The 71602-nt window shown below is 46.3% G+C and overlaps 4 protein-coding genes across 5 annotated transcripts; 3 read left to right on the top strand and 1 right to left on the bottom strand.

Moving 5' to 3' along the window:
* Positions 1-13746: 13746 nt before the first annotated feature.
* LOC123142468 (achilleol B synthase-like) lies at positions 13747-14454 on the top strand. The gene is made up of 4 exons (XM_044561368.1): positions 13747-13761; positions 13905-13985; positions 14070-14153; positions 14317-14454. The coding sequence occupies exons 1-4, from the start codon at positions 13747-13749 to the stop codon at positions 14452-14454; spliced, it is 318 nt and encodes a 105-aa protein (XP_044417303.1).
* Positions 14455-15692: 1238 nt separating this feature from the next.
* LOC123141177 (uncharacterized) lies at positions 15693-18566 on the top strand. The gene is made up of 3 exons (XM_044560391.1): positions 15693-17079; positions 17799-17900; positions 18280-18566. The coding sequence occupies exons 1-2, from the start codon at positions 15724-15726 to the stop codon at positions 17895-17897; spliced, it is 1455 nt and encodes a 484-aa protein (XP_044416326.1). The 5' UTR covers positions 15693-15723; the 3' UTR covers positions 17898-17900; positions 18280-18566.
* Positions 18567-20736: 2170 nt separating this feature from the next.
* On the bottom strand, positions 20737-26067 carry LOC123143726 (protein ABC transporter 1, mitochondrial). Of its 2 annotated transcripts, none has more exons than XM_044562689.1 (8): positions 25429-26067; positions 25071-25296; positions 24835-24987; positions 24543-24701; positions 22998-23157; positions 21911-22020; positions 21563-21679; positions 20737-21470 (listed from the first exon to the last, which is right to left on the bottom strand). In XM_044562689.1, the coding sequence occupies exons 1-8, from the start codon at positions 25983-25985 to the stop codon at positions 21081-21083; spliced, it is 1872 nt and encodes a 623-aa protein (XP_044418624.1). In that variant the 5' UTR covers positions 25986-26067; the 3' UTR covers positions 20737-21080. The 2 variants fall into 2 exon arrangements, with proteins under 2 accessions (XP_044418624.1, XP_044418625.1); XM_044562690.1 differs by having other exon boundaries at positions 25071-25288; positions 25429-25729.
* Positions 26068-31021: 4954 nt separating this feature from the next.
* Positions 31022-34000, top strand: LOC123143725 (probable protein phosphatase 2C 55). Its single transcript, XM_044562688.1, has 4 exons — positions 31022-31563; positions 32330-32651; positions 32854-33003; positions 33459-34000. Exons 1-4 carry the CDS (start codon positions 31172-31174, stop codon positions 33753-33755), a joined length of 1161 nt encoding a protein of 386 aa, XP_044418623.1. The 5' UTR covers positions 31022-31171; the 3' UTR covers positions 33756-34000.
* Positions 34001-71602: the final 37602 nt, after the last annotated feature.

Raw genomic sequence — 71602 nt, 5'->3', positions numbered from 1 at the left:
TTGTTATACATTTTCCAATTTTGTTCAGATTAATTGAGCCGGATTTTATCATTGCATATGAGCCAGCAATGTCAGTTTCAGATACGAATCTTCATAATGGAGAAAAGCCCATCTCCGAAATTACCGATGCGGTAAGTAATTGACTGTTTGTGTACAATCGTTTCGTACACATAATTCATGTGTACTCAGTATAATTTAATGGCATGTAACAGGAACTCGGCGAAAAGCATGGTCATATGAAGTTAGTATGCTCACAGACAAGGTTTGGAAAAACCATGAAACTGTTGTCACCAGACCACAAAAAGTACATCATATCAGAAACCAGTCTTGGCGGTCTAACCCAGATGCATGAAGTGACTCTACGGCGCATAATGTTGGTTAGACTAGCCAAGAGCATAGATATGGACACCCAATCCATTACCATCGGAAAAACGCCAATTCCTATAACAAAAGAGGACGTGCAGTGTATATTTGGCATTCCGATAGAAGGGGAGGATATAGAGCCACATCTGGAAATGCAAACCGACACAGAATTGTTTACCGCCTATGCAAACAATGGGCAAATTTTGATTTCTGACCTTGAAACGGCGATCCGAGCTTCCAAAGCCCCAGACGGCGATTTCCTGAGACGGTTCATTCTGTACGCAATTGATACTGTTCTAGCACCAACAGCACAACATTATGTGGACTCGAAATTTCTCAACCTTGTTACAGATCTTCAAAACCTTCGGAAATTTAACTGGGGATGTTTCACACTTAATCACTTCTTCAAGTCCGTTCACAAGTTTAGAAATCGAGATCATGTAAATCTACAAGGAAATCTAATTCTGCTCCAGGTTAGTGCTAGATCACTACTTAATGTCCTTTAATTATTGTTCTGCTGCATATCTGTATGGTGATGAACTAATTTATTGTGTAGTATTGGTACTGGGAGCACGTGCGTAGTGGCCGATTGATGTATGCTTCTAGACCCCCACCATTGATCGCACGATGGGACGAAATGACGGCTACTTTAAGAAGCGATGCTTACGACAAAGGAGGTCTTCATAACGGGCTGGTACCTATCTACAATTGAACTTTCTATATCCGATTTTTTATTTGGTACTAATGGTTCATTATATTTTATAAAAAAAGGCTGTCATGGAAATTTGTGCTCCTCAACGACCGTCTAAGAATTCTAATAATTTTCCAAGAAAAAATGATGAACATGTGCATCAACATGATTCGTATCGAGCACCATCACAAGGACAGCAATTTAGTAGCCAGCAAGTATGTACTCCAAAGATTATTTGTTTTTGCAATATCACAAATAGGTGTCATGGAACCTCATTCATTTAGCTATTGTTATCAACGGGGTTTTATTTGGTTTACACAGATTGACATGGTAGTTGAAGCCATGAATGCACGCTTAGCTGATCATGAAAAGAAGGTAGGCAGGAAGTTAATGGAAATTGAGCACAGATTTGATGTCAAATACCAGACGCTAGGTGAAGACTTGATCGACATGAAGACTAAAACTGGCACTAATCCTAGGTTGTCGAAGGCCGAGGACAAAATTAAAGACTTAAGGAGGGAACTACATGTATGTCATACTGTGCATTTTGTAATTTGTATGAATATGTTCCTTCATGTTCATTATTGTTTGCATTGTTACAGGAATTAAAATACGAATTTACAAGCAACCGACAATCAGTGTCACAGAAAGGAGGCGTGCAGGTGATCTTTATGGCCCAACACGTTAATATCTAAAAGTAACAAACTAATGATGAACTACCTTTGTTCTTTGTAGGATCAAGTCAATGTGTGCAATTCATCACTGGCAGGAACTCCTAGGGCTAGCCAATTCACGGCAGGGACTTCGACTACACCAAGTGCAAGACATGTGACGGAAAACAATGAGAATCCAGAATTAACTCCGATGAAGCCTGTCTTTGGTAATGATTACAAGTTCACGGATGAGGACATAGAGACAGCCGTTTACATCCGCGGAACATACGACCCTGTTGAAATAGCTAGAATCGGAGACATTACCCTCACAGCAGAAAAACTGAAGCGAAATTTGGACAAGAAATACATTTATGGTGATGTAAGCCCATTATACTCTAGTCTACATCATTACTGCAACAACTTTCTTATTATTGTATGATTGAAAATTTGGCAGGTTATTATGGCATATGCTCGCATTAGCCAAATTGAGAATGGTACTACCTCAATCATATCCCCTGAAGAAACCGAAAAGCTGTTACAAATGAAGGGGGTGGTTCCTGTTGGACGTGCAGCCTCATGGTTAGCTCGTGTAGCAGAAAAATTTGTAGGGCGCCGAAAGGTACATGTTTTCCTCACTTTCGTAGTTTATGTACACACTGTACACGACAAATTTCAGTTCTCAACCCAACCCAAATTTTACTGCAGGTGCATGTCCCACTGAATGTACACCAAAACCATTGGATGCTAATGATGTTTAATTTTGACAAAAAAGAAATTCAGACTCTGAACTCCATGAATTATCATTGCGACAAGACCAAGGAAGATTCTCTTGTAAGTGTTCTCTTGCTGCCTCTTTTGATCCGCATGGCACATGAGCTCCCAAAGTACCGTAACCCAATGTATAACTCGTCGTACCCTAGGTGGACTCGATTCAGTTCTGCATCGACGAAGCTGTCAAGAATGGGTTGATATCACCAGCTAAGAACATCAATTTTGCCGAATGGACCAAAAAACGCTATGAGAACATACCACAACGGACCGATGGGTAGGCATGGCCTCATAAATTATTATTTGCCTACACGAATAAGATTACTGATCTTTAACTAAACATCGCAGGACTTCCTGTGCGGTTTGGACACTGCAGTACATGTTGTCATGGAACGGGGATGAAATGACCGATATTTTCAACCAGGTAATTGAATGCCTAATTAACATTTGTACTTTGTTTAGCTTGAAAGCTATGCTGACGTAAGTGTCGGTTATCAAATATAGGCAAGGATAGATATTTTCAGGTGGAAAATATGTACAGCCTTACTGCATTCAAATTGCAACGCGCTTCGTCTCGAATCATATAAGTTCCCCATAATGGTTAGTGCTACATCAAGAATATATCATTTATTTCATAAGTCTCATGATTAGAACTAACGCAGCACTCTCTCATATACAGAAGGAGGTGTACGATGCCCAGCAAGCAATTCTACCTGATGGTTCAGAAGACGACGTACAATTAGTCAACAATCCTGATGGTTCCAACGAACCCGACACATCCAACTCCCAGAAGGATACCGGTGCACCCAACTCCCCCAAAAGTGGTGCACCCAACTCCCCAAAAAGGAAGAGAGCACGTGGACGCCCGAGAAAGCTAGTCAATCCCGAGGAAGCAGCAAAAACAAAGAGTCTTAAAGAACTGAAACTTAAATTTGACGGCAAGACCATAGCCAACCAAGTGTCTTCGTTACCATCACGGTCACGCAGAGAGCATAAACTAGCACCAGCTTTATTGAGCCCATTCAAACACAAATAGGTAGCATCAATTGATCATCAATTGATAAATGCTCATGCTCATGCTCTACTTTTAGCATCATTTCATACACGTTTAGTTCTTATCAGAAAGTGGAAATAGGTACTTTTGGCAATCATGAGCATCCTCTACTTATAGCAATATCTAATGCATCATCGGTACAAAGCTTGATTTGGCAATAGGTGGAATCGGCAATCATTTGCATGGTTTAATGATATTTGATACTTGTTACAGGTGTAATTCTGATTGGAATAAGAAAAATGGCTTCATTATACTCCTCCATGTTTCACACAAGGGGGGTTTGTTCTATCTACTGGAATGAAGAAACCATTATTCTTTCTGACAGTGGCAATACTGCTTCTCCAACATTGTTAGACCCTGATAAGTTTCAGAAGGAAATTGGTAAAGGAGCTATGGGGTGTCTCACTGCTCATATTGATGAGAGATGTGGCTATGATCATCTAGATAATATACTGGGGAAATTGGCTACATGAAATGTTTTGATTTTGTGTCAGCCCATAATTATTAAGGGAGCAATCACTTCCTTTGCAAAATGGAAATCTGTACAGAATTTGCAAATGGATCATCTATGAACATGTGTGCAAACTGATCATCTATGAACATGTGTGCAAATTAATTCATCTACATAAACTAAAATGAATCAGGAACTGCAGCATTTTGTCACTGTCCTGGGGAAGCCAATGGAGAATCCTGCCATATATCCATTGTTTAACCCACTTTTTTCATTAATGTATCCCTGCCATGAACATTTTCTTGTATTTGGGTTCATTACCCCACTTCTTTCATTAATGTATCCCTTGTGAAACTTATGCTCATCTAGTTAACAAGACAAACCCCAATGCCATGAAAAAAAACAGAGTATCTGTTGGAATCAGAATTTGAATCAGATTTAAAATTCCACATCCAACATGAAGATCTATGCTACATCCCTACAATCCTACATACGTACAACTAGCACGCCCTAATGAATTTGATGCTCATCTAGTTAACAAGAAAAACCTCAATGCCATGAAAAAAACCAGAGTATCTGCTGGAATCAGATTTAAAAATCCAGATCCGACATGAAGATCTATGCTAAATCCCTACAATCCTACATATGTACAACTAGCACGCCCAAGTGAAATTGATGCTCATCTAGTTAACAAGAAAAACCCCAATGTCATAAAAAAAGAGCAAAAAACAGAGTACTATCGGTCTCACAAGTGCACGCGGTCGTGCACCTCCTGCGGTTTGCCATCAATTGCTATCGGTCTCACAAGTGGGTCCCCTTGTCATCCACACAACCGCGCCACCACATGTACCACATTTTTCTTTCTCCCCGTCTCGACCACTCCACATCTTTCTTTCTCCCCTTCTCGACCAGCGCCGCCGCCGCCATCTCCCGATGACCCCTCTCTTCGCTGCCGGTGCGCGGCCGCCGCCAAATCCGGCAAGTACGTGAGATCTCCCCTCTTCTTCCCTTCCCCAACCGCGTCTCCCTACGGAGGCGGATCTGAGCCGATTGGTTTGGACTGAAACTTAGTTTTTGGATTGGATCTTGATTTGGTTTCTATGGTTTGAACCTTTGGATTCAATCCAAAAGTTGAAAACGGTTTGGACTGGGTTGGATGACGAGCATGTATAGTTCGGTTTGGTCTAGATTCTAAATGAAAATATCTGGATTGGTTTGGTTTTGCTGTGTGCCGTGGATTGGACTGGTTTTAGTTTGGATGCCGAACTATTCCCAGGTTTAGATGAGACGGGCATTGCCATTGTCATTGGCATTGCTTTATTACATAGATGATAGTAAATAGATTGATTGGCCATTGCCAGTATAGGTTATCACTATGATTTATTATATGTATGATCTTTGTATTGTACTATGTACAATTCAACTTAGAGTTCAACATGTTCTGTGTAGAATGGAGGAAGCACCATGTGGACGCTGCAACTCACGGTGCCGGACCAGCCTTTCTACTGCCACGCTGTTCGGCATCTACTTCCAGCCTTCTTTTGTTGTTGCAGCGGTAACAATTTATATGAACCTTCTGACGGTACATTCTTTTTTTTTTGCTATTTCCACTAATGTATTGTGTCTGTTATTTGTTTTTATCTTACACAGATCGTACCATGCAATGTGAGATTGGCATTCAATGAGCTCATCGGAGACACCGTGACCTTCGACACTCTTGGGGGCCCATACACTATGCAGGTCGAGAAGGGGCGAAAGATAACCCAGATAGGAGGAGATGATTGGGATCGTTTCATCGCCCGCATGCGTCTTAGTGGGGGTGAATTGATCAGCTTCTCCTTCAGAAGAGATAGGCCCAGGATTTCTGTTATCTATCTAAATTTCATTCCGGATAGTGAGGATGAAGTTCATGAGGAGGAAGATGGTGCTGATTCAGATGATGACGATTCAGATGATGATGAGAACCCACTTGTTGAATACCTGTATGCCCAAGGACTCAGACTGGGCGAAGAGGAAATCGGCAACCTCTGGGACATGCTTCCGCTACATGAAGACTACCTAGGGAAGCCATTCGTGACCCGCCTCACAAGGACGAATGTTAAACGCCATATCATGGTATGTTACTTAGTGTCGTAATTACATGATATGCATGCTTAGTTAGTGTAATAGTTCATATGATATGCATGTTGTAGTACTGTGATGAGAGGCCTAGTTTAGAATTCATTTAGTGAAGAATTTTATGACATGCATGTAGTGTAGTAATATGCGATGATATGCTTAGTGTACGCAGTAATCTAATGATATGCCTAATTACTGTAGTAATTTGATGCTTGGCGTATAGTGTAGTGATGTGATGATATATATGCTCAGTGTTGAATCCAATGATATATGTGTCTTGAAGTGTATGCTTTGTTGATAATTGCACATGACATGATCATATATCATGCCAACTGTTTTCAGAAATTACCTAAGAGGTTACTTGATAGCTGTGGCATCGACCCAGACGAAGAAGGCATGGCTGCTGGACTACGCCTTACCAGAACGGGCTCCATCACCAGTTGTGCCTATGCAGTGGACACGGACGGTCGCACTGTCTTGAGCAGGGCAAGGTGGAAGAAGTTCCTTCGTGCCAAGAATCTTCGGGTAGGACAGGCCATCCTACTCACTGTTGCGAACACCCGTCGCCATGACTTGAGGATGATGATCACCATCCACCTCATTTAGAACTGGGGTGGGCCATGTATCAATGTGAAATGAACTTGTTATGTTAGCTCTTGTTTGCGAGTACTTGTCGTGTATTACCGTACCTATATCTACTCATATCTAGGTACTATTGCTTGTGATGGATTGCAACTATTATTAACTGGTAACTAATGCTCTACTAGCTATGATTATTCCACTGTGTGATGTTTTATAGGCTGTAGTGTGACATGGTAACTGTTATATATGTTTGCTGAAGCTTCCGAAGAAATTTACATACATTTTCTGAAATTCGAGAACATTTTTTTAATTTTTGATAGATTTGAACTTTTTAAAAAAAAAGGGTGAACACTTTTGAATTATATTTTTCATCAACTTCAAAAAATATTCGTATTATTAAGAAATTGCGAAAAAATTAAAATTCACGCTTTCTTAAGAAAAACATAAACATATTTTGAATTCAGGAACAATTTTTTAAACGATGAACTGTTCTTGAAATCAGGAAAATTTTCCAAATTCAGAAATATATTTTTGAAATTGTGAACATTTTTAAAATTTCCTAATATCTTTTACGAATTCATGAACATTTTTGAAAAATTCATACATTTTTCAAAATATTTTGAACATTTACTAAAAATTCATGAACATTTTTTTAACATATGAACACTTTCTGAAATCATGAACATTTTTTGAATCTGTGAGATTTATCATGTCCTGAACATTTTTTCAAGCCATGAAGAACTTTGGAATGCGAACATTTTTTCGCAATTTGCAACTTTGTAGAAATCCTGAATTACTTTCAAAAGGAAAAATAGAAAACAGAAAAAATAAAAAGGAAAAACGAAAGGGGCTTCCCGCCCCTCACATGGGCTGGCCTTAAGGGCGCACGAGGGAGGGCGGGTGCACGCTTCCTTGGTTTCGGGCGTGTTGGTCGTCATATAGGATCGTATGCCCGGCCGTATACGTATTTGTTTGTATACGGCGGCCTTTCGTGCACGCGTGAAGCCGCCCGCGCGTGGGGCAGCACGTGTCACGGGTAGTTGCCAAAACTGTCCCATCATATAAATGTGGACGGCAACCACCTCCGGCCGCATCGCCCACCATTTCCCCCCGCCGCATCGTCTCCCTCTCTCCACTCCCCACTCCCCAAAACCCTCTCCTCTCCAACCTCCTCGTCTCCCTCACCGCATCCTCTCCATCGCCATGGCGGACGCAGGAGGCGAGCGCCCCGATTGGGGCGCAGATCTGGTGGAGCAGGCGCGGCAGGTCGCTGCGGGCACCTTTGTGAGGGGGCGTGCCGGCGTCCAGCGCGGTGCTCCCTCCGCTGGAGATCTGGAGAAGGCGGGGCCGGGCCGCAGCAGCGCGGTCCAGCCAGATGCGCCCGCTCTGGCGATCTCCGGCGAGGCGCAGAAGGTGGAGGCGGGCTCTGGCGAGGTGCAGAAGGTGGGGGCGGGCTGTGGCGAGGCGCACGAGGTGGAGAAGGTGGAGAAGGTGGAGGCCGGCTCCGGCGAGGAGGAGGCGGAGCAGAAGGTATCTGCTTATCACTTTTAGTTGGTAGTTTTTAGATTGTAGTGTTTGTGGCCAGAACTTTGTTTGGTTAGATTTGTGCATGGCCTTGTGTTTTGGAAATTGTCTACCTGAGGTGATTAGATGGTGCATTAGTTTGGTTGTAAATATAGTGAAGGATGTGCTCATGTACTGGGTGTTGTCATGTTAATCAAAAGAGCTTCTCAAGGGCTGGATTTTTTGTGCTGGATTGGGGCTTCTGAAGGAGAGGGGAAGCGTGGTCGAGGGGAAGGGGCAGTCTATGCTTATTTAGTTTGGGTTAGTTGTGGAATTTTGTTGTTGCTTCAGAGATATTGACAGCATTGAACATCCTCTGCAATGCCGTTGCTTCAGAGATAAAAGCATCTTGGGGTTTTTTCAGATCCTTATTAGATTAGTAGTTGAATTTTTGCTTGTTAGATTTTAATTAGTATGAGGTTGAATACCTTATTTAAGGGGGAATTTAAGGTCATATAGATGTCATATGATTATTAGATCTGTAGTTCAATGCTGCTGACATTTATGATTATTTGATTTGATCTGTGGTTCAATGATACTGGATGGAAACATATTTGATTTGGAATGCATTAATTTTGATGTGCCAATGAATTGATTTAGATGATACAAGATTCATCTATAGTATAATTTGTTGTTGTTTTGGTAAGTAATGAAATTTTAGATGTTTGTTGGAGATGTATGCATTTATAGTTGAAGTTGTACCTAATTAACTACTGCATTATGTTAATATGTGTAGGAGCTTTGCTGCATTATCCCAAAAACAGTAATCTGTGCATATTGAAATTTGTAGTTGGCTTCTGTAATTAGTATATACTATATGTAAAGTGTGAAGTAAACATTCCAAGGCAGGATCCTAGCAACAAAATATACTATATGTTTCCATTAAGTAGTGTGGGGGGGAATTCCCTCAAAAGAAAAGTGTTGGGTAAATTCAGGGAATGTCAAGAATCCAGCTTGCATTTTCATTAGCATTTATGAAGGAAATCATTTGTCTTTTGATTGATTGCTTAGATTCTTTATTTATAAGGAAAGCATTTGGTCACTTGCAACATACCAATGTGGTTCACATTCACAATTTTGTTTGTAATGACATTCTGTTAACTGCAATTCAATTCATTGTAATTGATGTGCTTGTTTGACAATATAGCAGGAGGAGGAGGATCTTGTGGGCAACAAGAGGAAGTGGGACAAGACTGGGTTCTACCCATATGACTCTGATGAAGATGAGCCGTACGAGGTAAGGCCTAGTTGAAATGTTATTTGTGCATTGAGTTAGTATTACGTGTTTATAGTTTTTTGAATGCATAATGTATTAATGTCAGTCATTAATGTGTGCAGTATGAATCTGGAGATGATGTGGACGAGGGGAACGTCGAGTCCTTTGAAGAGAAGGAGGTGCAGAAGATCAGGGCCCAAGGATCTGCCATGTACTACAACTGGAGGAAGGACAAGTACAGGTGCCCCTACTGCAGCAAGCCCAAGCCCAGGTCTGGGTTGCAGGAGCATCTGATGGAGCATTGTCGGGCTACATCCATCAGCAGTCATGACTACAAGATCAGTGCTCAGCATTCTGCCCTCCACAAGGTCCTGAAAAACCCTAACCTCTAGTCGTACATCATGCTGATCATCAGAAGCTGGAAGCCGTACTCATCATCACTATATTTGATGATGTTTTACTTTTGGAAACTGTGGTGAACTTCTATTAACGTAATGTAATGTAATGTATTGTGTGTGTGAACTGGATCTGTGGTGAACTTCCTGGTACATGTGGTGGTAACTTAGAATGCTATCTATATGTGTGGCCTTAACTTTATTGGTGGTGAATGCTTCCTTCATGTTTAGTTGTTGTTTCGATGGTGCAATTATCACAAATGGCGCTTCAGTGTTGCTTCAGACATGCTAACTGTTCTATATGGTAGTGGCGCTTCAGTGTTGCGCCAGGTTGTAGTATGAAATGCTAACTGTTCTATATGGTAGTGGCTGGTCTCTAATTGGACCGACATGTTGAACTAGTATCAATGGTAGAGGCGTTTAGTTGTGCGCCACATCCAACAGTTCACATAATTAATTATCCAAAGATTAAGGTATCAAACCCTTGGTCATACAAAGCAACATTTCGTTCCTAAAAATTAAGGTACTTCCACATTCAAACTAACTAATACTACAAATTCGAAGGAACTACTTAATACATTAACAGCACATAGGGAAGTAGCCCTGGTCCAACGGCTTGAGAAAGGACGAACAAAAGCTGAAAGAAGAAGGATCAGCCAGTAGCAGCACCATCAGCCTCCCAGCCTCACAACTTCAGCCAGCCTGGTGAACTCCAGGTTTTTTCCTGCAAAACACACATGGGATGTTGGAGGCAAGAAAATAAATTTGCCAGGCATCTAATCGCACGGAATGCTACTACAAATGATGGAGAACAAAACATCCAACATGAGCAAATTCATAGGAGTTCTAGATCCATGGATACCATCAAGAAAAAATGCTCAGTTTTAATTCTGACACAAGACTTGGTGAAAACATGCATATTCATATCAGCAACATTGATATGGCATCTTTGCAAGCTTGGGTCAGTGACTTGTCTTGTGTTTCATGGCATGACAATAATTTTAACAATAAATAGACATGAAATTGACCCAAACTCATGTACAAAGTTAGGCCATATGATGCATGGATTAATTCAGAAGTAAATGACAAAATGCCAACTATGTATAGAATTTGCAGTACTGAAATATTTCAGTGTGTACCGGTGTGTACTGAAACTGCAGTACTGAAATAATTCAGTGTGCATCGGTGTGTACTGAAATTGTAGTAACGAAATATTTCAGTGTCTACCACTACAACATTGTACCGAAATATTTCAGTGCCTACCGGTGTGTACCAAAATATTTCAGTGTCCACCACTACAACATTACAAATTTTGCCTAGGGCAGTACCGAAATATTTGAGTGCCTACCGGTGTGTACCAAAATATTTCAGTGTCCACCACTACAACATTACAAATTTTGCCTAGGGCAGTACCGAAATATTTCAGTGCCTACCGGTGTGTACCGAAATATTTCAGTGTCTACCACTAGAACATTACTAATTTTCCTAGGGTTCATATGATGCCTAGGGTTCACATACATCATAATCCATCCTCCAAATCCATGTACTCAAATATTCATGCAATTCATTGAGATTAAAATGCCATATAGCATTCCCTCTCTGAGCTATTACGATCAGTATCACCACGATGTAAGCACGAGCAGTAGGAAGATGAGGAGTGGGGAAGCTTACTCTAAACATAGCTACCGCCGCCGTTCAGACGAGGAGAGCGGCGAGGGAAGCGTGGAGAACGGCGGGGAAGCGAGGTCGCGAACCACTGTCCTCCTCATCTTGTGCTTCGGAGTCTCCGATGACTCGGTTGGAGGCTGCACAATCTGCAACGGCACCTCGTGCACGGTGGGTTCCTGATCCAGTGGATGCTCTACCCTGGATCTGAACGCCCACCACCTCCGCCTGGTCCACTTGCTGGACGAATTGGCCTGCTCCATCGCCCAGAGGAGGATCTCGATCTTGTGAATCGGTTGTGCGGGCGGGGGGCAAAGCTTTGCCCTCTCCTTCTTCGTCAAATTCTTGAGAGTGGCCATTGCCGTCCAGCTCATCTGCCTTGTGTTGTCAAACCAAGAACGGATCTCCCTCAACCTGGCCAACTTGACCTGGTCGCCGCCGGCGATCTGCACGAAGTCGGTGTTCTCGCCGCCGGCCATCAGCTCGATCTGCCGATTCTTGCTTCGATGGAAGAGGGGGTGGGGTGGGTGGGGAGGGGGGGGGGGGTTTGCCTGAGTGGAGAGAAGTTGCAGCGGCGAGAAGGAGGAGATGACTGCGGTGGACTTGGAGGAGAGGGCGGAGATGGCCGTCGATGAGTAATTGTGGAAGGTGTAGCACCATGGCGGCGGTTTTGCATTCGACGAGAGGGGCGGCGCGTGCAAATTTTCCTAGGACTAAACTGCCCCTATATTAAAACGCGTCCCCACCTTGTCACGAGTACCGGCCCCACTCGTTTTAGTACTTTCGCGTACTTTCATCGGAGTACTACCCAGTACTTCGTATTTGTCTGCCGTTAGATCGACATCAACGAACGGTTCTAAAAAAACCCAACCACTCTAAAACTTGTATTCTATGAATATGGATCTGTCCCGCCAAACTTACACTGGAAAAATGCATCTGAAATGTTTTGCCAACTTTAGTTTATGAATGTGGTGAAGTCAACATTCATACTGTTTGCACAATTCAGCTTCTTTCAGCAGTCAGTCAATAGATTCAGTAATTGATGTCAAATAAAACCATGCATGTTGTCAATGTTTAATTGTTTGCTATTTTTTTGGATTGTTCTAAGCTGTGAAGGTCACCTGGTTAACAGCGAGTCATTTTTGGTTGTAGAATAAAGATGGCACCTTTTCCACATATGAATGTAAAAGAACTTCTGCTTGGATAGAGGTGAGTTTTTACAGGCTGCTAATCTTGTCCGATTTATTAAATTGAGAGTGAGCCATTAATATTTATGAGTGCTCGATTGTTGCTTTTTAGATATACAATATGACGATATCTTCAATTTACCATATTTTTATCTCATTACTGGTTGATTTTTTTATTTTTTTTTAGTATTGAGAGATTTGCATCTCAGGATTAAAATACTTTAGAAATACTCCTATGATTATGAATGTTCAGATCTTAATTATTTATTGACTCCTATATGTTTTGATAGTCTGATATTTCCAGAATTAGCCGGGCGGAACTCATATTCCAAGTTTTTTTTAGCCATGCTCTTACATAGTTTTCTGCTTTTGGTAATCCAGATCCTCAATCCTTGTGAGAGTTTTCCAAACATGATTGTCGATCATCCGTAAGTGATAACGTGTTGTTTGGAAACGTCTTGTCAAAACCCCTTTTTGTTTTAACTTGAGAAACAAACTAATGGTGTATGATAAAACATGGCAGATATCCAGAATGCACTTCCTCAGTGCTTCAAGCTCTTATGCTGTTCAAAGAACTACATTATGGTTACCGCACTAAGGAGATAGAGAAGTGTATCAGAGATGCAGCAACATTCATTGAGAGCAGACAAGGAGAAGACGGTTCATGGTTTGTCAGAAGGCCACATTTCCTGACTTACCTTATAGATAACTTTACTTCTACTTCTACAATTCATAACACAATTATTACTTTCGCAGGTTAGGCACTTGGGGTGTGTGTTTCACCTATGGGGCCTTCTTTTCGGTTAAAGCATTAGTTGCTGCTGGAAGAACATACGAGAGCAGTTCTTCCATCAGGAAAGGATGCCATTTCATATTATCAAAGCAGCTCAGTACTGGTGGATGGGGAGAAAGTCATGTATCTAATGAAACAAAGGTAAACATCTAGATACTATTGCTTATGGTTTCTCGTTTATTGGAAGCATTGCTTGCAAATTCTAATATATAAATGATGCAATATGGTGAAAATCTGCTTCGTTAGCATGCGAACGAAATCAGTTAGCGATATTTGGGCCTTCTATTCTTAGGACGTTCTCAATCCATTTCATAAGAAACAAGTGCTTCTCCCATTGTAATTCTATTTAATAAAATTTTGATTTTTTGTTTCTACCTATATTTACTGTGATCTAAAATTAAACAGGTATATGTCAACATTGAAGGTGACCGTGCTCACGCAGTGAATACTGCTTGGGCAATGTTGACCTTAATATATGCTGGACAGGTATGTTTTGTACATTGTTTAATTCAACTGTGACAGGAATACACTGTTTTATCAAACTTACATGACTTCCTTACTGAATACCAGATGGAACGAGATCCAACACCACTTCACCGTGCTGCAAAGGAGTTGATCAATATGCAGATGGATACAGGAGAATTTCCACAGCAAGTAAGTTCCCTTTTCATTTGTGCTTGCAACATTACTTTTTCATGAATAAACTTAACGGGTAGAATTCGGTGCTGATATACTCCATAGAAGTCCTATTATATCATGTATTAGGATCAGATTATACATGCTGGTTAACCTGACTATGCTTCCGTTTCGATGATAGGAACACGTCGGATGCTTCAACTGCTCTCTTTTCTTCAATTACCCCAACTACCGCAACCTGTTCCCCATCTGGGCTCTCGGGGAGTACCGGCGCCGCCTTTGCTCGAAAAGCACAGGCGGGTGTGCGCCATCGTCGTGATGAACACGCGTCTGACATGTCAGGAACACTGAAGTCTTGATGTAAACAATTTCATTATTTATAGATGTAAACATATACTGTAATGCTATGACAATAGACTGTAACTGTAAAGCTACAAATAAGCTTGACGCCCCTAAAAAAACTAGATGATGTGCCCTTCGGATGCATTGCAGACAGTTGACCTTGTTGTGGAAGAAGCATGGATGACATAGGAGGGAGACACAAATGTCTTTTGCATTTTCTCGGAAAAAAAACCCGGCCAGACAGAGGAGGGGGACACAAATGTCTTTTGCGTTTTCTCGAGAGAAAAAAAAACCGACCAGACAGAGGAGGGGGACTAATCTCAAAAGTTCTTTTATGTAGTCGTATCTGGCTGAGATTTTATTGGATTGAGATGGAAATGGAGAAAAACACGCCGCAACACCATCCTCTCCATAGGACTATGTTGTCGTGAACAAACATCAAACATGTCAGACCAACTGCCTGATGATCAACACCATGTTTCGGCTCCTTGATGCCACTCCGAGGGAGGATATCGACATGGGGAAAGCCGAGAAATAATTATTCCCATCACCGTCGCTGCCCCAACTTCACCGACGACGAAGACCGTACGAGACACAGACGGGGGCACGACCTAAGGTTCCTCAACCTCCCTGCCATCGCATCGGCCGGCGGAGACCAGGGGAACCCATGGCAGTGCCGGTGCCTCAATGGGATGCAAGTCGTCTCCCGATCCCCTCTCCCTAGGAACCCTAAAAAAGGAAATGGTGTCAACTCGTTATTTGTTTACAAGGAAATGTGAACTTTTTTCTAACAAATACACACACATTATTTTTTAAGTACACTTTGAAATTTTTATATATACATGTTAAAAAATTAAATGCATGTTATATGTTTTTTAATACATCTTGGGTATTTTTACACAGTTTTTATATTTTTCATTTTCTTTAAATAATATTTTTTGAAATATGTGCACAAAAAATGTGAAAATTTATGTTTTATAGATAATTAAAAGATTTTTCAATTTAACATACAAAAATGAAAATGAAAATATAATAGAATAGAATAAAATGAAGTAAAAGGAAACCATGAAGAAAAAAGCGAGCTACCTCTAACTGGGCTGGTCCAGAGATGATCAGCTCAGCCCACGCAGCCTCCCCGACGAACCTGGGTCGTATCCTCTGGTGGATAAAAGTCATTCCGGAATTCTTTCCGGCGGCACGAGACAACCCATTCGGCTTCCCCCACTACTCGCCTAGGTCTCCAGCGATGTCATCGCCGCCGCCGGCGGCGAAATGTCCATCGGCCGGTCCCACCACCATACAAGATCTCGACGACGATCTCCTCCGCGAGGTGTTCATCCGCCTCCCCGCGCTCCCGAGCCTCGTCCGCGCCGCGCTCACCTGCCACGCCTTCCTCCGCGCCGTCCGTTCGCCCCCCCCCCCCCCCCCCCCCTTCCGCCGCCGCTTCCGGGATCTCCACCCGTCTCCCTTTCTCGGCCTCTTCATCCAACGCCTCATCGAAAAATGGGAGCCCGGCGTCCCTTCCTTCGACGCCCGCCACCGCCGCTCCGACTGGGACTTCGCCGCCGCTGTCCGCGGCGGCGATTTCGCCCTCAACGGCCTCCCGGACCCAGACGGCGACAATGAAGAGTGCGGCGACGAAGACGAGGACAGCAACGACGCGGACGACGAAGAAGTTGAGAACAACGAAGATGAGGACGAGGACAGCGACGAAGAAGACGAGAAGGAGGAGGAGGAGGATCCCTCCCCGGTGTGGGAGATCGAGCGATGCTGCGACGGCTACGTTGTCCTCTTCAACCGGAGGGCCAGGCAGATCGCCGCCTACAACCCTCTCACGCGGGCGCTGCATCTCTTCCCCTCGCCGCCGGGCATCTTCAAAAGCGCCTTGACCTTTCAGTTCCACATAATCTCCTCCTCCGATGAGCACCCCGGCTCGCCGCCCCGTGTGGTTTGTTTCTACTGTGGCTACCTCTACGCCTCCGTCGGTGTCATCTCGCCGGGGAGCACCGAGATTGAGTGGCAGATTTTCCCCGAGGCTTTGATACCGGGGGCGGTGGGAGCCACCGGCAAGATGGTGAACGGGTCCCTCTACTGGACACACCCAGGGAGACTCTACATCACCGTGCTCAACACCGCGACGCTGGAATTCTCTAGAATGGAACTGCCGCCGCTCTTGGCGGTGGAAGAAGGCAGTAACCGTGATTGTGATTTTGTGCTTGGTAATACCAAGGATGGGAGGCCCTGCATCGTGTCCCCGGATCCGTGGGGTGGCTGTGAGCTCCTAGTTTTTTTCTGGAGACCCGATGAATACGACGGTGTTGAGAGGTGGAAGCTGGACCAGGAGTTCAAACTCAAAACGATCCGTCGGCTCACTCGGCTCACTGAGATTGAAGACGATTCCTATGTCGTTGTGCACGTTATGGATGTTACCGATGGAATCGTGTACCTGCGCACTGCCTATGACGGGTATACTGAAGTTCCTCAGCTGCTCCTATCATTTTGTCTCGAGACAGCGGAGCTGAAAAAGATCTGTGAATATGATCACAAGCTCCATCCCTACGTCATGGCGTGGCCTCCTTCTTTGGTAGGGGTACATGATAAGGTGAGCCCATATATATGCATGTGAAAATGTTGCTGGTATAGTTTCTTTCTACGTTTGAAACCTGGATTATATGCATTTTTTATTTACCTGAGAGCACTGACTATTTAGTGGATTGTTGCGGGAATCTGCTACCCGCTCTTACTGTACATCATTCCGATTTTGCAATTATGAAGAAATTCAAATTAGTCATGTCAAGGCAGCCATTGTTGAAGTAGTTACAGATATATGTAAATGGTATTCTCTGTAGGCTTATCTGCTTTCTTTCAAAAAGTGGAAAACCTTCCACTCTTTCAGCGTTACTATTGTTACAAGCATGCTCGTATACTTCTTTATGATCATCATGTTTTATTTCAGTTTCTTCGACAAAAGCTCATATTACAGTAGTATACAAAGAACACAAGCTCACATTACAATGAGAACGCCTAACTTGAATGGACCCAACCAAACAAAATCACGTTGATTTCCACGACATGAAGAGTACACTTTGTCACATTATTTATTCAGCCTGAACTTCGAATGGAGAAGCCGGTCGCAAAGCTCTCGAAAAAAACGAGCTGCAGCCATCCTGTAACTATTTGACAATTTCAGGACAAGAGGGTAAAGGCGCACTTTCGTGTGTTTTATCCGGTGTTGGACAAAACTTCCGGGTGATCATCACTGAAATCGTACTGTTTTGGGATGCATGGTCACAATACTTACATAAGCTTTAAATTCTTTAGGGCCCCAATGATCAAGCTCTGTCTACCCCAAGCTCCGAAGGAAGTGATGTGAAGGCTGGAGCTGACCGAACAGAGCCAGCATCGGTTCCCAAAGCATAATAGGTAATTAACATTGTGGACTGAAGGCTGTAAATTCAGAAGTTGGATGATTTGCATAACTGGATATGGACCTGCACCCTCGTTAGAATTCTAAATGTCAATTTGATTAACCTGCTAGTTTTCTATAGCCTATGTATCTCCAAACTATCAAGAATGCACCTGAGATGATTTTTTAGCCGCCTTGCCTTTTCGTGGTGGTTCCACACTGCTGCTAGCATTAATGCATTTGGATGGTACCCCGTTGGATGATTGAAAGCCTGCCATTCCTAGCTTTTAAATTCGACTCATATTTAAATATTGCAGGATCAGATGGTAGACTTGACTCAGATTTCCAATTCACTATATTGATGAATGTTTCCACTTCTTTATCTTGTTCTTGTAGGATCACTTGGAGACTTGGTGAGATAGCTGTGGGGTGTTTTGGCGATGCTGGTTGATGATGACTCAAGCAAAATGTATGTCGATACCTTGAAGATTGAAATCCTTATGTCCTACTGGCTGTGGCTATCTTGGGAGCCCGATGTCCTCCTTTTATCTTAATGTGCCTTTTGCGCATGCAGTATTTTGGAATTTCGGATCTACTTTTGAACCTTCTTGGACCTTGGTCCTTTAGATGGTTATAATGGTCAGATTATGAACAGCATGGTAATTCGAAGTTGTGAGCCTTGTTGCAGCTGGACCAGCAGTGCTGGTTTTGTGCATCCTGGATTGCTGGGTTGATATATGTCTAGTCTTACCTCTGCTTGTTAATTCTTGATGATTTGCTCTGTGGACTATCTTGTGTACGAAGTAGTTATGTTAGTGCTCTGAATTCCTGCTGCTTGCTGATGCCTTAAATCTTCTGCCTCGTGAGTCAATGGAGATGGACTTGATCCTGCAACAAGCCCGAGCCGAACCTATGCCTTGTATTGCATCGTTCGTCCGCACTACTGAGCTGAGGTAGTCTGTCTCGCCTCGGGTCCACTCTTGGCCAACTCAATTTTCTCATATGCTGCGCATATGAGTGTTGAATGCCTGAATTCAACCGTTTTCTACAAGGCAGTTCATAGATATGGTTGTGGGTCTGTCGCTGTGATCCAAACATCATGTTGTATGATCCCATCTTTTTTTCATTTTGAGAAAATTGTATGATCCCATGTAAGCACGGGAACAACAACCATGGGTCCATGGCCGATTGCCTCAGAGTGGCGATGGCACTTTGCGGGAAGCAATCATCCTGGAGACGTTCAAGCAACGGGCTAACCAACAACCAGGCCGGCCCAGTCAAGCACCGAATAGCCGCACTTGGGCCAACCCTTTAGCGCCCTCGCTCGGTCCTTCGCTCGCTTGCTAATGGTTCAGAGTAAAAAAAAAACTGACTCCCTGGTTTTTTATGGATTATAAAAGTTCATGCTTTCAAAAATGTTAGCAGATTTTAAAAGTTCACGAATTCAATTTGAAGAGGTTCATCAATTTGAAAATGTTCATGGATTTGAAAGAGTGCATGAATTTAAGGGGAAAAACATGAATTCTAAAAGAAGGTTCACAAATTCACATAGATTCTTAAAAACAATGAATTCTGAAACTAAAAGGTTGGATGAAAAATAACAGAAAATACAAAAATAACAGAAAAAAGAACCGAAACAAAACCAGTAAACCGGAAAGAAAAATAGAAAAGGAAAGAAGAAGAAAAAACAGACACGAAGCTCCCAAACCCAGTTACTACAAGACGCTGGTTTTGGGCCGGTGTGGCAGAAAGTCCGGACAACAGACTGTCCCGGCTGAAATGGAGGAGCCCGTTCAATGGCCTCTTTGGTCTGGACATATGATGGAGAAGCCCGTTGGATTTGCCTTTAGACTCTAATTATATGTTTGAATGCTCTTTTAGACTCTAATTATGTGTTTGAATGCTCTGATACTGAGAATCAATCACAAGCGCAAGTGCTCCAAGCCTCCATGCTTTTTAGCTGGCTTGTTGTGATAGAAGTTATTGCTCTAAAACTAACAACCACTAAAACTAGGTGTAGAATTTTTCATACCACCCCAACAAAATGGTTATTTAGATTTATGATTAGGAAAAAAAGATTTTTCCTGTTATGGCATAGATTCTCCACCTTACATGGTGGTCACCTCTCAGTTTTCCCTAGAAAAAGAGATCGACCCCATACATTTTTCACTGATAAATTTGAAGTTGTATTAACTTGCGAATATTGTCTTTGGAGGCCGAGCTCCATGGAACTCAGTTTTGAAAGAATCAAATTTTGTCAAAATTCATATTTTCTATGTTTCAAAAAATTCTGAAAAAAAACACAGATATACATGAAGGTATAACACACATGGTATAAATTTTCAGGGCAAAATGCGTTGAAATGAGGGCTATGCAAAAAAGACAAATCTGGGGTTTTTTAACACATGATACTATTCATCTTCCCAGGCCATGAATGTTTTTTTGTACATGTCGCATTTCAACGTTTTTCATCCTGAAATTTTACACACATACACATAACATCCTTGCTTACTTGCACAATTTTTTTTCAGATTTTTTGAAACCGGAAAGTTCAAATTTTGTTTTTTTTTTCAAAAAAGGCCTCCATGGAGGCCGAGAGCCAAACGTCCGTTCTCTATTAACTTGTTACAAGCAATTAGGCTATATCTCATGCAAGGAGATTAGCTTTAATTAAATATGATTTCCCCTCCATTCCAGTTTACTTACATGTCTTGCATCCTCCTCAACAAAATGTTGTATCTATACTCACAAGTATGGTAAACATTCCATGCACAAAGTATCTAAATTGATAATCCATCTAATCCCATTTGTCTCAAGTCTTGGGATGAAATTGCCTGTCAATGAATAGTCTTGTGACAACTAAAGCAAGCACAGTTTTTATATACATTGTTTACTTCTTAGTGGAAGCAAACGAACGCAGCAACTCATCATGTTTTATTTCAGTTTCTTCGACAAAAGCTCATATTACAGTATAGTATACAAAGAGCACAAGCTCACATTACAATGAAAACGCCTAACTTGAATGGACCCAACCAAACAAAATCACGTCGATTTCCATGACATGAAGAATATAATTTGTCACATTATTAGCTCGGGAGAAGCCGATTGCAAAGCTCTCCAAAAAATGAGCTGCAACCAACCTGTGTAACTATTTGATGATTTCAGTACAAGAGGGCATAGGCGCACTTTCCTGTGTTTTATCCAGTGTTGGACAACACTTCCAAGTGATCATCACTGAAATCGTATTGCTCGTAAACCTTGAACAGCATCTCTCTGCAGGGGACAACTGCGCCAATCTTGATGCATGCCAGGAACGCACCTGACAGCTTTCTATGGAGGCTGTAAACTTCATCTGGAGGCGGAGTCAGCCTGTATTTCAACATGGTAGCCCCAAGGTTTGAAACACTGTGTGTGATGTTGTTTGCACGGAAATCATGACCACCGGGTGTTGCGAATGGCACCCCGACAATGAAGGCCGCCTCGACATGAGCATCGAGCATGACCTCTGGTTCCTCACCTGTAAGAAATCCCAGTCTGCGGGACATCTCTAACACACCGGCTCTGTCTCTATTTGCACAGGCAACTACCTGGCAGAACCACAATTTAGACGGGCATCTTGAATACAGTAAATAACGCGCATATTTTGTATTGGATATGAAGATAAGTTTTGATTGCTTACCATACGTAGGTAATCGTCTACAAACTTTTTAGGGAACTCACGGGCTGCCCCGAAGTCAATAAGATTAAATTGCCTTTCTGAATCATCATAAAGGAAATTACTCCAATTTGGATCAGTCTGCATAGAAGGAGTCGTGAGATTATAACCTTTTGTTTGCACTACCCAGTTTAACCTCATGGAAGTAGATTGGATGAGAGAAATTTAGAACTCACATCAGCCGCAACATAAATGACGAAATGAATATTGCTAGAATTCTAATGCCAATGCAGTCTATATAACTAGCAAGCTCTAAGTCTACCATGTTTATTACTTAGGGATTAAACAAATGGTATGAGAAGCAACACATGCCTGCATAAATCTGAAGACAAACAACTCCTTTATCGTAAGCTCGAGAAGTTTACATCCAACATAATTGCGGGTTTCCTGGCTTAGTACTGCCACCTTATCGATAGGAACTCCTGTACAAAACCAACATGTAGATGTAGTTGTCAGAGGACCCCGACATAAGAAAGTGGTTTGCACAAAGAAGAGGGAGCATAAAAAATACACAAGATGTGCTCATGTCCCAATTAAAATACAAGGATTAACTTTCAGTCAATCAGAAGTCTACACAGAGCATATGAGGACTTGTGTTGTTGACACTGAACCAGATAGCAGGAGCGACGTGCATCACAGCAGCACTGGCAGCATGGTTAGAATACGGTTGAACTTCGCTAGGAATCCATTAGCAGTCCGATTTTATGCTGAGTGTGGGGTTATATCTTTCAGCAGCAGTATTGGACACTAAGATATATAGCATATCTGGTTTGTCAGGACTCCAGTTTATATGCTTGCCTCTATTTAAGAAATGTCTGGACCCATATCCACAATAACTTGCAGCCACATTGGTTATTTAGCTCAAGAGCAATAAGAAAGAGCAAATTTTTCCCCTGAATGGTTACCGACTTGCCACTTAGCCGACATGGTAATTATTCAAGCATAAATTGCTCAAATTTCCCAAGGACAAATAATAAAGAGGGAGTATTCCTATTACTGGAATAATGTCAAGAGTCTTTCAATGTTGAACTATCTATTGAACAAATATGGAACGCCATATAGATATGAAACGCCATATGGTTACTTCAATTTATCGGTATGAAACGCCATATAGATGTGGCTCATGCTCTGAATCAAATGATATTACAAAAAAGCTTTCGGATGTCCGTATTTGTGGTTACTTCAAAATCTTGGTCTGGCAATAGTATATAATGCTTAGCATTAGCATAATAACAACAGTTCTCACTGAATAGGTATCCTTTATCAATTTCTGCGACCATATTAAACCAAAATTGGCATGGATTGAAAAGTGTCATCACTATAAATTATTAAATTATAACAGCATCGCAAACTACAACATCATTGACAAAAAATACACAGAATGAAAAATCAAAAGTACCTGGAACAAACTCCGATGTTAACACCTTTTTGCTCGACAATTCATCAGTGACCCTAGGGACGTAATAGCCCTCACTATCAGAGAGCAACTCTTTGTAACGCTTCTGGTTGCTTGCTTCTAAGAAATAATCACATTCCCTTGCCAGCTCTTGCTTTGCAACCTGTTATAATATGAAAACGGAAGAAATTATGCTGTCATCCATGAATTCGCAACAATTTTAGCTCAGTATTGGAAACCTAAGTTGTTTAGATTTCAGAATACCATTGTTTCAGTTCAGAACTCATAAGATCATGAAACGTGCGGAGAAAGACTATGAATGACAGTAACTTTTCTCATGGCTTCAGTGTTTTCATACTTCATTTTGATATAGCTGAAATTTAAGTAAGGATGGATGACCTGGGTTGATCATTTCGCATATAGGCTACAGCATCTGCAGTCGGTGTTCGCATACTCTTCTGTACACTACTTCACATAGCAAATAGCATATTGCTGTATGATTGTTGTGATGTCAAGGTAGTTCAAAGATAGTCACGTAAGGGGTCAGGAATATAAGGTTAAGGAAGAGTTGCAGCTGCCCGGCCAGCAAGACAAGATCAGGGGCAGCTTAATGAATCTGACTGCAACTCTGCACAGGCAGAGATCAACTCGGATTCAGCAAGGAGCAGCCAATGCTTGAGGAGCCCAGCCATAGGAATTATAGGTTAAGTTAGAAAGTACAATCCATGTCCTTGGCAATTTAGTCCTAGTTTAATTGAGTCCTACGTGATGCTACATAAGCATGTCCATTGTATCATTCTGGATCAGGCTATAAGGTAAGTCTCTGTCAGGTGAGGCCTTCAGCTGGTGCAGCCATCAGCAGATAGATCGAGAATTAATCTGTATCCTTTTAATTTAGTAATACTCCCTCCGTCCCATAAGCATGTCCATGTACATCCATTTGAACGACAGTTAATATGGGACGGAGAGAGTAGGATCCTTCTCTAGAGTTTGTTCCCAAGTTTGTTAGGATAAGAACTTAGGCTTCAAGTCATGTACATGGGCTATATCATGACTACCTCTAGCTCCTTACAGGCAAGCAATAACAGATCTCAACTATCCCTCTCCCTTCTCCAGCACTGCCTTCGCTACACGGAAGCCCCATCATGGCTGGCGTAGCGCCGTGGAGCGGTAGAGGTCCAGGGCCACATCCTCCTACTGCCCACAATTATCGTCTTCCCTTAATCCTTCCACAAATCACCGACCATGTGACATCTCTCTTCCCCATATGCTCTCTGGATCCAATCCAATTCTCTAGTTTCTCAATCTCCTGCTGCCTACCAAGTCGACCACGGCTACCCCACACCGCCAGCCTTGGTCTCCGGCTAATTATCCGTGCAACCTCAGGACCAAAGCACAGATCAACAATCATTTGAGAACAAATACTATTTTGAGAGACATGGTTTGGACATACAAATATATCTGTCAAAATAGTATGCATATGTAAAATAAGAAAAGAAAAAAGATAGTGAATGATCTGTGTTGCTTTATAATTTATTTTAAAATTACCTTTATAGCTCTATCAAGGAAAAGACCTTTAGGGATGAGATTTGTGTAAGTCAGGAGTCGCCTAACATTCTCGATATCACTCTCTATACTGTCAGCAACTCCAGGATATTGTATTTTCATCACAACATCCGAACCATCCTTCAAGACCGCCCGATGGACCTGATAAAAAAGAAGGAACAAATATTATATTAGCTTCAGTGGGTGTTGAAATATTGATGACCGTCCAAACTCAAAACTTCAATTATGTATGCAATTATTTAAAGTATAAGGGAGTTGCCTCAGGCAGACCAACCTGTCCGATACTCGCTGCTGCCAAAGGTTCATAGTCGAAACTCCTCAGCCTAGAGGACCAACCTTGACCAAGCTCGGCATCAAGGACAGAATTCAGCTGCTTCCTCGGCATAACATCGGCACCTTGACGAACAATATCAAGAGCTGCCAACACCTACATAAAATCAGCAAACAAATTCAGTGGCACATAACAATAGGCTAAACCCAAAACATTGCAGCATCAGCTTCAAATAATACCGGCGGGGGCACAAGCGATTCGTCCTGGATGCTCAGCAGCTGCCCCACCTTGAGCGCCGCTCCCCGCATCCGACACAGCGCAAGGGCAACACGCTCAGCGTTCTGGTCGGACAAGAACGGCGAGAGTGCTGACCGATTGCCGTCCCCAACAGGTGTACCATACATCACCCGCCGGGCTGATTCCTGTAGACCTCCCCATGCCAGCCCGGCACCCAGACCTGCAAACCTTAATTGTTTTCGGCACATCATCGAGAAAGAAGAAGATTTAGTGGCATTTGATTCATACATGCATATATACAAGTAAACAACAATAAACATTTCTTTTAGTCAGTATCGTTGCAAAGTGTAATATACTGACCCGAGGGCTCGGGTGAACGGTGTGGAGGGAACATTCCGCTCCCTTGGCCGGCGCCTCTTCTCCACCAGCGCAGGCGCAGGCGGGGGCAAGGACGAGGACGAGGGCGAGGGCGTGGGCGTGGGCGTGGATGACGGTGAAACCTCAGGGCGAACTGCCTCGTCTTTGGGTCTAGCTACCGCCACGGCTTCGGGTTCAGCCACAGCCGCGGCTGCGGCGGTTGAATGGGTGCCGGTGATGTCCCGCGCATGGGCGGGGTGGAGGGATTCTTGGGGCGGGGGTTGCTGCTCCAATGAGGGTTCGAGAGGCGACGCGTCGTCGTGGGAGAAGTACACGACGGAGGACGAAGAGGGGCGAGATGAGTCTGCTCCCTCGGGGTGGGATTCAGGAGGAAGGGGAACGGGCTGCGGGCGGCGAGGGGTGCCCCTGGTGAGGCCGGCGAGGTCGGTGGCGGCGAGGAGGGCGGACCTGAGGATGTCGGGGCCGGAAGAGCGCCTGGCGGCCTCGCGGGCGACGAGGGCTGCGCCGTCGAGCAGCCGTCGGAGATCTCTGGACGCCATGGCGAGCGAAGGAGGCGCGGTCCGCGTGGATGGCTTCGGGACCAAGAAGAGGAGTCACGGGCGGACGACTATTTTGCAAAATAGAAACAGAGCTTGTGGTGAAAAATAGAAGAAGAAAAATAGTCTGACCCGTTGGATCGGAGATGGATGGCATAGATGTAAGTGTTGATTGTAGACGTCCCCCACATCATATAGCCACCAGCTGACTATATTATTGGCCATCACCGACGAGCGTGAGCGAAGGCCGACCGCGTCGTTGACGACTTCGGCGATGCGTCGGTGATGTGGCGGGGCACCCTTGACGCCCAAGCGGTGGGATCCGGTATGCCGACGATGATAAACCTCGACTCCGACTAGGGTTATTGCTCGTTTTAGCTTAAATGACTAATTTTAGCTTTTGTTTAGCTCTAAGTAAGTTCTATCTACTTTTAATTATGAAGTTTACGAATGTGTTATGAAGAGTGCTATTTATAATTTTGCTCTTTGTGGTCTTATTTTAGTTTTAAATCCGAGTTTTGAATCATAGACGGCTATAACATCTTATTCAGCCCTCTTGTACAAGTAACTTGCGCATTCAATCAGGTGGGGATGTTGATATCAAGCGTGTTATTTGTACAGTATTTATAATAACATCCGCAAATTATAAAATGTTATTTTATAGCCATATGAATTAAAATGTGGATATCAAGCATGCAAATTTATAGCCATCAGAAATCAGGCATGTTGCCTAACTCAGCCCTCCTATATAACATCTTAATAATCACTAAGGGAAATCAGTCATGTAATCCATGACTAAATCTTTTGTTGTGCATTATTTTATCAATCTAGACTAAGGATATTGTATTTTTATTTTTCTTGCGAATATATCGGATCTATTATAAAGATTCACTGAAAATACATAGCATCGCAAACATAATAAAATTGCATCGAGGTCCATGGACAACCGAATGACCATTGCCTCTGCCAAAACGAGCCTCCGACGCGCCGTTGTCGCCGCTCCCATACCGGAGCCGGCCTGACCTTGTCGATGACAGCCGGGAAGTCTTAGTGCACGTGCCCCTAAGGACCAACGTTCGGGAGTTGCAGTCGTCGCCATTGTATCATTGAATCGATCTGAAGAATCTGACACCAAATCTTGTCGTTGCGTATGCACGACGAGAAAACCTAACCTCGCCGCTCCGAGGAACTGGCAGGAATCTACGTTGGAGCTCCGTCTAATCCGTCCCGATGAACGAACTTGAGGAGGATCAGAGTCCGAAAGACTAACTCGAAGAAGAAGCGCCGTCATCCGTCTGAGCACCGCCTTTGCGTGAACCAAAACCCTACCTATCTAAGACGAGCCATGAGGAATACCCTCCCTGCCACCAGCCGCAGGAGCGGCAGACGGAGGGAAGGCGAATCCACGGGCTCGCCGGCGAAGATCGAAGGAAAAAAGACTTTCCCTATTCGCCTTGCGGTGAGTATATTGTTTTCCTATTTCCTGACACTAAATATGATCTTGTACGTTATATACATAGGTGCATGTATCTTTTTTTTATACTTTTATTCATGGTTACAAGAAAATGAATGGTTATTTAGCTAGCAACTTATCCCTTAACACTCCTACAGTAAAAGATGAAAATATTCTAACATTTCTTTTAGATCTTTGGTAGAGGTGCGCTCCTACAGGAGAGCTCACTCTCCTCTTTTTCTTGTCTTCACACAAAACTGCGATGTAAGCGCGCCATATACCTTTTATTATACTTACTGTAAAGAGAATCGTCTAAAGTAAGATTTACACATCAACGTCTCTACTTATTAATCAGGTTAAATATTTTATTCAGTACGCTCTATAATAAATTATTCATAGAGGTTATCTACAAAATGATTCACCGAGAAATATAAGAACATAAAAACATAGAACGCACGCGGTCTATTACCTGCCGTTCTTGACATATTCTTCACCGCCCACCATGCGGCACAATCAACATCATCTTCTTCCATGATCTTTTGTTGCGCTCTTTGCATTGAGCATGGCAGTCAGTGTGACAGCCCTCTCGGCACTATCGCAAACTGGCTTCCCGGACGCGGCGTTCTCCCACATATATCTGGTTAGTTGGAGACAAACACAATAAACAAGATCCTTAGCCGCCGACAAGATGAATCTACTTTCCAAATAAGTGTGGCCAAATTAGTAAAGAGCGAGTCTATGACACATGTGACATATGATCATCTTCTGGGGAAAGTCATTGTAACTCATAGTTGGGATTCATTTACATGACATCTACGGCTTTTATTCATGTCGTGAAGAGCCCGTCGTGCGAGAAATTCAATTGTATATTAATATCTTACAAAGAACTATTCAAAAATCTGAAACTAAACTACCCTAGTAGACTTAGAAAATAAACCATTTCTTAGTAAACTACGCTGAAATATATTGTATCATATTGCTCAAGGACTCATAAATCTTGCTCGTTGGTCTTTACATGCCCAACTTTTTTGGGGAAATGTTATTTACTTGATGTCACTTTTTTCGTCCCTCCCAGAGAACGCGTTGGTTGCCGTTTCGATCTCCTGGCATGAATCACGATGCAAGACTGATGCCACATCAGTTTTTCGGATCGTTCGCTTAACCAACTGCTAGCGCGAACGTCCCTTCCTTTATACTCCCCGATCCTCTTCTTTCAGCCTCACCCACTCATTCAAGTTTATAAAAAAATCTACCAAAGGTGCGTGGGGGTGGCTCGAACTCATGACACTCTAAAGGAAGTACAGACCAGCTGACACTTGAAGTGGATTTTGAGCACGTACGATTAAACTTGCTATATGTTTTGAAGCTAAAATATTTGTGATTTTGATTTTTCATTTGAAAATTTTGTGTGATTTTTCCTGAAATTCCAAATTTTCTTCATCTTTGAAAGAATAAAAATTCCTATTTTTTGCCACGTGCCCATTACAAATCCCAAAATCTGCCATGTTTCTAGAGAACAATTTTTCTAAACTTGTCATGTGCAATCTTATAATTTTTGCCATGTGCCCATAACAATTCCCAAAAGTTGTCATGTTCTTTTAGAGGATAAAATGTTCTAAACTTGCCATTTGTAATTTTATCATAGGTAGCTTGGCAATTATATTATTTAGACCATCGTAATTTTATTAATTATAGCATGGTATTTTTTTGTAGTTAGCATGGCTATTTCATTATTTAGACCATGACAAGTTTTTCAATTAGACCATGAACATTTTATTAATCACACCATGCCATTTCTATATTGTAGGTACCATGGCAATTTAATTATTGAGACCATGGTTGTTTTTCTAGGTAGCATGGTAATTTCATTATTTAGACCATGGCAGTCTTTTTTAGTTTGACCATGAATTTTTTTTAATTAGACCACGGTAATTTTATTGATGCAAATTTAATTATTTTGACAATGGCATTTTTATTATGTATAGACCATTGAAAATTTTCGTTGTTCTACAACTTTTTTGTTTAAAAAACAAAGGATGCCATTTTTGTAAAGTATAGCATGATTTTTTTATAAATTAGAGCATGACAAATGTAAAAATATGCTTCTCTGCCTTTTTTGTATTTTTTTGTCAATGGCAATTTGTGTTACAAAAACCAGTTAACTAAGCCTTTTGTTTGTCAATAAAGAATAAAGCGAGGGAGACTCGTCAAATGGCATGTCGAGCCATCGGGGTCACGCTGGGTGCTCTGCTCCACCGAATGAAATCATTGGCTGAAAGGATCCTTTCTGATCGAATGAATTGTTTGTTTCAACCATCTTCATGATTTGACGAGCGCTAAATATTGACGTCCAACTTTTTACAGGACAATACCAAGCGGCAAGCCTGGTAAACTATAAAAAGCCAGACAAACAAGTTTTGCAGGAAAATGATCCAGCTTTATACTAGAAACAGCCGCAAACACTGATCAATTCTATAGACCGCATAAGAGCAACTCCAACGCAGGGACCCAAATGGACACGGATTTTATCCGTTTTTTGTCCGTTTGAGTCTCATGTCCGCTTGGCGGACATGGGGCGGACACGGCGAGCATCCAATGCCAAAACGCAAAAGCGGACAACGGCTACACCAGGCACCCCGCCTCCTTCGTGTCGGCCGGCACCTTCTCCCGCCGCCGTGCCATTTTGCTACCCCTCGCGCCGTCGGGCCCTGCCGCTCCCCCTCGCACTGCTGCGCCCGCTTCTGGCCCCGTCCGGCTTCTGCCGCGCCGACACGCACTCCTGCCATTCGCCGCTCGGCCCGCCTTGCCGCTCCGCCCCTGCTTCCCCCTCCCCTGTCCTGCTTCACGCCGTGGGCGCACACCAGGACGCCCTGCAGGTCATCGCAGAGCAGCGCCTCCTGGATCTGCTGCAGCGCGAAGCTCTGCAGCTCCCGCACGACTCGCGGGCGAAGCCCAGGCTGCTCGTCCCACCATGCGCCGCCGATGACGAGATCTGCAGTCCCCCGGCTCTTCCCGGCACCACGCCGCTCGCGTGCAGTTCCCCGGCCCCGTCGGCTCGGCTCGGAACGGGAGGCCGCAGCGGAGATCTCCCCGTCGTCCTGGACCACAGCGTGGGATGCAGCTTGCGCCACTGAGCGCAGCGGCGGGCCTCGAGGACGGCGGAGGAGGCGAGAAGGAGGACTGGGTGGGGATGGCGGTGGCCTGCGCTTGTGAGCAGGACGGTGGAGAAGGCGGGGAAGGAGGACTGGGTGGGGACGCCAGCTCGTGCGCGCTCACTGCTAGGTGGGACCAAGGGCGGACACGAGCGGACGACAACGGTCGAGCAGAGCAGCTTCTGTCCGCTTCGTACCCATTTCTTTCCAGATTTGGGCTAAGTTTGGGTTAGGGATGGACAGCACGCGGATACGGGCGTCCGTTTGGATGGCCCTGTTGGGCCAAGTTTTGTGTCCGAATAACCTAAACGGATAAAATGGGTCGCCCCATTGGAGTTGCTATAAGATTTCGTATTATTCTTTTCAAAAAAGGTTTTGCGTGGTACTTATATTCTTTCCAGAATGAGCGCTCCTTCCGATAGCAAGTGCGAAAAAAAAACCGCGTTGAAAAACTGTTGCATCCTTCTGCCCCGGCACGGCATCTCATCCTTGTTCCTCCCTCTCCCGCACCCTAGGGTTTCCACCACCTTCGCCGGAGCGTCTCTCCGGCAGCGTCTTGGGCGCAGCAGGGGCGCCGCGGCAGGATGTCCCCGGCGATCGCGCTTCGGCGCGCGGCCGCGTGGCTGCTCCGGGGAGCCGCCGGCGCCGGCGCTGGCGCGCCGAGGGCCGCGTCCTCCGCCGCGCTGCCGGGCCTGGGCGGGGCCCTGCTGTCTCCCGCGCGCGGATTGCAGGGGAGCGAGGCGGCCGGGTTCCTGGGGATCTGGGGAGGGCCCGCGGCGGGCGGCAGCGGCGGGTCCTGGTGGTTCCGGTGCGCCGCGAGCAGCGTGCCCAGGCCGGGCCTGCTGGTGGAGCAGCTCCTCGTCGGCGGCGGGCGCTCCTTCGCGACCGGTGCTGCTCCGGAAGAGGTGTCCTTCAGCCCGGCCGCCCGCGAGGCGGATGTCTCGCAGCCTGAGAAGTCCGTAGGCACCTCAGATAAGTATGTTTCCTCTTGTGTATCTACCTGTTTAAGTATGTTTCCTCTTGTGTATCTACCTGTTTAATTTCGCAATCGGCGTATCTTAGCTTAGTGAGTACATTTTCAGTTTCATCAAATTAGCTCAAATGAGGTTCTCACTGTTGGGGTTTTAGCAGATGCCCAGTTCGTGAACATTGTCTTCTCATTGTGTGCATTATGATTCCCGTTGTTCTAAGAATACTAATTATGTCAAAACTCAACAGTTGTTACACTCTTCTGATAAGATTTGGCACTGGTGCATGGATTGGAGGTCTTGTTCATCTACATATCTAATAGTCATTGGGAATCCATGCTCATAGGTTTTTAATGGGCCATATGGAAATATGATAAGTTGGTAGAGATTGGTGAGAGAAAAAAGTCTGCTAGTGAATAAACTCTCCTCAAAAGAAAGAAAATCAGAATAATTGCTGTCACGTGGGGTATGTAATGTAATTTACAGCCCCAAGTGGGCCACCAAGGGTGCACAGATTGCAAAAGCAGGATACAGTTGCAATTAAGGGATGGGTATCACAGTTCAATCAAATTAGGAAATTTAGATATTTAACTCCTGGAGATAGAGGTTGCTTCCCTCGACCACCTATGTCATGAGTCTTGACATAGAGTCATGTGCCCTGCTCGGGTGTTGTGCTTAAGCATGGCATCATGGCGCTTCTCATATGCATTGTGATGATTTTTATGACTGTATATATCTGCTTAGATTATTCTAAAACATTGATCACTATTTCAGGACTATGTTAGGAGATAGGTCCTTGAAGCTTGTTTCAGGGGTATGTTATCTACCACATCCGGATAAGGAAGAAACTGGTGGTGAGGATGCACATTTTATTTGGGATGAACAGGCTATAGGCATAGCTGATGGCGTTGGTGGTTGGGCAAGCTACGGTATTGATGCAGGTCAATATGCTAGAGATATTATGTCTAATGCAGTAACCGCAATAGAAGAAGAGCCAAAAGATTCAATTGATCTTACAAGGGTACTAGAGAAGGCCCATAGTAGCACAACAGTGCCGGGTTCATCGACCGCATGTATCATTGCTATAACAAATCAGGTTGGTTACTGATTTTGTTCATTTTTGCTGTGACATGATTACATGTTTCCTTGTCTATGGCTTTGGCAACAGTAAGAGAAGCTAAAAGTTGACCACCATTCTTTGTTGATGATATAATGCCACAAAACTGACCTGAGTGTTTAACTTGTTCAGTTTGTAGATAGTTTATCACGATTTCAGATTTGGTTGTACATTATTTCAGGGAATACAAGCAATTAATCTTGGTGACAGTGGCTTTATAGTCATCCGAGATGGCTGCACATTGTGTAGGTCACCTGTACAACAACATGATTTCAATTTCTCCTACCAACTTCAGAGTGGCAACTCGAGTGACTTGCCTAATGCTGCACAGGTATGTTCATATACTGCTGATAACGCTTTTCTTTTTGTAGTAACCAGTGTATATGGACACAATTTGGTTGTTAACAAATATTCACGGCTTGTGGCTGTTTTTTTTAATGAAAACCATAGTTTTATGTTCTAGTAAAAGAAGCCTTTGTGCCGATGGATTATACTAGTACTCCCAGGTGAAACAAATGCATATATAATAGCCATATAGATTAGGAATTCTATAATCCACGTGTCGCAGAATTATACTCCATTCTGTATCCATCTCGTAAAACATATGAGCACATGTAGTATAATTCTGCGACACGCGGATTGTAGAATTGTAGTCCTTGTTAATATCCATCTCTTAAAAGTTAAAACATATGAGCACATGTATCCAGTCTCGCAATCATATCATACTGCAAATTGTAGTCCTTGTTAATACCCATGTTGTTTTGCCTGCTGTGCCTGTATACTCAGGTCTTCAAGGTACCTGTCGCGTCTGGTGATGTAATTGTCGCTGGAACAGATGGGTTGTTCGATAACCTGTACAACAACGATATAACAGCTGTAGTGGTCCACGCAACCAGAGCTGGCCTGGAACCTCAAGTGACAGCCCAGAAGATAGCGGCGCTCGCACGCCAGCGGGCACAGGACAAGAACAGGCCGACGCCGTTTTCGACCGCGGCCCAAGACGCTGGGTACCGGTACTACGGCGGGAAGCTGGACGACATCACCGTCGTGGTCTCGTACGTAACTGCCTTTGGCAACTCGTAGCACAGTGGGTTAGGAGAAGACTTCTGAATATCTAGACCGAGGCGCGCGCCTCCCCTTTTTGTCCTGTAAATACCCACAACAGCCTTTTGAGGCTCTGTTTTTTTTTCTACCAGACTTATAAAGCAGCTGGATGATTTGTAAGTATCTCCTCTGCATGAGTACAGTAGCTGTAGAGAACCGCAGACAGTTTTAATTATGTACTGAAAGAAGCATAGAACGGATTCAAACACGGCAATTTCAAAGCATTTTGCGTTGGTCACTAAATGCGTACTTCAAGCGCAGAATTTTTGCGGGGATTCCCGCGGCAGTGAAGGGAAGGAACCAAAATTCTGGTGCTTCCTCCAGTTGTCTGCAAAACTGACAGGAAGACTGAAAGAGAACAAGCTGCGGCTGTGGAACACAGCTTATAGCATACAAGCAATGGAGAGGCGGAGTGTCTGCCAGTGTGTGTTTCAGCATCATCAACGTCTTCGATAACTAGGTAACCACCCCTGCTGTGTTCTATGCCTTTACCCCTGCTGTGTTCTATGCCTTTGTTTTTCAAGGGAGACGAGAGTCTGAATGCAGACTGCTCAGGTCTAAAATATTCATCATGTTCAAAATTATTTAAAGTTCTAGCATTGCCCTAAGTCTATAATACGGAGTGTAGTTTTTGTACTATATATATTCGATATTATAGATATGAGCACATATTTCTATAAACTTCGGTGAAATGTTGTTGGAGCACATGTTGCAAGTTGACTTTAATGCATGTACTTCTCAAGCAAAAGATCATGCTGTAGAAAGCTTTTAGAAACTTCTGCCTCTCTTGAACCCATTAGAGTTAAAAGAAGCATATAACGGAGTGTTTCCAGAAGCCTTTTGTTCTCTGATGAGGTGAGATGTTTATGTCATAGAAGACAGCCAAGTGTTTGTCCTTTTTTTGCTTTGCAATCAGTCATTCGATACGGTTCAGTCAAGGGAGATCACAGTCAAATCAGATAACCAAAATTCCGGCGCTTATTTTTTCTTTGGGTTGTCTGCGAAAACGAACAGGAACTGAAAAGGACAGACAAGTTGCATGCGGCCATGGAAATGGAACGCAGGCGCTGATGGTGGTTGCCTCAGCCTGGAGCTTTCTTGTGTTTTTTCCATGGTAGGCGATGTGTACACTGCACCTTAGGGTTTAGATGCACAATGCATTGCTCCTCTTCAGGCATAATCAGAACGAGGCTCCTATGACATTCTTGGAATGAAGCCAAAATTTAGATCTTCCAAGTGAAGGATGAACTTTTGCGAACCATTTTGCAAGTTCGTAAAAAATTGGCTAATGCTAATGTCTCTGGACCAAAAGTCGCTATAAAACCAGCAAAACACTGACCTAATCCTGACCATGGAATAGCGATCCCTGCCAGAAACTTCTCTCCAACTGGATTGAGCGAAAGAAGATTTACCAGAGACGAACCCGATATCTCATCATCTTCATATATGCTTTGAAGCAGAATACCAATGCTTTCTCTCCCAGCTTGTCTGCAAAACCAACAGCAAGCCTGAAAAGGAAAGACAAGCCGCGGCCATGGAACGCAGCCTAGTTGATGTTGGTCACGTTACCCGGAGCTTTCTCCGTACAAAAAACAAGGCAGATTTGAGGACGCACGTGTGCGTGTTTCAGCATCAGCGCCATCACGCATCAACGTCGTCCATAACTAGTTAACCGTCCTTTTGTTTGTGTTTTCTATGCATCTTCTTCCTCTTTATTTTCCACGCGAGATTGGTGTACACGTCACGTGTGTTTGGATGCACTACTCAGGCACAAATCTCCGACGCTGACCCTCAAACCGTCCGCATACCGGTGGCGAAGCCACACATATGTTGTGTAGTCACTTGACTACACAACTTTTGGATAAAACATCATATAGCAAGTATAAATCATGCAAAAAACATAAAATTATATACGTTTGACTATACTATTTTAAAATGACTACACATGATTTTATTCATGGCACCGCCACTGCCGCATACGTCCGCGCGATCCGGACGTGTCGTGTCATTCAACACGGATCTGTATTGACAGGTAGGCCATGGAAGGCGGTACGTGTGCCTAAAAACACAGACAACCATGGCATGTTCACAAGAAGCGAGACTTGGGCCTTCTACAATTTTACACCATCACGCTGCCCGTTAAATCGACAGGACTGGAGATGGTGTATTCAATGCATGCAGCGAGCAACCAACCATATATGCATGATGATGGTGATCTGAGTCGCCTCACTGCGCAGCGGAGGCCAAATTTCGTGTTTTGACCCTTTCGGCGTACAAAATCGGGATCTGACCCCGGTATGGAAATTTTTCGAGATTTGACCCTTTTGCTATCGCCCGAGGCCCTGGCGGTAGGTACGTACAGGCTACCGCCGCCCCTCTGGCGGTAGGTTCCCTGACGCCGTCTTGCCGTTAACGGCCGTGTACACGTGGCAAAGGGATCTACCGCCGTCGGCTATGGCGGTAGGCTGTTGCAACCTACCGCCAGGCTCTCTGGCGGTAGGTTCCTAGATAAGGTTGTGAGGGGAGGGGGATGTGCTGCTCCCCACCCACTCATTCACCCCACTCTTCTTTTCGAGCTCAAGCTCTCCCCCCTTTTCTCCCCCACCAAATCACCCACTAGATCCCCCTCCATTGCTTGAGATTTGGTCGGTGGATCGAGGCCATTTGCATCACCCAAGGTACCTCCCCCATCCCCCCTTCATTTGGTTGGTTCAAATCATGCATTTTGCTCATTCTGTTGGAATCACTAGTTCATGGTTTTGTTGTGGTGAAATCAATGTATATGATGCATTTAGGGTAATGTTTGTGCTTTGACAATGTATTGTGTCACTAGCATTGTTTGGGTAGTAAGAAATATCATTTAGGGTTTTGTTAGGGTTAGGTATAATGACATGGTTAGGGTTAAGGTTAAGGTTATGGTTATGCTTAAGTAAATGCCTATATGACGAACGTTATGGTTATAGTTTAATTAGGGTTTTGTTAGAGTAGTTACCTCTCGAATTATAGCTCGATCTACTCCTAGGGTTATAGTTTTTGTCAAGAGACGGTTAGGATTTTTGCCTTGGATGACCGTTATAGTAATCCCTCGACTTGTAGGATGGGATCGATCATCTTTGTTGAGACTTCCGCGGAGGCGGCGGCGAAGCGTGAACGTGCAGTCATTGAGGAAAAGATGGACTTGTGGGTCAAAGCCGTTGATGCATTGAATGCGGCTTGTAGAGATTTTTCAAAGTATTATGTGTCGAAGTGCGACGATGCCAGAGTTAAGTTATACCAAGCTAAAGAGAAAAACATAAGCAACCTCAAGAAGGAAGAGAAAATTCATAGACGCGCTCTTGCAAGGCAAATTGCATTGTGTGGAACAAGGGATGAAGTGAATGAGATGGACTTTAACAACCCTGGCCAGATCATTGATTGGCTAGTTAGGCAACCATCATCGGCGATACTTAGTCGGGCAACTCATTGGGCTTGGGTCCGTGAAAGAAATGATGTCATTTGTTGCAACCCCGGGCCGTACGACAAAGATGTCTTGTTGATGGAGTAGTAGAGGGGGTTGAAACAAATGATGTTGTAGTGTCATTTGGACTGTAATGGCATGTACCCTTATCATTTATGTAACCTATGTCATTTGAACCAGTGAGAACATTATGTAACCTAGGTCATTATAAATAAGTTATGCTTTGTGTTTGTATTGTATCATTTGATTTGAGTTTTGGTTTGTTCCATTTCATGTAGCATGGAAAACATGACCCCGGAGGAGATGAAGAAAGTATATGAGAAGTGTTGTGACATTGCATCTAAGAGTCTGGCGGTAGCGTCTGAGAAGATTGTAGCGGAGCGAGAACTTGGTATCAAGAGGGAGCTTGAAGCATGGTTCAAGAGCAATGATGAGGTGATTGCTGCCATGATGGATTTCAACAAGTATCCATTCATGGAGGAACCTTCTGATCTTAAGGAGAGAAAAGTTTTTCGTAGGCTTGTGAAAGAAAAACAGAAGATACTTAATGAGCTGCATGAGATGGAATATGCTTGCAGACATTCTGTGGCAATGGAGATCTTTTTCTCTATGAACATAGAATAATTCCGCGAGCTGGACTTGAGAAAACCCGGACAGGTCATTGGATGGGCAATCACACAAGGCAAGTCAGAGATTCCGGAACGCCGTGCTCGATGGGCCTGGTTCAGCGAAACGAAAGATGTGTTGGAGAATTGGGCAGGATCGTCGGATTATCAACTGAAGCCTAATCCTGATCGTGACGCACAAATTGAACATCTTATATGTTTTAGATCTTTCTTTCTGTTGTAGAAAATGTATGCTCGAGCTTGAGCTTGTAGTTTGAACTCATGTCATTCAAATTGCTAGATGTTTTAAGTCATTTGAACAAGTGTCATTTGTGGATGTAATGAACTATGCTCGGTTATGTATGTCTTTGCTACTCCATCATTTCTGCATGCCATTTTTGGATGCTTAGTTCATAGAAATTTGTAAGAAATGAAAAGGCAAAGGGCTAAAAAAGATAGGAAAAGGGCAAGGGAACAGAACCATACCGCCATATGCTCCGGCGGTAGGATGGCCAAACCTACCGACAAACGACTGGCCAATTTGGTCACAACAATAATGGCCGTAGGGTGGCCAACCCTACCACCATGACCCCTGGCGGTAGGCTGGTCAACCCTACCGCCGAGGGGGCCGACGGTAGGGTGGCCGCGGTAGGGTGGCCTGTTGGAAATATGCCCTAGAGGCAATAATAAATGGTTATTATTATATTTCCTTGTTCATGGTAATTGTCTATTATTCATGCTATAATTGTATTGTCCGGAAATCGTAATACATGTGTGAATACATAGACCACAACATGTCCCTAGTAAGCCTCTAGTTGACTAGCTCGTTGATCAACAGATAGTCATGGTTTCCTGACTATGGACATTGGATGTCATTGATAACGGGATCACATCATTAGGAGAATGATGTGATGGACAAGACCCAATCCTAAGCATAGCATAAAAGATCGTGTAGTTTCGTTTGCTAGAGCTTTTCCAATGTCAAGTATCTTTTCCTTAGGCCATGAGATCGTGCAACTCCCGGATACCGTAGGAGTGCTTTGGGTGTGCCAAACGTCACAACGTAACTGGGTGACTATAAAGGTGCACTACGGGTATCTCCGAAAGTGTCTGTTGGGTTGGCACGGATCGAGACTGGGATTTGTCACTCCGTGTGACGGAGAGGTATCTCTGGGCCCACTCGATAATGCATCATCATAATGAGCTCAATGTGACTAAGGCGTTAGTCACGGGATCATGCATTGCGGTACGAGTAAAGAGACTTGCCGGTAACGAGATTGAACAAGGTATTGGGATACCGACGATCGAATCTCGGGCAAGTAACATACCGATTGACAAAGGGAATTGCATACGGATTGATTGAATCCTCGACACCATGGTTCATCCGATGAGATCATCGTGGAACATGTGGGAGCCAACATGGGTATCCATATCCCGCTGTTGGTTATTGACCGGAGAGGCGTCTCGGTCATGTCTGCATGTCTCCCGAACCCGTAGGGTCTACACACTTAAGGTTCAGTGACGCTAGGGTTGTAGAGATATATGTATGCGGAAACCCGAAAGTTGTTCGGAGTCCCGGATGAGATCCCGGACGTCACGAGAGGTTCCGGAATGGTCCGGAGGTGAAGAATTATATATAGGAAGTCCAGTTTCGGCTACCGGGAAAGTTTCGGGGGTTACCGGTATTGTACCGGGACCACCGGAAGGGTCCCCGGGGTCCACCGGGTGGGGCCACCTATCCCGGAGGGCCCCGTGGGCTGAAAGTGGAAGGGAACCAGCCCTTAGTGGGCTGGGGCGCCCCCCTTGGGCCTCCCCCCATGCGCCTAGGGTTGGGAACCCTAGGGGGGGAGTTCCCCCTTGCCTTGGGGGGCAAGGCAACCCCTTCCCCCCTTGTGGCCGCCGCCCCCCTTTGGATCTCATCTCCAGGGCCGGCGCCCCCCCAGGGGGCCTATATAAAGGGGGGGGGGAGGGAGGGCAGCAACCTACAGCCTTGGGCGCCTCCCTCCTCCCCTGTAACACCTCTCTCTCTCTCGCAGAAGCTCGGCGAAGCCTTGCCGGAGACCCGCTACATCCACCACCACGCCGTCGTGCTGCTGGATCTCCATCAACCTCTCCTTTCCCCTTGCTGGATCAAGAAGGAGGAGACGTCGCTGCACCGTACGTGTGTTGAACGCGGAGGTGCCGTCCGTTCGGCACTCGGTCATCGGTGATTTGGATCACGGCGAGTACGACTCCGTCATCCACGTTCATTGGAACGCTTCCGCTCGCGATCTACAAGGGTATGTAGATGCACTCCCTTCCCCTCGTTGCTAGTACACTCCATAGATGCATCTTGGTAAGCGTAGGAAAATTTTAAAATTATGCTACGATTCCCAACAGTGGCATCATGAGCCATGCCTATGCGTAGTTACTATGCACGAGTAGAACACAAAGCAGTTGTGGGCGTTGAGTTTGCCAATTCTTCTTGCCGCTACTAGTCGTTTCTTGTTTCGGCGGCATTGTAGGATGAAGCGGCCCGGACCGACCTTACACGTACGCTTACGTGAGATAGGTTCCACCGACTGACATGCACTAGTTGCATAAGGTGGCTAGCGGGTGTCTGTCTCTCCTACTTTAGTCGGAACGGATTCGATGAAAAGGGTCCTTATGAAGGGTAAATAGAAATTGGCAAATCACGTTGTGGTCATACGTAGGTAAGAAAACGTTCTTGCTACAAACCTACAAACCACGTAAAAACTTGCAACAACAATTAGAGGACGTCTAACTTGTTTTTGCAGCAAGTGCTATGTGATATGATATGGCCAGAAGATGTGATGAATGATATATGTGATGTATGAGATTGATCATATTCTTGTAATAGGAATCACGACTTGCATGTCGATGAGTATGACAACCGGCAGGAGCCATAGGAGTTGTCTTTATTATTTTGCATGACCTGCGTGTCATTGAATAACGCCATGTAATTTACTTTACTTTGTTGCTAAACGCGTTAGCCATACAAGTAGAAGTAATCGTTGGCGTGACGACTTCATGAAGACACAATGATGGAGATCATGATGATGGAGATCATGGTGTCATGCCGGTGACGAAGATGATCATGGTGCCCCGAAGATGGAGATCAAAGGAGCATGATGATATTGGCCATATCATGTCACTATTTGATTGCATGTGATGTTTATCATGTTTTTGCATCTTATTTGCTTAGAACGACGGTAGTAAGTAAGATGACCCCTTATAATAATTTCAAGAAAGTGTTCACCCTAACTGTGCACCGTTGCGAAGGTTCGTTGTTTCGAAGCACCACGTGATGATCGGGTGTGATAGATTCTAACGTTCGAATACAACGGGTGTTGACGAGCCTAGCATGTACAGACATGGCCTCGGAACACACGCAATACACTTAGGTTGACTTGACGAGCCTAGCATGTACAGACATGGCCTCAAAACACGGAGGACCGAAAGGTCGAGCATGAGTCGTATAGAAGATACGATTAACATGGAGATGTTCACCGATCTTGACTAGTCCGTCTCACGTGATGATCGGACACGGCCTAGTTAAAGTCGGATCATGTATCACTTAGATGACTATAGGGATGTCTATCTGAGTGGGAGTTCATTAAATAATTTGATTAGATGAACTCCATTATCATGAACTTAGTCTAAAATCTTTACACTATGTATTGTAGATCAAATGGCCAACGTTGTCCTCAATTTCAACGCGTTCCTAGAGAAAACCAAGCTGAAAGATGATGGCAGCAACTATACGGACTGGGTCCGGAACCTGAGGCTCATCCTCATAGTAGCCAAGAAAGATTATGTCTTAGAAGCACCGCTAGGTGAAGCACCAATCCCAGAGAACCAAGACGTTATGAATGCTTGGCAATCACGTGCTGATGATTACTCCCTCATTCAGTGCGGCATGCTTTACAGCCTAGAACCGGGTCTCCAAAAGCGTTTTGAGAAACATGGAGCATACGAGATGTTCGAGGAGCTGAAACTGGTTTTTCAAGCTCATGCCCGGGTCGAGAGATATGATGTCTCCGACAAGTTCTTCAGCTGTAAAATGGAGGAGAACAGTTCTGTTAGTGAGCACATACTCAGAATGTCTGGGTTGCACAACCGCTTGTCTCAGCTGGGAGTTAATCTCCCGGATGACGCGGTCATTGACAGAATCCTCCAGTCGCTTCCACCAAGCTACAAGAGCTTTGTGATGAACTACAATATGCAGGGGATGGAAAAGACCATTCCCGAGGTATACTCAATGCTGAAATCAGCGGAAGGGGAGATCAGAAAAGAACATCAAGTGTTGATGGTGAATAAAACCACTAAGTTCAAGAAGGGCAAGGGTAAGAAGAACTTCAAGAAGGACGGCAAGGGAGTTGCCGCGCCCGGTAAACCAGTTACTGGGAAGAAGTCGAAGAATGGACCCAAGCCTGAAACTGAGTGCTTTTATTGCAAGGGAAGTGGTCACTGGAAGCGGAACTGCCCCAAATACTTAGCGGACAAGAAGAAGGCCGGCAACACCAAAGGTATATGTGATATACAAGTTATTGATGTGTACCTTACCAGTACTCGTAGTAGCTCCTGGGTATTTGATACCGGTGCGGTTGCTCATATTTGTAACTCAAAACAGGAACTACAGAATAAATGAAGACTGGCCAAGGACGAGGTGACGATGCGCGTCGGGAATGGTTCCAAGGTCGATGTGATCGCCATCGGCACGCTACCTCTGCATCTACCCACGGGATTAGTTTTAAACCTCAATAATTGTTATTTAGTGCCAGCTTTGAGCATGAACATTGTATCTGGATCTCGTTTAATTCGAGATGGCTACTCATTTAAATCCGAGAATAATGGTTGTTCTGTTTATTTGAGAGATATGTTTTATGGTCATGCCCCGCTGGTCAATGGTTTATTTTTGATGAATCTCGAACGTGATGTTACACATGTTCATAGTGTGAATACCAAAAGATGTAAAGTTGATAACGATAGTCCCACATACTTGTGGCACTGCCGCCTTGGTCACATTGGTGTCAAGCGCATGAAGAAGCTCCATGCAGATGGACTTTTGGAGTCTCTTGATTACGAATCATTTGACACGTGCGAACCATGCCTCATGGGTAAGATGACCAAGACTCCGTTCTCCAGAACAATGGAGCGAGCAACCAACTTATTGGAAATCATACATACCGATGTGTGCGGTCCAATGGGTGTTGAGGCTCGCGGAGGATATCGTTATGTTCTCACTCTCACTGATGATTTAAGTAGATATGGGTATGTCTACCTAATGAAACACAAGTCTGAAACCTTTGAAAAGTTCAAGGAATTTCAGAGTGAAGTCGAGAATCAACGTGACAGGAAAATAAAATTCTTACGATCAGATCGTGGTGGAGAATATTTAAGTCACGAATTTGGTACACACTTAAGGAAATGTGGAATAGTTTCACAACTCACGCCGCCTGGAACACCTCAGAGAAACGGTGTGTCCGAACGTCGTAATCGCACTCTATTGGATATGGTGCGATCTATGATGTCTCTTACCGATTTACCGCTCTCATTTTGGGGCTATGCTTTAGAGACTGCCGCATTCACTTTAAATAGGGCTCCGTCGAAATCCGTTGAGACGACACCGTATGAATTATGGTTTGGAAAGAAACCTAAGCTGTCGTTTCTAAAAGTTTGGGGATGCGATGCTTATGTCAAGAAACTTCAACCTGAAAAGCTCGAACCCAAATCGGAAAATGCGTCTTCATAAGATACCCTAAGGAAACTATTGGGTATACCTTCTACCTCAGATCCGAAGGCAAGATCTTCGTTGCCAAGAACGGGTCCTTTCTGGAGAAGGAGTTTCTCTCGAAAGAATTGAGTGGGAGGAAAGTGGAACTTGATGAGGTGATAGTCACCCCTTCCGAACCGGAAAGTAGCGCAGCGCGGGAAAATGTTCCTGTGGTGCCTACACCGACTGGGGAGGAAGTTAATGATGATGATCATGAAGCTTCAGATCAAGTTACTGAACTTCGTAGGTCCACAAGGACACGTTCCGCACCAGAGTGGTACGGCAACCCTGTCCTGTAAATCATGTTGTTAGACAACGGTGAACCTTCGAACTATGAAGAAGCAATGGCGGGCCCGGATTCCGACAAATGGCTAGAAGCCATGAAATCCGAGATAGAATCCATGTATGAAAACAAAGTATGGACTTTGACTGACTTGCCCGATGAGCGGCGAGCCATAGAAAACAAATGGATCTTTAAGAAGAAGACGGACGCAGATGGTAATGTGACCATCTACAAAGCTCGACTTGTCGCTAAGGGTTATCGACAAGTTCAAGGGGTTGACTACGATGAGACTTTCTCACCCGTAGCGAAGCTGAAGTCCGTCCGAATCATGTTAGCAATTGCCGCATACTATGATTATGAGATATGGCAGATGGACGTCAAAACGGCATTCCTTAACGACTTCCTTAAGGAAGAGTTGTATATGATGCAACCGGAAGGTTTTTTCGATCCTAAGAATGCTAACAAAGTATGCAAGCTCCAGCGCTCAATCTATGGGCTGGTGCAAGCATCTCGGAGTTGGAACATTCGCTTTGATGAGATGATCAAAGCGTTTGGGTTTACACAGACTTATGGAGAAGCCTGTGTTTACAAGAAAGTGAGTGGGAGCTCTGTAGCATTTCTCATATTATATGTGGATGACATATTATTGATGGGAAATGATATAGAATTCTTGGAAAGTATAAAGGCCTATTTGAATAAGTGTTTTTCAATGAAGGACCTTGGAGAAGCTGCTTATATATTAGGCATCAAGATCTATAGAGATAGATCAAGACGCCTCATTGGTCTTTCACAGAGTACATACCTTGACAAGATATTGAAGAAGTTCAATATGGATCAGTCCAAGAAGGGGATCTTGCCTGTATTGCAAGGTGTGCAATTGACCACGGCTCAATGCCCGACCACGGCAGAAGATATAGAAGAGATGAGTGTCATCCCCTATGCCTCGGCCATAGGGTCTATTATGTATGCCATGCTGTGTACCAGACCTGATGTAAACCTTGCCGTAAGTTTGGTAGGAAGGTACCAAAGTAATCCCGGCAAGGAACACTGGACAGCGGTCAAGAATATCCTGAAGTACCTGAAGAGGACTAAGGATATGTTTCTCGTTTATGGAGGTGACGAAGAGCTCATCGTAAAGGGTTACGTCGACGCTAGCTTCGACACAGATCTGGATGACTCGAAGTCACAGACCGGATACATGTATATTTTGAATGGAGGAGCAGTAAGCTGGTGCAGTTGCAAGCAAAGCGTCGTGGCGGGATCTACATGTGAAGCGGAGTACATGGCAGCCTCAGAGGCAGCACAGGAAGCAGTCTGGATGAAGGAGTTCATTACCGACCTAGGGGTGATTCCCAATGCGTCGGGCCCGATGACTCTCTTCGGTGACAACACTGGAGCTATTGCCCTTGCGAAGGAGCCCAGGTTTCACAGGAAGACCAGGCATATCAAGCGTCGCTTCAACTCCATTCGTGAAAGTGTTCAAAATGGAGACATAGATATTTGTAAAGTACACACGGACCTGAATGTAGCAGATCCATTGACTAAACCTCTCCCTAGGGCAAAACATGATCAACACCAGGACGCAATGGGTGTTCGATTCATCACAATGTAACTAGATTATTGACTCTAGTGCAAGTGGGAGACTGTTGGAAATATGCCCTAGAGGCAATAATAAATGGTTATTATTATATTTCTTTGTTCATGGTAATTGTCTATTATTCATGCTATAATTGTATTGTCCGGAAATCGTAAATGTGTGAATACATAGACCACAACATGTCCCTAGTAAGCCTCTAGTTGACTAGCTCGTTGATCAACAGATAGTCATGGTTTCCTGACTATGGACATTGGATGTCATTGATAACGGGATCACATCATTAGGAGAATGATGTGATGGACAAGACCCAATCCTAAGCATAGCATAAAAGATCGTGTAGTTTCGTTTGCTAGAGCTTTTCCAATGTCAAGTATCTTTTCCTTAGACCATGAGATCGTGCAACTCTCGGATACCGTAGGAGTGCTTTGGGTGTGCCAAACGTCACAACGTAACTGGGTGACTATAAAGGTGCACTACGGGTATCTCCGAAAGTGTCTGTTGGGTTGGCACGGATCGAGACTGGGATTTGTCACTCCGTGTGACGGAGAGGTATCTCTGGGCCCACTCGGTAATGCATCATCATAATGAGCTCAATGTGACTAAGGCGTTAGTCACGGGATCATGCATTGCGGTACGAGTAAAGAGACTTGCCGGTAACGAGATTGAACAAGGTATTGGGATACCGACGATCGAATCTCGGGCAAGTAACATACCGATTGACAAAGGGAATTGCATACGGATTGATTGAATCCTCGACACCATGGTTCATCCGATGAGATCATCGTGGAACATGTGGGAGCCAACATGGGTATCCAGATCCCGCTGTTGGTTATTGACCGGAGAGGCGTCTCGGTCATGTCTGCATGTCTCCCGAACCCGTAGGGTCTACACACTTAAGGTTCGGTGACGCTAGGGTTGTAGAGATATATGTATGCGGAAACCCGAAAGTTGTTCGGAGTCCCGGATGAGATCCCGGACGTCACGAGAGGTTCCGGAATGGTCCGGAGGTGAAGAATTATATATAGGAAGTCCAGTTTCGGCCACCGGGAAAGTTTCGGGGGTTACCGGTATTGTACCGGGACCACCGGAAGGGTCCGGGGGGTCCACCGGGTGGGGCCACCTATCCCGGAGGGCCCCGTGGGCTGAAAGTGGAAGGGAACCAGCCCTTAGTGGGCTGGGGCGCCCCCCTTGGGCCTCCCCCCATGCGCCTAGGGTTGGGAACCCTGGGGGGGGGGGGAGTTCCCCCTTGCCTTGGGGGGCAAGGCAACCCCTTCCCCCTTGTGGCCGCCGCCCCCCCTTTGGATCTCATCTCCAGGGCCGGCGCCCCCCCAGGGGGCCTATATAAAGGGGGGGAGGGAGGGCAGCAACCTACAGCCTTGGGTGCCTCCCTCCTCCCCTGCAACACCTCTCTCTCTCGCAGAAGCTCGGCGAAGCCCTGCCGGAGACCCGCTACATCCACCACCACGCCGTCGTGCTGCTGGATCTCCATCAACCTCTCCTTTCCCCTTGCTGGATCAAGAAGGAGGAGACGTCGCTGCACCATACGTGTGTTGAACGCGGAGGTGCCGTCCGTTCGGCACTCGGTCATCGGTGATTTGGATCACGGCGAGTACGACTCCGTCATCCACGTTCATTGGAACGCTTCCGCTCGCGATCTACAAGGGTATGTAGATGCACTCCCTTCCCCTCGTTGCTAGTACACTCCATAGATGCATCTTGGTAAGCGTAGGAAAATTTTAAAATTATGCTACGATTCCCAACATGGCCAACCCTACCGTCAAAAATATCGCCGATTTGGTCACAGAACAAGGAGCGGAGCAGGCAGTTGGGTGGCCACCCTACCGCCGCCTGCCTTGGCGGTAGGATGGCCAACCCTACCGCAAAACAGGGGAGAGTTTGCGTTCCAGGAGTTTGCTATGGGGTTTAATTGCTTACCGCTACGCCCATGGCAGTGGGGTTTCATAGCCTACCGCCGAGTCTTATGGCGGTAGGGTGCAAAGCACAGCAGAGTTTACTCTGTTTTTCTTCTTAATCATTTGAAGACAAGTCAAGTCACAGCAACAACACAACAAACATAGTTCATGAGATAGTTTCATCACAAGTTTCACAAATCGAAGACATAGTTCATGATAGGTTTCACAAATAAAGTACATAGTTCATGACAGGTTTCACAAATCAAAGACATAGTTCATCACATGTTTCTTGAATCGAAGACATAGTTCATGACTAGTTTCTTGAAACGAAGGCCTTATTGGGTCACACGAGGCCATTTTCCTTTCTTGTCGCGTGCCTCATCCTCCTCTTGGGCTTCACGAGCCCTTGCAAGCTTTCTTGCTCTCTCCTCTTGACGAGCAATCTTCTCCTTGCGTGCCCTCTCCTCCTCACGCTTCTTTCGCTCCATCCTCTCCTTTTCACGACGCTCTTCATCCAAGCCTCTCTGAAATGCTTCTTCAAACAACTGATGCCTCCTTAGACAATCTCGATATTGATCTTTCTTAACATCTTCTGGCACATCTTGATCTATCCATGTGAAGTACTTACAAAGTGGAGGCGGCGACTACGTACGAATAAAGAAAAAATGTGGTCATTAGTAAGATAGGTTCAAGTTGTAGCAACGGTTGAATACTCTTTGAACTTGAACAACTTACCAGCGGTACATCATAGGCGTGAGCTGGACGAGGACGATCGTAGGCATAGTTGGGGCAAACAAAATATCTTCTTCCTTCCGTCCATGATTTCTTGCGGTCGGTGGATACCTTAACTTTGCAAACATCTCCACACCAACATGATGGAGTTCCCATATCTTTGTCCTTCACCTTATCCAACTGGGCGTCTATCCACTTGTCCGGCATGTCCTCGCGGTTAGCACACGGTGGCCTCGTCACGGAACCGGAAGAAGCCATGCCTATAAAGACAAAATTTGGTAGTTAGTAAAGTAAAATAACATGTATGTATGCAAGAAAAACAAATAAACAAGACCAAATAACAAGTACCATTCACATTATCTCAACCATATGGGTTAAGCAAGATGTCAATAGGCCTTCCTCTATCAACCCTTTTCGTCCTACGACCACGGCCACCGGTACCCGACCGTCCCCCACGCCCTCTAAGATTGTCTCCTCGTCCACTACCGCCAAGATTTGTCCGTCCTCCATGCGCACCACTCCTGCCTCCTCGTCCACTACCACTCCTACCTCCTCGTGTGCCACCGGTAACTCCTCTTCGGGCACCACTTTGACTAGTGGGATCCGGAGTGTTGGCATCGGTCCGTGGCTTTTTGGTGCATTTCCTAACATTGTGTCCCAGCTCGTCACATTTACCACAACTATTGATGTCCGGTGCCTCCATGAAATGGCCGCTACCAAATTGTTTCATTCCGGTGTATCCAGCTAGGTCATCCATGTCACCCCTAAACCTCTTCTTTCTTCTTCTTCCCTTTGTAGGCACCATGAGTTCGGCGTCGGGGACGATGTGTGGCCCATCATACTCAGGCCACTGTGACTGATCTAGGAAGGGATGAAACCTAGGAGCCCATGTCAACCTCGTTCGTTCCAATGTGAACTCATGCAACCGCAAGGTGGTACCATCGGATACTTTCAAGTTTCTGAACCTTGCGGCGGTCATCACATGCGAGCAAGGCCAATGATACTTGTGAGGTCTCTCGCACTGACACCACCGGGTCTTGAGGCGCACCTCATATGCTACTCCACCATACGTCATGCCGTCCCTTGTTGTGCCACCCGGCTCATCGATTTGGTAGATTTGTTCTTTTTCATTGAAACTAATCATTTGTTGACGCCAAGATTTGCGCGCTTGATGCTATAAAACGGTCGCGGTGCTCCTCTCTTCTTCCTCGCACCCGGCCTCGCCCCTACTCCTCCTTCCTTCTTCTCCATAGCTGCTGGCAGGAGCTCGAGCCGAGGCTCCAATGGCGGAGGCAATGCCGGACTGGTATGTGGTCCTGGTGTGTGGGGGCTTGGCGGTGCTGCTGGGGTTCTCCGTGCTCCTGTGCGCGATGATCCTGGACGATCGTCGTGATGCTGCTGCACGAGTGTTAGCTCTTCGCGGTGGCGGCGATCATGTGGATTAGACGCGGCATCGGGGCTGACTGCTGTCGGAGTGTCGGGGCAGCTTGCGCTCGAATGAACACTCACAAGTCACTCTCACTGAGACTGTGGTGTCCTCGAGTGTGGTTAGATAGGCGCAAAAAGGTGCTCAGAGATTTGTAACAGTGCTCATGGTCGAGTGGTGGCTGAGAGTTTGCTGTAACGATGATGCGCAAATAATAAAAAAAATCTATGCCGGGAAAAAGCATATATATGCAGCAATAACTCGGGGAAAAGAGATCTTCTCGAAAAATATGTTGCGAGAGAAGAAATAATTTAAAACAAAACTAACAGCGGCAACACCGCTCACAAAACAGGAATTAAAGAAAAATTGGATCCGTTGCATAAAGGTTTTTACGAACATGCTCCTACACATAAATACAAGTACTGGGACAATAAATACATCGGAGGCGTTTATAAAGAAAAGGGTAAAGCGACAGGGTCCTGAGAAAATGCTTCTGGCACCGGGGCACACTCCTCTTCTATCGGGGGAAGCGGGTTAACCAGTCGATGAATGCGCCCTTCTTGGTCAGGCCTCAGTGGTCTGCCAATAGCGATCCGAGGATTTAAATCAGCGAGGCTCTGGAGATAACCCATTACTCGCTGAGTTAAACGCTCCTGGGCAATGACGTACTGGGCAAGGTTGGCCAGTACTGGATCTCTCTCGATGCGCCCACCGGGAAAAGATGCAACTTCTCCGGGTGCTGCACGGCTCGAAAAGTAATAGTACCCTCGCTCACTGGCATAGGGCACTGCGAATCGAAGGCGGGTGAGCGCCTCGTACGCAGCAGCTTCTATGGCCATCTGCGGAGTCGGCATGGATTTCCCCACGAAGGAGACTTCCGTTGGGTCTTGGTTTGGGTAGGCGGGAGGGATGTGCACCACTGCCCAATATTTCGAGGTGGAAGGAGTGATCCTCGATTTGAGCAGCTCGTACTGGGGTGGACGGGTGGCGCTCATAGTACTGCAGGTAAAGTCCCACAATAATTTGACAAAGCTACCCGGGGTTGCGTCTGGGGTTCTCAGATAAACGCTGGGGGTCGACATGGCAAGGGGCGGCTGTGGGTGCTGCGCACAAAGGTGAGGGGTGCTCGGCAAGGTCACGAAGTGGCCTTTAAATAACACAGGGGCTGGGATATCTATCGGGGTGAAAGGTAACTGGCTGACGATCCTGCACCCGGGTCAAAGCCACAGATATACATATCACATAAAGGTGACGCATTACTGTGGGTGTTGACAGGATTGGTCTAGGTAGCTGCGTCCGAAAATAAAAATAAAAAATGCAACTGTACGCCAACGTACACATGCATAGCTACTACTCCAAAAACAAGGGCGCTCAAACAGACAGCATGCAACAACAGCGATACAAGGCCACACATTACAAAGCGTAGAAAACTAAGGCTCGACACAACTTTGAGCGACTTAGTCTACTTCGTTAATGTCTACGTGGGCTGGCCTTGCGGACGCCGATGCTTCTCCACGGCTCTCACCGTCAGGATTTGCTGGTTGAGGCTGAGGTGCTGCAGGGTCGGGGAGATGGTGATGACCACCCCGGGGGTTGTTGGCCCAAATCCCGTTGGAATGGGTTTCCAAAAGGCGATGAAGCGCTTCTGGGGTCACCAAAGTGTTCTGGTTGATGGCTGGCGCAGGCCTCAAGGGATCGATCGGGTGTCCGAACAGCACGACTGGGTTGTCGGTGTCGGGCTCCGCTTCTCTTCTCGCCGGGGCTCGACGAACCAGCTCTCCACGAGCTGCGATCAGATCGAGGGTGACCTGATCGAACAGTTGCTCTAGTGCGTTTACATAGCGCACCAGATGCAACAGCGCAGGATCCGTCTCGTGGTCTCCATCGGCAACTTGGGGCGGCCTACCATACCCGTCACGACTGGGGTAGTAGTGAAACGAGCGACAGTTAACTCTGGGCGACAGGTGCCGGAGTTGAACTATAGCTTCGCGGGCTGCTAGTTGGATGGCTTGTGGCTCAAAGGAAGTTGTCCTTCCAGTGAACCTGTAGGGGCGTTCTGGCGACAGACCCCTACCGTAGATGTGCACAGTGGCCCAATACTGACGGCTTTCACCGTACATGGGTCCCTGGTACACAACATACTCAGGAGGCTCTTCTAACGCGTAGGCACGACGGGTGAGGTTTGCGAGCACGGTCACAAAACCTCCAAGGTTGGTTGCTGTGGTCTCGTTGTGAACAATGGGGCCAGGCATCGTGGCTGGGTTTGGTGTCGGTCACTGGCGCGTGAGCGACGGGCTAGGCTGATAGGTTGGGCACCGTCCGCCGAAAAAGGGCGTCGGGTCACTGTGGGGCTACCTTACGCGGGAAGCTTGACCGGGGGTTAGGCCAAGGTCTGATGGTTTGGTTAACCTAAGCTTATTGACCTGGCTAAGATAGGATTAGCCAATGGTCAGCCTGGCTCTGATACCAAGTCTGTCACGACCGGATTTTGGGATATAAATTCCCAGAAAAACGGCCTGTGTGCTCACCAGCCCTAGGATTACTGTTAGCTGATGAGGCACCAACTTGATACAAGAATATCCAAGCAAGCACAAAAATATGTAGTACAAGACCATTCAGGCCTAGGAGTACAACATTTGGTTTCTAATGGTTGAGGGCAGAAGCGGTTGGGTACATCTGCGTCTATGGGACTTCATTTCCCACAAGAACAGCTGACCAGGATAATTCCTATCTTCGCGAGGCCGCAAACGTCAACACGTAGGCTCCGAGGTTGTCACCGCGTGGCTCGTCTCCGAGCGAGAAATCTGGCCAAGACAATAGCCAGGGACAAGCCAGTGAGTACGTTTGAATGTACTCGCAAACATTAGGAACACAGGTATAATATATCAAACATGCTCCGAGTTAAACTAGATAAAACACACATCTGCCACGAAATATATGAAAGGTCATGATGCACACATATGGTTAAAATATACCAAAATAAAATACTGGGTGCCAAGCGAGTGTCTGAATGACTCCTCGAGCGGAAAATGCAGAAATAAAAATAATGCCGCAGTCGGGCGTCTGAGCGACACCACATAAAGGGCTTATAAAAGATAAATGAATAACACGCATGCCGCAGTCGGGCGTCTGAGCGACACTGCATAAAGGGCTTATAAGAAAAATAATTACAGTGAACATCCAGGAGGTAGGACCATCCCAGGGATACTCAATAATATACATAATATAAATGGTTAGTCCAAAATATAATAAAGATCACAATCCATACGTGTCATAGTCATAAACAAAATTTAGTACAGTCGTTTCTCCATCCGAAAAACCGATAATTTAGTCAGGCCGTATCTCCATCCGAATACCGTTACAGAGTTCTAGATGAATCGTTCCCCATCCGAACACCGTTACAAGACTCAACTCAGACTGTGGTTTCTACTCAAGAACATGACTATCTGACAGGATGTATCCTCTGCAGAGGGAGTACCATTTTCCACGAGTAACGGGTTTACTTAGTCCCTCTGGACTAATTCCGTCTACGGTCTTTTGATTGAAAACACGCCCGTCCTGCACACACCAGCTTAACTCACCAGTGCCTGGAATCACCCACGACACCTGCCAAGCAAAACTCTAAGTGGGGAGGCTACAACCTCGACGTAGCATGGGATCACAAAATTTATACCGCGCGCAAAACTGGGGAAGCTATCCCCTTCGGCTACAACCGAAAACACCCATGCCCCCGGACCGAATGACAGGCTTTAATCCGTGGCCACGGGACCTACATCACGGCCTCTCTGTACGGTGTGTGCCTTGGACAGGGGTTGACAACCTACTGAACCATACCCTGTCCCCTGCAGGGACAAGTGGTGGTACCAACAAAAGGAAGCTATTGATCAAGACTCGGTCTACAACCGACTCAAGTGGTCCAAGCATCCACCAAACATATCACCACTAGGGAAATAAATCATCACTCCTCGAGCCTCACCTAGCTATGCCGGGCATACCCGTCTCGACGAGGGATTAGGGACGAGCTCGTGTCTACCCAAGACCACGACTCTCCCGGCTTCCTACCGATGTGCAAGAGAAACTCACGAGGATGACCCAAATCACTAGTGTATCCACCTGCTGACCACAAAGCAACTCCAAAGTGTACTTATGCATGAGACTATATCGGTACATAAACTATCACACACTCCAAGTCAAAAGGTGTTGTGATCACATCCAAACACCACAACAGAATATTATGCCAGAGTTCAGAAATGCTTGCCTTCAAAAGTATGCAAAGGATGCACTTATTGGAAGCTTTCCTTTCCCTCCAAAAATCCTATTTTGCAAAATACACAAATACAAATATTTCAAACACAGTACCAAAACTTGTCTCAAATATTTTTGAAATAAATCTTAAAATAAACTAGATGAAATTTGAGAGAGGTAGGAAAAAGAATCAACTCATTTGGAGTTTTATTTTAAAAGTTATAGCCAGTCAAAGTTTGGTCAACTCTGTTTTTAAAATAAAACCAGAAAAAGGAAAACGCTTCGAGGGAAATACGCTTACGCAGCAGGGAAAACGCATTCGGGGTTTTGCGCCTTCACTTAACCAGAGGGAGGGCGGACGTGCGGGTCACTGACAGTGGGTCCAGAGGGCCCACTAGTCAGGTTTGACTGGTCTCCCTCTCCCTCCTTTCTCTGTGCCCGAACGGTGGCGAGGCTCCGGCGATCGCCGGCGATGAACGGCGGCTCCTCGAGGGCATCCAAGGGCGGGGATGGAACGGCAAGACCGAGGCGGTCCTCTGGGTGGTCGTTGGGTTGGCGGAGGTGGAAGGAAGAAAGCTACGGTGAGCTCCGTGGCGGAGGAAAGCTACGGTGGTGAAGTGACTTTCGTGCTCTGGTGGTCTCCGATCGAGCTTGGGCAGCTGGGCAGCTCCGCAAGGCTACGGGGAGGATCTTGGTGGCGCTGGATTGGCGAATGGGTGGCCGGTTGCGACGAATCGCGCCGGGGCTTAGCGGCGGCCGAGCTGGCCGGAGTTGGGGAGCGCGGTCCTCTCCGGTCAATCTACTGCTAGGGGAGCTCTACGGGGTGGTTCTGAGGTCGCGTGAGTGCTCGGAGGGGCTCGGGGACCCTTTATATAGCGTGGCGAGGCTGGACCGTGGCGGTAGAAGATAGGATCGCCGGCGACAGCCGTGGCTGTAGTTGCAGGGCATCTTGGCGTCGACGAACGCGTTCCGACGAGTGGGAGGATAAGCACGGCCTGTGCTCTGAGGCAGCTGTCGTGCGCTGGTGGCTTGGGCGGCGCCGTCCGCGGCGGAATCCGCTGCCGACGCCGGCGTGCCGCCAAGGGCGCGGCTAGCGGTGCAGCAGGACGCCAGAGGGATCGTGGAGCAGGGGGGGGGGGCGGCTAGTGCGCGGCTCAGGGACGCAGAGGGAGCCAGGGTCGAGTCGCGTCGAGCGCGGCAGTGCGGCGTGTCGGCGTAGTGCGCGCGCGTGCAAAACGTGCGCTCTGGGCGCGCCCAGAGCACGCACGGCACCTGCTCGACGAAATGCCAGCGCGCTCTAGAGCTCGAGGGTGGAGCTGGCATTGCACAGGATGATGGTAGGGGAAGCAAGACACTTAGTGGACAAGGTGGATAGGTCAGGAGTCCAAGTCCACAATGCCAACCAGAGAGCTTGCCAAAAGTGGCTGTGCACACCAGGTGTTCGACAGAATGCCAGATGCACTTAGGCAACTCTTGGAGTGGCCAAAATCTCCAGATCAGTGTCTCTCTAGATGCAGGAGATGATGGCAAGGTTAGTTTGGCAAAGACAAAAAGTTGATAGTGCAAGTTTTGCAAAACACCAGTTTTGGACAGAAAGAAAAAGGGTTTAGAACATGCACTTCAAAACCTCCAATGAGCCCAATCTCCTGGACTTAAGAGTTTGGTAGGGAGGGCTACAAGTAGGAGAAAGCTCAGGGTTATTAGGGTAAAGAAAAACATGGTTGCAGTACAAATCACCAAATTGGACCAGAATGCAAAAGAGGCTGATCCACTCAAATTTTCCAAGGGACATCACTGGCTTTTTGCTTGAAGATGAATGGTATGCATCCACTGACATCTCCAAACACTTGGAAGAATTTTCAGAAGAATATTTAAATGGGTTGCAGTGCAAAAGTGCCTACTGGACCAGATTGGAAAAGTTGGTGTAGAGCTCAAAATCTCCAATGGCCAAGAGGTATTTTTGCATGAAAGTGATGTGGAAACATCATATGACATCTCCAAATTTTGGTGGAAATTTTGAAAGCATTTATCAGATGGTTGCAGTGCAAAGCAGGCTCTAAATGCAAAAGAAATCATTTTAAAGGAATAAAGCTTGAGTAAAATAAGCCTTGCAAATTTGGATCCACTGATGAGGAATTGTTTTATAAAAGAGAGTAAACAAATCCAACAATACCTTTGAAGGTTTTTTTCCTACTTGAGGTAAAAATCTAGGGTCACAAAAGGTAGAACTTGGCAATAATGGAAAAGTTTTATTTCCTGTCAACATTTTAATAAATAAAATAAGGCCAAAATCTTGGGGTGTCACAACACTACCCCCCTTAAGAAAAAATCTCGTCCTCGAGATTTGTTAAAGGCTGTTTTGAACAAGAATTGTTTTGAAATAAAAAATCTGTTTTTATCAAAGAAATCCTTCAACTGCACAAAACAAAACGGCTATAGTGAGAGGGCAATAAGTGGTGTAAAACCACAGTGTGGCACACTGGTGTAGTGTGGAAAAATCCACGGTTAGGGAAAAACGAGACGTTTCTATGGGGATACAGTAATTTAGAATAAATTCTAAATTACTAATATACGCTGGTCGCACCCGAGAGCACAGTGCTCTCTCTGGCAGACAGGTGGGCCCAGGGCCCACTGTCGGCCTCTTCTCCATCCTCTGGCCCTCTCTTCTCTCTCGCGCGTTCTCCCGCGCTTCCTCCACCGGCGATGCCTAGCTCGTAGGGCATCGAGGCCGTACCGTGGTAGTGCGCGGCGTGCTAGCTGCTGGTGCAGCGTGCACTCACCTCGCGGGCCAGGGCGCTGTCGGCACTGCTCGCGGGCTCGCCTCCGAACACCGGCGGCCGAGCGACGGGTGGCGCTGGTGGACCTCGCCCACCGTACACCGATCTCGCGCTATAAAACGGTCGCGGTGCTCCTCTCTTCTTCCTCGCACCCGGCCTCGCCCCTACTCCTCCTTCCTTCTTCTCCATAGCTGCTGGCAGGAGCTCGAGCCGAGGCTCCAATGGCGGAGGCAATGCCGGACTGGTATGTGGTCCTGGTGTGTGGGGGCTTGGCGGTGCTGCTGGGGTTCTCCGTGCTCCTGTGCGCGATGATCCTGGACGATCGTCGTGATGCTGCTGCTCGAGTGTTAGCTCTTCGCGGTGGCGGCGATCATGTGGATTAGACGCGGCATCGGGGCTGACTGCTGTCGGAGTGTCGGGGCAGCTTGCGCTCGAATGAACACTCACAAGTCACTCTCACTGAGACTGTCGTGTCCTCGAGTGTGGTTACATAGGCGCAAAAAGGTGCTCAGAGATTTGTAACAGTGCTCATGGTCGAGTGGTGGCTGAGAGTTTGCTGTAACGATGATGCGCGAATAATAAAAAAAAATCTATGCCGGGAAAAAGCATATATATGCAGCAATAACTCGGGGAAAAGAGATCTTCTCGAAAAATATGTTGCGAGAGAAGAAATAATTTAAAACAAAACTAACAGCGGCAACACCGCTCACAAAACAGGAATTAAAGAAAAATTGGATCCGTTGCATAAAGGTTTTTACGAACATGCTGCTACACATAAATACAAGTACTGGGACAATAAATACATCGGAGGCGTTTATAAAGAAAAGGGTAAAGCGACAGGGTCCTGAGAAAACGCTTCTGGCACCGGGGCACACTCCTCTTCTATCGGGGGAAGCGGGTTAACCAGTCGATGAATGCGCCCTTCTTGGTCAGGCCTCAGTGGTCTGCCAATAGCGATCCGAGGATTTAAATCAGCGAGGCTCTGGAGATAACCCATTACTCGCTGAGTTAAACGCTCCTGGGCAATGACGTACTGGGCAAGGTTGGCCAGTACTGGATCTCTCTCGATGCGCCCACCGGGAAAAGATGCAACTTCTCCGGGTGCTGCACGGCTCGGAAAGTAATAGTACCCTCGCTCACTGGCATAGGGCACTGCGAATCGAAGGCGGGTGAGCGCCTCGTACGCAGCAGCTTCTATGGCCATCTGCGGAGTCGGCATGGATTTCCCCACGAAGGAGACTTCCGTTGGGTCTTGGTTTGGGTAGGCGGGAGGGATGTGCACCACTGCCCAATATTTCGAGGTGGAAGGAGTGATCCTCGATTTGAGCAGCTCGTACTGGGGTGGACGGGTGGCGCTCATAGTACTGCAGGTGAAGTCCCACAATAATTTGACAAAGCTACCCGGGGTTGCGTCTGGGGTTCTCAGATAAACGCTGGGGGTCGACATGGCAAGGGGCGGCTGTGGGTGCTGCGCACAAAGGTGAGGGGTTCTCGGCAAGGTCACGAAGTGGCCTTTAAATAACACAGGGGCTGGGATATCTATCGGGGTGAAAGGTAACTGGCTGACGATCTTGCACCCGGGTCAAAGCCACAGATATACATATCACATAAAGGTGACGCATTACTGTGGGTGTTGACGGGATTGGTCTAGGTAGCTGCGTCCGAAAAAATAAAATAAAAAATGCAACTGTACGCCAACGTACACATGCATAACTACTACTCCAAAAACAAGGGCGCTCAAACAGACAGCATGCAACAACAGCGATACAAGGCCACACATTACAAAGCGTAGAAAACTAAGGCTCGACACAACTTTGAGCGACTTAGTCTACTTCGTTAATGTCTAAGTGGGCTGGCCTTGCGGACGCCGATGCTTCTCCACGGCTCTCACCGTCAGGATTTGCTGGTTGAGGCTGAGGTGCTGCAGGGTCGGGGAGATGGTGATGACCACCCCGGGGGTTGTTGGCCCAAATCCCGTTGGAATGGGTTTCCAAAAGGCGACGAAACGCTTCTGGGGTCACCAAAGTGTTCTGGTTGATGGCTGGCGCAGGCCTCAAGGGATCGATCGGGTGTCCGAACAGCACGACTGGGTTGTCGGTGTCGGGCTCCGCTTCTCTTCTCGCCGGGGCTCGACGAACCAGCTCTCCACGAGCTGCGATCAGATCGAGGGTGACCTGATCGAACAGTTGCTCTAGTGCGTTTACATAGCGCACCAGATGCAACAGCGCAGGATCCGTCTCGTGGTCTCCGTCGGCAACTTGGGGCGGCCTACCATACCTGTCACGACTGGGGTAGTAGTGAAACGAGCGACAGTTAACTCTGGGCGACAGGTGCCGGAGTTGAACTATAGCTTCGCGGGCTGCTAGTTGGATGGCTTGTGGCTCAAAGGAAGTTGTCCTTCCAGTGAACCTGTAGGGGCGTTCTGGCGACAGACCCCTACCGTAGATGTGCACAGTGGCCCAATACTGACGGCTTTCACCGTACATGGGTCCCTGGTACACAACATACTCAGGAGGCTCTTCTAACGCGTAGGCACGGCGGGTGAGGTTTGCGAGCACGGTCACAAAACCTTCAAGGTTGGTTGCTGTGGTCTCGTTGTGAACAATGGGGCCAGGCATCGTGGCTGGGTTTGGGGGAAAGAGGCTGTGCTATGCCGAGGCTAGCGTGCCCTTTTTATAGGAAAAGGGGACGGAGTCTTCCTCCGCACGCTGGCGATAGAGACGGGTTGGGTGTCGGTCACTGGCGCGTGAGCGACGGGCTAGGCTGATAGGTTGGGCACCGTCCGCCGAAAAAGGGCGTCGGGTCACTGTGGGGCTACCTTACGCGGGAAGCTTGACCGGGGGTTAGGCCAAGGTCTGATGGTTTGGTTAACCTAAGCTTATTGACCTGGCTAAGATAGGATTAGCCAATGGTCAGCCTGGCTCTGATACCAAGTCTGTCACGACCGGATTTTGGGATATAAATTCCCAGAAAAACGGCCTGTGTGCTCACCAGCCCCAGGATTACTGTTAGCTGATGAGGCACCAACTTGATACAAGAATATCCAAGCAAGCACAAAAATATGTAGTACAAGACCATTCAGGCCTAGGAGTACAACATTTGGTTTCTAATGGTTGAGGGCAGAAGCGGTTGGGTACATCTGCGTCTATGGGACTTCATTTCCCACAAGAACAGCTGACCAGGATAATTCCTATCTTCGCGAGGCCGCAAACGTCAACACGTAGGCTCCGAGGTTGTCACCGCGTGGCTCGTCTCCGAGCGAGAAATCTGGCCAAGACAATAGCCAGGGACAAGCCAGTGAGTACGTTTGAATGTACTCGCAAACATTAGGAACACAGGTATAATATATCAAACATGCTCCGAGTTAAACTAGATAAAACACACATCTGCCACGAAATATATGAAAGGTCATGATGCACACATATGGTTAAAATATACCAAAATAAAATACTGGGTGCCAAGCGAGTGTCTGAATGACTCCTCGAGCGGAAAATGCAGAAATAAAAATAATGCCGCAGTCGGGCGTCTGAGCGACACCACATAAAGGGCTTATAAAAGATAAATGAATAACACGCATGCCGCAGTCGGGCGTCTGAGCGACACTGCATAAAGGGCTTATAAGAAAAATAATTACAGTGAACATCCAGGAGGTAGGACCATCCCAGGGATACTCAATAATATACATAATATAAATGGTTAGTCCAAAATATAATAAAGATCACAATCCATACGTGTCATAGTCATAAACAAAATTTAGTACAGTCGTTTCTCCATCCGAAAAACCGATAATTTAGTCAGGCCGTATCTCCATCCGAATACCGTTACAGAGTTCTAGATGAATCGTTCCCCATCCGAACACCGTTACAAGACTCAACTCAGACTGTGGTTTCTACTCAAGAACATGACTATCTGACAGGATGTATCCTCTGCAGAGGGAGTACCATTTTCCACGAGTAACGGGTTTACTTAGTCCCTCTGGACTAATTCCGTCTACGGTCTTTTGATTGAAAACACGCCCGTCCTGCACACACCAGCTTAACTCACCAGTGCCTGGAATCACCCACGACACCTGCCAAGCAAAACTCTAAGTGGGGAGGCTACAACCTCGACGTAGCATGGGATCACAAAATTTATACCGCGCGCAAAACTGGGGAAGCTATCCCCTTCGGCTACAACCGAAAACACCCATGCCCCCGGACCGAATGACAGGCTTTAATCCGTGGCCACGGGACCTACATCACGGCCTCTCTGTACGGTGTGTGCCTTGGACAGGGGTTGACAACCTACTGAACCATACCCTGTCCCCTGCAGGGACAAGTGGTGGTACCAACAAAAGGAAGCTATTGATCAAGACTCGGTCTACAACCGACTCAAGTGGTCCAAGCATCCACCAAACATATCACCACTAGGGAAATAAATCATCACTCCTCGAGCCTCACCTAGCTATGCCGGGCATACCCGTCTCGACGAGGGATTAGGGACGAGCTCGTGTCTACCCAAGACCACGACTCTCCCGGCTTCCTACCGATGTGCAAGAGAAACTCACGAGGATGACCCAAATCACTAGTGTATCCACCTGCTGACCACAAAGCAACTCCAAAGTGTACTTATGCATGAGACTATATCGGTACATAAACTATCACACACTCCAAGTCAAAAGGTGTTGTGATCACATCCAAACACCACAACAGAATATTATGCCAGAGTTCAGAAATGCTTGCCTTCAAAAGTATGCAAAGGATGCACTTATTGGAAGCTTTCCTTTCCCTCCAAAAATCCTATTTTGCAAAATACACAAATACAAATATTTCAAACACAGTACCAAAACTTGTCTCAAATATTTTTGAAATAAATCTTAAAATAAACTAGATGAAATTTGAGAGAGGTAGGAAAAAGAATCAACTCATTTGGAGTTTTATTTTAAAAGTTATAGCCAGTCAAAGTTTGGTCAACTCTGTTTTTAAAATAAAACCAGAAAAAGGAAAACGCTTCGAGGGAAATACGCTTACGCAGCAGGGAAAACGCATTCGGGGTTTTGCGCCTTCACTTAACCAGAGGGAGGGCGGACGTGCGGGTCACTGACAGTGGGTCCAGAGGGCCCACTAGTCAGGTTTGACTGGTCTCCCTCTCCCTCCTTTCTCTGTGCCCGAACGGTGGCGAGGCTCCGGCGATCGCCGGCGATGAACGGCGGCTCCTCGAGGGCATCCAAGGGCGGGGATGGAACGGCAAGACCGAGGCGGTCCTCTGGGTGGTCGTTGGGTTGGCGGAGGTGGAAGGAAGAAAGCTACGGTGGTGAAGTGACTTTCGTGCTCTGGTGGTCTCCGATCGAGCTTGGGCAGCTGGGCAGCTCCGCAAGGCTACGGGGAGGATCTTGGTGGCGCTAGATTGGCGAATGGGTGGCCGGTTGCGACGAATCGCGCCGGGGCTTAGCGGCGGCCGAGCTGGCCGGAGTTGGGGAGGGTGGTCCTCTCCGGTCAATCTACTGCTAGGGGAGCTCTACGGGGTGGTTCTGAGGTCGCGTGAGTGCTCGGAGCGGCTCGGGGACCCTTTATATAGCGTGGCGAGGCTGGACCGTGGTGGTAGAAGATAGGATCGCCGGCGACAGCCGTTGCTGTAGTTGCAGGGCATCTTGGCGGCGACGAACGCGTTCCGACGAGTGGGAGGATAAGCACGGCCTGTGCTCTGAGGCAGCTGTCGTGCGCTGGTGGCTTGGGCGGCGCCGTCCGCGGCGGAATCCGCTGCCGACGCCGGCGTGCCGCCAAGGGCGCGGCTAGCGGTGCAGCAGGACGCCAGAGGGATCGTGGAGCAGGGGGGGGGGGCGGCTAGTGCGCGGCTCAGCGACGCAGAGGGAGCCAGGGTCGGGTCGCGTCGAGCGCGGCAGTGCGGCGTGTCGGCGTAGTGCGCGCGCGTGCAAAACGTGCGCTCTGGGCGCGCCCAGAGCACGCACGGCACCTGCTCGACGAAATGCCAGCGTGCTCTAGAGCTCGAGGGTGGAGCTGGCATTGCACAGGATGATGGTAGGGGAAGAAAGACACTTAATGGACAAGGTGGATAGGTCAGGAGTCCAAGTCCACAATGCCAACCAGAGAGCTTGCCAAAAGTGGCTGTGCACACCAGGTGTTCGACAGAATGCCAGATGCACTTAGGCAACTCTTGGAGTGGCCAAAATCTCCAGATCAGTGTCTCTCTAGATGCAGGAGATGATGGCAAGGTTAGTTTGGCAAAGACAGAAAGTTGATAGTGCAAGTTTTGCAAAACACCAGTTTTGGACAGAAAGAAAAAGGGTTTAGAACATGCACTTCAAAACCTCCAATGAGCCCAATCTCCTGGACTTAAGAGTTTGGTAGGGAGGGCTACAAGTAGGAGAAAGCTCAGGGTTATTAGGGTAAAGAAAAACATGGTTGCAGTACAAATCACCAAATTGGACCAGAATGCAAAAGAGGCTGATCCACTCAAATTTTCCAAGGGACATCACTGGCTTTTTGCTTGAAGATGAATGGTATGCATCCACTGACATCTCCAAACACTTGGAAGAATTTTCAGAAGAATATTTAAATGGGTTGCAGTGCAAAAGTGCCTACTGGACCAGATTGGAAAAGTTGGTGTAGAGCTCAAAATCTCCAATGGCCAAGAGGTATTTTTGCATGAAAGTGATGTGGAAACATCACATGACATCTCCAAATTTTGGTGGAAATTTTGAAAGCATTTATCAGATGGTTGCAGTGCAAAGCAGGCTCTAAATGCAAAAGAAATCATTTTAAAGGAATAAAGCTTGAGTAAAATAAGCCTTGCAAATTTGGATCCACTGATGAGGAATTGTTTTATAAAAGAGAGTAAACAAATCCAACAATACCTTTGAAGGTTTTTTTCCTACTTGAGGTAAAAATCTAGGGTCACAAAAGGTAGAACTTGGCAATAATGGAAAAGTTTTATTTCCTCTCAACATTTTAATAAATAAAATAAGGCCAAAATCTTGGGGTGTCACAAAAATTCCTCATGCACCAACGGTGTTGGAGCTTTGGATAGCCTGGAATGTCAACTTCTATTGCTTTGAGAATTCCATGATGGCGATCCGATATGATGCACACCTCTCTTTTGGGGCCAATCACCTCGTCCTCACATGATCCATAAACCACTCCCAATTATCATCGTGCTCGGAAGGCACCAACGCAAATGCCACCGGCAACACATTGTCATTGGACGAGTGAGCCATTGCTACCATCAACGTGCCCTTGTACTTTCCGGTCAAGAACGTGCCATCAGTTGACAAGACGGGGCGGCAGTGCCTAAATGCATCGATGCATTGCCCAAAGCTCCAAAAAGCTTGATGAAACACTCCCTCGATTGACTCGACCCTATGGCGCATGCCCGGGTTCCGATGAGCAATGGCTCCCAACATTCTCGGAAGAATGTTGTACGCGGTGACATAATCACCATGCAACATCCTTATAGCGTTTGCCTTGGCCATCCACACCTTTCCATACTTGACCGGGTAGCCGAATTGTTCGAAGACCGAACTCATGAGGAACTTCACCTTCACGGTTGGGTCATGGGATATCTCATTCAACAATTTGTAGCCTAGATACTCAGATGTGAGTTGGCGGTGTCCCTTGCTTCGGTCCGCTTTCTCCGGCGGTATGCACTCATGGGTGGCCACACAACTCTTCAACTCCCATTGCTCGGTTTCCTTGATCTTTCTTCCACGGGCCTTCCATGGGTAACCTTCTTTGTAACATTTGATGGTGTAGCACAATGTTTTGTTGGAATGACGAACAACGAACGGCCTATGGTTCCGAATGGCTTAGTCACTCAACCATATCTTGAACTCTTGCAAACAACCAAACTTGATCCCTTTCTTCAAATGAGCATTCTCATCCTCACCCGGTGGCCTCGAATCACCCATCCTCGGGCAAGGTGATGGTTTGACCAAGCCCAACCTCATGCCACCATCAACAACGGCCTTGTCGGCAAGACTAAGATCACGAAACAAAGAGTGTCCTCTTTCCTTGCCATTGACCTTCTTGTAAATTCGATTTTCTTGCGGCGTGAATCCATCCTCATCCAATTCTTCCGGTGGACCCTCATCATCCGACTCATACCTACACATACGGCTGTAAGGGAGGTTACGGTCCATGTCTTGTTGATGCACAATGACACCCAAGTCACCAATGGGATTGTAATGAATCTCTTCTTCTTCCTCATACACATCATCTTGAGCAATAGCATCTCCATCAACATGAGCAATGACATCTTCATCAACATGAACATTTGCATGTTCATCAACATGAGGAACATCCTCATCTCCAACATGATCATCACCTAGAAGAACTATGGCTCTAGCATTGATGACCTCTTCATTTGGTTGGCTACTTGGTGGTTGGATAGCCGCATTGTGGTCATACACCACGACAGCATCATGTATTGGGGAGGACACATTCCGGTTCAAGTCGAGTAGTGGCCGAGGAACTTCAACCTTTGTGGCAAATAACTCAAGTGACTTGTCTTGTGATCCCTCAACTTTCTCCTTATACACATCCCAATGCAATTGAGAGGTGATGGGCATACTCTTTAATCGGGATTTTACTCCCACTCCCACATCATATCGCCCAATAAGCTTCACACCATCACTTGGGCTAATCCAATTGAGGACGTTATTCACTTTCACGACAATATCATCATAGCTCGGGCTTGTGTCAAAACCATGGCCTCCTCCCCTTCGTCGGCATTTCCATCCATGAAAGCCGCCTTGTCCAAATAATGCACATTCACTAGTTTATCCATCTAAAAACAATGGAACAAAATTGAGTCATCCATGAACCAGCCATTTAATATGGATGAATGATACGTCTTCGTCGTATCTACTTTTCCAAACACTTTTGCCCTTGTTTTGGACTCTAACTTGCATGATTTGAATGGAACTAACCCGGACTGACGCTGTTTTCAGCAGAATTGCCATGGTGTTATCTTTGTGCAGAAACAAAAGTTCTCGGAATGACCTGAAACTTCACGGAGATTATTTTTGGAAAATATAAAAAATATTGGCGAAAGAATCAAGGCCAGGGGCCCACACCCTTGCCACGAGGGTGGGGGGCGCGTCTGCCCTCCTGGGAGCGCCCCCTGCCTCATGGGTCCCCTAGAGCTCCACCGACCTCAACTCCAACTCCATATATTCGTGTTCGGGGAGAAAAAAATCAGAGAGAAAGATTCATCGCGTTTTACGATACGGAGCTGCTGCCAAGCCCTAAACTCTCTCGGGAGGGCTGATCTGGAGTCCATTCGGGGCTCCGGAGAGGGGAATCCGTCGCTGTCGTCATCATTAACCATCCTCCATCACCAATTTCCTGATGCTCACCACTGTGCGTGAGTAACTCCATCGTAGGTCTGCTGGACGGTGATGGGTTGGATGAGATTTATCATGTAATCGAGTTAGTTTTGTTAGGGTTTGATCCCTAGTATCCACTATGTTCTGAGATTGATGTTGCTATGACTTTGCTATGCTTAATGCTTGTCACTAGGGCCCGAGTGCCATGATTTCAGATCTGAACCTATTATGTTTTCATGAATATATGTGAGTTCTTGATCCTATCTTGCAAGTCTATAGTCACCTACTATGTGTTATGATCCGGCAACCCCGAAGTGACAATAGTCGGGACCACTCCCGGTGATGACCGTAGTTTGAGGAGTTCATGTATTCACTATGTGTTAATGCTTTGGTCCGGTACTCTATTAAAAGGAGGCCTTAATAGCCCTTAGTTTCCGCTAGGACCCCGTTGCCATGGGAGGGTAGGACAAAAGATGTCATGCAAGTTCTTTTCCATAAGCACGTATGACTATATTCGGAATACATGCCTACATTACATTGATGAATTGGAGCTAGTTCTGTGTCACCCTATGTTATGACTGTTACATGATGAACCGCATCCGACATAATTCTCCATCACCGATCCAATGCCTACGAGCTTTTCACATATTGTTGTCCGCTTATTTACTTTTCTGTTGCTACTGTTACAATCACTACAGAACCCAAAAATATTACTTTTGCTACCGTTACCGTTACTATCATATTACTTTGCTGCAGATATTAAGTTATCCAGGTGTGGTTGAATTGACAACTCAACTGCTAATACTTGAGAATATTCTTTGGCTCCCCTTGTGTCGAATCAATAAATTTGGATTGAATACTCTACCCTCGAAAACTGTTGCGATCCCCTATACTTGTGGGTTATCAAGACTATTTTCTGGCGCCGTTGCTGGGGAGCATAGCTCTATTCTTTGAGTCACCTGGGATTTATATCTGCTGTTCACTTTGAAGAACTTGAAAGACGCGAAAACAAAAATTTATCCCTCAACTACGAGGGGAGGTAAGGAACTGCCATCTAGCTCTGCACTTGATTCACCTTCTGTTTTGAGTAAGCTTGCGACACCTAAACCTGCTTCTGCTATTAATTCTGATATGTTGCATGTTATTGATGACGCCACTTCTGCTATGCATGATACTTATGATGAAACTACTTCTATGCTTGATAGTACTGTGCCACTTGGTGACTTTCTTGATGAACAACTTGCTAGGGCTAGAGAGAATGAAATTATTGAAACTGATAATATTGATGAAAGTGATGATGAAGATTCTCCCCCTAGATATGAATTGCCTGTTGTGCCTGAGGGCTATGTTATTGTTGTGGAATTGTCACGTCAGATGTCCTCTTGCTAGGACTTAGTCGTGGAGCCATCGCAGCTAGGAAGCTTAAAGGGGTTAAACGGGACAAGGAACATGATGGTTATACTGGTTCGGCCCCTTACGGTGAAGGTAAAAGCCTACGTCCAGTTGAGGTTGTATTGCTTGGGGTTTCGACGACCAGGAGCTAAACCGCCCTGCCTGGTTATCGATCTGATCTTTCTCGTCCCTGAACCGCCGCCGGGTCGTCCCTTTATATAGAGAGGTTGACGCCCAGCGGCTCTCAGAGTCCCGGCCGGCTCATAACAATGTCCGGCTCGGACTCCTAACTATTCTTGCCTTACACTACAAGTCTTGCCATAACGGCGGTTTATAACTACAGGCCTTAAGCCATCTCCGGGTCTTAAGCCCATTATTGGCCCGCCGTCTTCAAGCTTGGTACTGGGCTTCGCGTGATGACCATTATAACGTAACCCGGCCCCTCCTGGGCGGGTGACTCTAATGGTTATATCCTCAACATTAGGCCCCAGATTGATTTGAACCGGTTCATGTCAATCTTCAATCCCTTTGAAAGAAAATCTGCCGGCTTATATCTGTGCAAAGGTTATAACCCGCCGTGACGCCATCTTCTGGATTCCTGGTAACCCACCATGACGTCATTCTCCATTAAGTTCATTTTTTTACTCCGTTATATCCCAACGGATCTTATCTTTAATGGCCATCCCGAAAATCGAGGCGCTTCTGTGGCGAGATAATCACGCCGTGACCTCCTTGTTTCTCGCGCCCACTTATGAGCCTCACCTTATAAATAGCCCGGCCCATGAGCCTCCAGTTACTTGTCGCCTCCATCGTCTTCCTCCTCTCGCTACTGTGCTGCCACTCGAGCTCCACCGCCGCCGCCGCGGATCTCCTCGTCGTCACCAACTCAGGCCGCTGCATCAACCTGATGTGACCAGAAAAACGTGACGAACCTCTACAGTAGCTCCGCATCTGTAAGCCTTCTCCTCCTTGTTCCTCGGATCCACATTAGTGATCTTCGAGTTCATCGGTGTTCGTCGCCGTTCGTCATGAACTCTCGATAGATTCCACTATTACCACCCTTTCTTGATCCTTAGACCGTACAGAACTGCTGCGGTAGTTGTTTCGCACCCGTTCCCAATGCGCATAGATCCCTTTTCATTGCATAGAGGCTCCGTTCGAACCTATGAATTTCTTCTGTGTCTGTTCTAGGTCTAGAAATTTTCCCTTTCCAGTCGATCGTTTGATCCAGAATAATTACTGTGATCTGTGAAACCTGTTTGCGCCACACTTAGCCAAAAAATTGCATCTGTTTAGCTATGGCGGCTCACATCTCCGGCTTAAAAGAGGCCACACGCTGTAGAAATTTCCGGCTCATTTATAATAAAGCTTCAGACAACTTGAATTACTCACGATGCCCCTAGCGGCTTAGATAACCCGACGCAATTAACCATATGTCATTAGGCCCCTTCGTAAGCCGCCATCTTGAACATTGAACTGTAAACTTCCTCCGGCTTATAATTGAACCGGACATTTCCTTTTGTCATAGGATTTCGTCTTTCACAATGCCACCCAAAGCTCCCAAGGCACCCATCACGTGCAACTGGATGAGATCCAATGTTACTGACGAAACCTTAGCGGATTTCGTGAAGACGGGTTACCTTCCCAAGAAGGATGTCATGTCTTATCGTGCCCCTGATCCGTCGGAGGAAAGACCTCAACCTAGAGATGGTGAAGTAGTGATATTCGCAGATCACATGAGCCGGGGCTTTGCACCGCCCGGCTCAAAATTCTTTAGGGATGCTCTGAACTTCTTCGATCTGCGGCCGCAAGACATAGGACCCAATTCCGTGTCAAATATCTACAACTTTCAAGTATTCTGCGAAGTATATCTTGGAGAAGAGCCCAGCCTACTGCTCTTTAGAGAGCTGTTTTATCTGAACCGCCAGAATGAGTGCGCCAACGGGCCGAGTCTGGAACTTGGTGGAATCTCCATTCAACGCCGGAGAGATTGCCTCTTTCCTTATGCTGAGCCGCCAAGCCATCCAAAGGACTGGAACCAGACATGGTTCTACTGCCAGGATACTTCTCCGGCTGACGAGAACCCTCTGCCCGGCTTTCGTGCCCTGCGTTTGGAACCCAATCACTCCCTACCAGACAAGCTATCTCAAGCTGAGCGTCAACCTCTGATCCCCACCATCAACAAGATTAAGGCTCTCCTGGGAAATGGCCTCAACGACATTGATCTGGTCCGGGTCTGGATCTCTTGGCGGGTGATCCCCTTGAGCCGGCGCCCGCAAAAAGGGAAGCAAGCCAACCGCCTCAGAGCTGCTTCAGCTGGATGATAGCTCCGAGTCAGAGGTAACCCTTGATTCTTTAGATTCTTCTTTTGTTTCTGCTTTTCGTCTGTCTTTTAACCACCTTATGGACTTGATTATCCGCAGGATGATACCGGAGCCAGTAACCCGGTGACTGAAGAGGTAACTATACTTTCCTCCGACTCGGACCCCTTGCCAAGGCTGAAAGTCCGAAGAGTAACCCGGAAAGTAAGATTTTCGCATCCCTTAGCTTATCAAGATCCTCAATTTCTTTTGAAGCAACAGATTCACGAGAGCCGAGGCAAACCCGGGCCAGCAAGGATGCAGACCTCTCCTCCGGCTTACCCGAGGCATCAAGGAAGCGCCGGACTGAGGTTATCTCCAACTTATACCCTTTTCATCCTTTAGCGGGTGTCACTCGTCAACCGCTCAATTCGTCTGATTCAAATTATCAGGAAACTTCACCTTCCTCTGGTGATTCTATGCAATCTAACCTGCCGGCTTTCAAGACCGCGCCCGGGTAATGATGATCATCTTATGTTGTGCTTATCTTACTCATGCTTTTGTACTAACCTTTTGTCCTTTCAGTGCTCAAGCAAAGCTCAGCAAGAGGGCGAAGAAGAATAAACCGGTCGAAGAGCCGGTCCTGACTGAACCAGAGACTTCAGCTCAAGAGCCGCCAGCTGCCTCTGCTCCTGAAGCCACCGCTCCAATCGACGAGCTAGTCATGGAGACTTCTGCTAACCCGGAGATCCCCAGCTCAGCTCAACCGGCCTATGACCCAGATGTGGTGATTACCCGGACTGAATACGTTGAGCCGGGAAGACCCACTGTGTTGGCCAGATGCTCTGCCAAGGAAGAGCTGCTAGAGCGCCGCAGGGCCAGACTGGAGATCACAGACTATGCTAATTTGAGCATTGGAGACATTGTCTCTAGCTACATTGGTCAGGTGCACAACAGTCGGGACTTGGAGATTGACATGGTGAAGCAGATACAACAGAAATCTGAGGTAGAACTCTCGTGCTTACTCCATAGTCATCCTTTCCATGCTAGCCCCCAAGTCTATTACTTATGATTAATATGTTGTAGACTTAACTTCCGGCTTACCTTCATTAACCAGCAATTAGAAATAGAATCTTTCAGCATACATTAGCCCCCAAGTGCCAAGTGTCTTTGCTTGCAAAGTGCTTGGGACTTTAATGTTGGATAATCATTACTCATACTATAACCCGGAATTTGTACAGGCTGCTGGCAAAAAATTTGAAGCTGAAATCTCTGAGCTGAAGAACCGCCTGAAGACTCAGGAAACTGAGACCCGGAAGGCCAACGCCAAATTCGAGTTCAGTGTTGCTGCACAAGAGAAGCTGAAGAAGAAGTTTGAAACCGAAAGGAAGACTTGGGCCGAGGAGAAAGCTGCTTTGGTCAGCCGAGCCGAACAGGCGGAGGCTGCTTTGACGGAGAGAACCGCCAAACTCTCCGGCTTAAAACGCCATGTGTCACAGATGGTCGCCGCAATCTTCGGTAAGTCATTCTGCGAGCTTTCAACAAGTTTACCTTCTTTATGTCTCATAAATCCCATCATTGCTAGCGGCTTACCTGACTTTGTTAAACAGGTCCCAGAAGCGCCAACCTCAATCAGAATGTGCTGACCAAACTGAAGGCCGTGTACACCTTGGTGGAGCAACTCTACACCGGGTCACAGCGTGCTTTGGCCGTTGTGGCCTTGTCCAATGAGGTTCCGACTCACCTGGCGGACGTACTTCGGTGGCTTTCCGTTCTTCCTCAGTGCTTCCAAGAGCTACGACGGGCCTCTGCAAGAGCCGGAGCCATAGCTGCTCTGAGCCGGGCCAAGGCTTTCCTCCCAGAGCTAGACCCGGCAGAGATCGCACTTGGATACCCCAGTCTGAAGGAAGACGGTACTCCCTTTGATCAACAAGACTTTGCTGCCTGTGTGAAGAGTGTGCGCCCGGTGGCTACCTTGATTGGGAACGACACCGACCTTAC

This window comes from Triticum aestivum, chromosome 6D, assembly GCF_018294505.1.
Source record: "Triticum aestivum cultivar Chinese Spring chromosome 6D, IWGSC CS RefSeq v2.1, whole genome shotgun sequence".
In the NCBI taxonomy this organism is placed as follows: Eukaryota; Viridiplantae; Streptophyta; class Magnoliopsida; order Poales; family Poaceae; genus Triticum; species Triticum aestivum.
The sequence above is the reverse complement of the archived record's forward strand: the minus strand, read 5'-3'. Positions and strand labels throughout refer to the sequence as shown.

Coding starts and splice junctions, on each gene's coding strand:
- LOC123143725 (XM_044562688.1), top strand. CDS start 31,172: ATGTCCCCGGCGATCGCGCTTCGGCGCGCGGCCGCGTGGCTGCTCCGG. Junction 31,564..32,329: donor TCCGTAGGCACCTCAGATAA/GTATGTTTCCTC, acceptor TCACTATTTCAG/GACTATGTTAGGAGATAGGT. Junction 32,652..32,853: donor TCATTGCTATAACAAATCAG/GTTGGTTACTGA, acceptor ACATTATTTCAG/GGAATACAAGCAATTAATCT.
- LOC123143726 (XM_044562689.1), bottom strand. CDS start 25,985: ATGGCGTCCAGAGATCTCCGACGGCTGCTCGACGGCGCAGCCCTCGTC. Junction 25,297..25,428: donor CCGTTCACCCGAGCCCTCGG/GTCAGTATATTA, acceptor AAAACAATTAAG/GTTTGCAGGTCTGGGTGCCG. Junction 23,158..24,542: donor TCCTTGATAGAGCTATAAAG/GTAATTTTAAAA, acceptor ATATTATAACAG/GTTGCAAAGCAAGAGCTGGC.
- LOC123141177 (XM_044560391.1), top strand. CDS start 15,724: ATGTCATCGCCGCCGCCGGCGGCGAAATGTCCATCGGCCGGTCCCACC. Junction 17,080..17,798: donor TGGTAGGGGTACATGATAAG/GTGAGCCCATAT, acceptor TAAATTCTTTAG/GGCCCCAATGATCAAGCTCT.
- LOC123142468 (XM_044561368.1), top strand. Junction 13,986..14,069: donor CCTTAATATATGCTGGACAG/GTATGTTTTGTA, acceptor ACTGAATACCAG/ATGGAACGAGATCCAACACC. Junction 14,154..14,316: donor CAGGAGAATTTCCACAGCAA/GTAAGTTCCCTT, acceptor TTTCGATGATAG/GAACACGTCGGATGCTTCAA.